The following is a 72,089-nucleotide window of genomic DNA, read 5'->3' on the forward strand; positions in this document are numbered from 1 at the left end:
TTTGTAATGGATTTGTTAAGAGACTCAAATGTCTACATTTCATTCAACAGCTGGGTCATGTTGAATTTTAACTTATTCATAATATAGTTGGTGGTGAACGCAGAAAGGGAAGGAGTAAGCGATTCCAGTATGATGCTTACTTGTCTACACTCATCAATGATGGCCCCATGTATTTCTGCTTCATGCATCACATTAGTCATGTGTAAAACATGTTCACATACAGAAACACCTTTCTTCATCTTAGTAGTCTTGTAGGTTCTAGTAGCCTCGTGTTTATTTTGATCAGATTGCTACCTAAACATGGCCCGCAGAGAATCCATTATCTTAAACGTAGTTTCCATAGTTTAATGCTTTGTTCTCAGAACATCATTCATGCTCACAAGCATGTAACACTTTGCCTAATTATTGGATTGAATCCATGCATTATACTTGTCCCTAACATTCTTCAGGGCAATGGTAGCAAGGTCTTCAGAACATTCCTCAGTTAGGACAAATTTCTGGTTCTCACAGATTAACATAAGATTTAGATTTGACTTCCATCTTATAAAATTATCACCATTAAGTTTTTCAAGTGATAGTAAAACGGTTATTGGATTGCCACCATTTGACATTACTGAAATAAATAAAAAACAATAATATTATCATTTGAAAAAAATATCAATGTTTTGGAAAGCAAACATGATGCATGAATGCAACAATTAAAACACGTAAATTAATATTTACTTTTCCTTGATAAAACTACCCAACAAATAAAGTGTCGCCTTAGGGTTGATCAAGTTAAATTCAGATAGCTTATAATACAATCTTATCATTATAATTTAAAACTTAAAATAACTATTTATTTTTTCTTTTATATATAAAGTATCTCTAGTTTGGTTAAGATGCAATTATCCTCCGCAAAAGCTTAATTACATCTTTGTAAGTATAACCCATTATTTCAGAATTCATGACTTAACTTAGAGAGTGTCGCCTTAGGGTCGGTCAAGCCTAAAATACATCACTTCCTCCTATTTTCGTAAGAAGCCAACCTTGGTATTAATATGGCTAGAAACCTTAGGGGGAAGGAAACAAAGCCGCCTCAAGACCCTATTCATATCTCACAGTGTTGTACTAACAATGGAGACCATAGGTCACATTGAGATGTTCACCTTCTCCCACTTACTATTTTAGATTAAATGTGTTTTATTAAACTAATCAATTAATTCCAAATTAATTACTATTTTATTAATAACCCTATGAATGTAATTAATTATGAAATTCATAATTTTAAAAGAGCCTGTTTCTATAATTAATGTGATCTAAATAATTACCCATTAAATTCATCTAACTTTACCAAAACGCTTTTTACATAAAGTTGGTTATCTTAAAGACCTATAAAATCTATTGCCTTTATTATGGTGTGAGTTACCAAGTTTTAACTAATTTAATACTTAGTATTTTACATATAATTGGTTTCTCCAAAATAATTCATATAAACAAAAAAGGACAATCATAGATAATCATGTTTCTAAAAGATGCATGATTAATGAGAAATTATGTGGGGTTTCATGAATGACATGTAATTGACTAATGCATGATCATGTTATCAATCAAACAACAATGCACATTTATTTAAATAAAAAAATAAAAAATAAATGATGTATTGAGTACTAATGAGTATTTTTAAGATTTACAACCCATTGTAAAAATTATAAATAATATTGCAATCTAAGCCTATGTAGCTTTCAAAACTCTCCAAGAATGCTCATCCTCTCCTTCAGGCTTTCTTGATAATCTTTAGGAACGTTGTTTTTCCCAACTTATTAATTAGAAACAAATTTTCTAATTAATTTATTTAATTAAAAAAAATTAATTTAATAACCATTTTTGTCAACATTTTAATTTAGTTGAATTTAAATAATTAAAGAATCAAATTCAAATAATTATTTAAACTTAAGATATTAAAATATTTTAACCAACTAAAATATATTTTATTTTCTAATAAAATAAAATAAGATAATTAAACTTTTAAATTCAAATAATTTAAAAATTAATTAAATAAAAGATATTTTCAACAACTTAGGAATTAGGATTTTGGGCACTAAGATGGTGCCCTAGGGCCGACGACACAGGGAGTCAAGGGCTCAAGTGGGGTGGCTGGCTGGTGTATAGGGGCTCGGCTAGGGGCCTGGCGCACGGGCGAAGCAGGCACGGAGGCAGGCGTGTGAGCATTGGGAGCCGCGAGACTGGGGCTGCGTCTGGCGTGCAGCTACAGGAGGCTCAGGCCTAGGTGTGCGCGAGGGTGAGCAGGGGCTCAAGCTGTGTGCCTCTTTGGTGCATGACTTGGCTTCCTCCTCATCTCTTGTGTACAAATTTTTAAAATACATAGTTCTCAAATAAATTTACAAAAATTCTATGCCATTTATGGCTTACACAAGATCTAGAAAAACAATAAAATTCCTAACCCAATAGCACCATATAATTAACGATCCATAATTCAAACATACATTCAAAAAGCATATACATCCATTCAATATACATATCAACATACATATAAACAATATAAGAAACCCACACAGGATTTAATATATATAGACTACTCTAGTACCAATTGTTGGTATTAAATGATCAAATCAAAGGTACGCAGCAGAATATATGGACCCATTTTAATAAATATTAATACCAGCCAAAATCATACACATATAAAAATATTAAATCACAGACAAAGAGATCATTGATTACCTCTTGTAGCCTATCAAGTGTCCTTGAGACTTTTTGTATAAATCAACGATCTTCCTATCCAGTGCTCTGATATCTCACACCCTGATCTTCCAGACCAATCCTCAAACACACAAGGACATGTGTGGGCATATAGGATTCAAAAGGTTGATTTATGTGACTCCCTAGATGTACTCAACACATGAGATCAACAGAGTTTTGACAGAGAGAAGGTTTAAAATAATTTTCAGGTTTAGAGAAAACTATCTCTTTAGAGAGAGAGAGACTATATTTTTATTTTTCAAAAATAATAATCAAGCCTTATTTTGACAGTCATGGACTATAAGACTTATAAGGATATTTAATATAATTAAATAATCTTTATTTAATTAAAATGTGATTCAAATTAAAATTGATTATATTTTTTTCATTTAATTATTTATTTAAATCTTATTTAAAAAGAATAATTGAATAACTCATTAAACAAACATATTTGAAATTCAAAAGTCAAATCCCAGAGATAAATATCCCTGAGTTAGGCGCCACACATTGTACTGTATAGTATGTGTCACCCAACCCTATTAGGGTTTCCCTAATTTTCTCATTTGTTTATTTAATCAACTTTTAAGACAATATATTTATCCCAACATAAATATCAATTAATTCAAAATTAATTTCATCTTAAAATATCAGTTTTAAATTAACTAAATAAATATCATATTATAAATGAGATATTTATTATTCTCTCTCTATATATTAATCCAAACAAGATTAATATTAATTTTAACCTATAGTTTTTCAAAAGAAAAACTATATAGTTAAACAATTAATTAATTCACAATTAATCAAATACCCATAATTATCACATAATTATTTCCTTTCCTTAGAAAATTAATTCCTTTGCAATTTAGTCATTTCTCTTTACAAATCTTTCTTTTGATATCCTTACCCTTGACAGTATAGGACAGAGGTGATCTAGGGACCATGGACCTATAATAGGAAGCTCCAATAAACTAGATTATTAATTAAAATTTTATTCTAATAATCTTAAATATTAATTCCATGAATACTCCACTATAAATGTGGAATTACACTATAAGTATTTATATAATTATATTTACAGAGTTTTCTCTATTAGTCCATTAATATAATCAATATATGTAGTTCTGTCATCCATTATTTGTTCGTTAATTAGAGCTGGTAAAAATTACTGTTTTACCCTTCTAATTACCTCTTGATCCTTAAGTACCATTAATTTACTAGTGAATAATTAATCTATAATCTAATTATATATTTGAGCTCAATAACTATTCAATTCCAGAATCAATCCTTAAGGGAACTAATATTCGATCTATTAGAAAAGAATGGATTCTAATATTGTAATTCATGGTCCCGGCCATCCATGATATTGAATCTCCAAAACAAAAGTCATTAGCCTCATTATTCTAAGAGATCATAACGAGTGAATCAAAAGATCCAATAAACATAAACAGTTGTTCATGAATACTCAGGATTTAGACTGATCTACAAATGTTCATCTATTATGACATGAATTAAATCTTTACGTCAAACGACAAGTTTATAAAGATAATTAATCCTCCTTGGTCCTGTCATATATAATCTCTATTATATACAACACATTTACTAATATGTCTATCCACATAAGTAATCCGAATCTAGATTACTTGCATCTCGTATGCTTAGGAAACTGTACTAGTAACCATTCATTAAAGATTCACTACTTTAATACGTCACTGAACGTTTTATTCATTACATATGATCTTAATTCTCTCCTACTAATACAAGATCATATTCTCATGAATGAATAGGGAATTTTCTAGATATTAATATATAATTAATTCAAACAATAATTATAACATTCAAATATGATAAAATTATACTTTTAATTAAAACCAATAAAATGTCTTTACATGCTTTTAGGACATTAATCCTAACACTTGGTAGTATAATTGAGGGGAGTGTTAACCATATATATGAACATCTATAGCTTCTGATGTTGAAGTAAATGATGGTTTCCATTTATTTTGGTTCGATGTTCTAAATGACAGAGATCTCATTTCAGTAATTAATATTAGTTTACCAAAATATCATTTACAGGGAACTAAGTGTTTTAAGGATAAAATACAATTAGGGGTAAAACAGTATTTTAGTCCCATCTCATCGTAGGCCGTCTATAGAGGATTGAGTGATAATTGTGGTTGTAACAATGGACAATTAATAACGTATCTATATTTCTTATAGAGTGTTCTATGAATTCAAGAGTGCAATTATGAGTCTTTAGTGGAGTCACGAGGAACTATTAAGTTAGTAAATTTATTTATTAAATTTATGATAACTTATTGGAGCTTGATTTCATAGGCCCATGGTCTCCACTCTACCTTGCATAAAATCATCTAGATAGTCTCAATTAATTGATTTAAGTATCAATTACAATTATCAAAGTTGACCAAGTCAATTTTGGATAGTTTCACAGAGTTATGCAATTTAGAGAAGAAAAGAGATTTTAATGTAGATTTATTAATTAAGAAAATTTGGTATCTAAATTAATATAAATAAGTTTAAATCAAGGTTCAAATTATAAATAATTAATTTGATAAAGGATTTAAATAATTATTTAATTAATTGATCAATATAAAATAATACGGGCCTTGAATTTAAGTTCAACGGGCTTATAATTAAATGGGAAATTTCACAGACCTAAAGCCCGTGATAATTTCGACCTAATGGCTGATATTAGCTATTATTTGATTGATTTTTTTTAAAAAAATAAGTGACATGATTGAGCCTATAAAAGGAATGCTAAGTGAGAGTTGAAAATAGATGAACAGATGATCATAAGATCAAGTTTTGATGTTTTAAGGTTTTAGACTCTCTCTACAACAAAAGTCATTTTCTAAGCCTCAATATTCTCTTCTCTTATTCTTCTCTTTGTATCAATCTCATGTGTTAATAATTTCTCACTCTAGTTTAGGTGATTCTAAGGATACAGTGGGAGACTATAAAGAAATTTGAAGATCAATTCAGTTTCTTAGTGATACCCAGCGACATAAATGATACAAGGGATAGAGAAACTGAATGAATGATTTATTCATTCAGCTGCATATAATGTAAGTGTTCTTATCATTATCTCTATTTAAGTTCAATTATAGAAACATGTTTTAGGTTTTCTTATATTAATTTGTTTGATATATAATTTACATTAAAATAAAGAAGATCCTGTATAAATTTTTCCAACAACTGGCCTCAGAGCCTTTGGTAATCCTTATTTTCATGCATGAACATGGTAAAAATTAAATTATTTGATGTGTTGAGTAATTGGATGGATTTCATGTTTTTTATGAAGCATATTGATTTTTATGTGATTATTAACAAATTTGGTTTATTATGTTGAGTTTTCTATGCAATTAATTTTTATAAATGCTTTATTTGGTGTAAGACAATGAAAAATATATTTAGTAAATGTCTTTGGTTTGAAAAATTACACAAAAATAAATTTTTTTGATTTTTTTTTTGGGTTGCAAGGCCACCTGCGTGCGCTGCACAACAACGCGCGCGTGTCACCCCTCCCCACGTTGCTCGGGTCCCTCGTGCACAAGGCGCCTCCACGCACATCAGCCCAGGCCACCCACGTGTGTCCCTCGGCAGTCAGACACTTGTCGTGCGTGCGCTTCTTCCGATCACCCAATCGCGGTGAACAGTACTCGTTACGGGTGTTGTTCATCCAGAATTCTTTAATTTTCTTTTAATTATTTTAAAAATTAAATATAATAAGATATGAAATTGTTTTTTTTTATAACAAACCAAAAAAATATGAGATTTATTTTATCATTTGTCTAGCCAAAAAATATTTGCTTGCTGACATGGCACGATCAGAGTACACGTGGATAGCACGTGACTAGTTAATGATGACAGTTTGATCGACCAATGACCAGAACAGCAAGCTGTTCAATTGATGCAAGAAAGATGCTGAACGATACGACAGAGGATGTGTTGACATATGCGACCATGTCTGATTGTAGTATCGAAACCAGATTTCAAATACAGTTATAAGTCAGATATTTCTAAGATATTTGACCCTCTTTATGTATAACTAGTACAATTTCTGTTATTATTCAAATATGCTTGTAACAAAGTTTAAACACGACCCATCGGCCCATATGTACATCGTTAAGTCTATAAATAAGATTCATGGCATTCCTTTAAAAGGGGAAAATAATTTATATTCAGAGAGAACTAGTGTTTTTTATACACGACTTTTTGGAGCTTGTGAAACTCAAGGAACCCTAGTTTACTGATCGCAGGTTTCAGAGTACATCAATAGAAACACTCAGTGGACGTAGGTCATTACCCATCTCTGGGGTCGAACCACTATAAATCTTTGTGTTGTTTAGTTTTTTCATTCAGCTTATAAATATTTATCTTTTTGGTGACTCCGTGTCGTTGGCTAAATCAGCAGTCAACATTTTGGTGCTTTCATTGAGAGCTGAACTTAAGACCTTAAAGATAAACAATGGCGAAAACCTCCAGGAAAGCAGGTCAGACAAGGTAGACATCTGGAAGTATACCAAATCAACCTCCTCCACAAGATGTAGCGAAGGGCGAGCCATAGATGGAACTGGAAGTGGAAGAGATGGTTACTGAAACCTTGCAAACAACTTTGATTGTATTGCAAGAGGAGTTTTCTACTGTGAGAGCTAATCAAGAGAATGTGGCTGAAACGATGGTGCTGCAGCAAAGGGAGATTGACCAACAGTGCTGAGAGCTGAATGAGTGGAAAGCTGACATGGATCGCCAGCATAGAGATGCCACAACAACTTTAGAAGCGGCCATTCAGTTGGCTCGAGGACAACTTGCACCTACCTCCCAACCAGATCAGCCACCAAGCTCCCACCCCCAAAAAAATCCGCAGTCAAATCGTCCCTAGTATCATCACAATCCATCACACCCAAGGAGTCTTCAAGGACCAGACCAACCTCCGGCTGCTCAACAGAAAAGATCATCACAAAATCCTGACATAAACAACGAGCAACAACCACCCTTTTGATTTGGTTTAGATAATGTTTAGCACCATAGGAAGAATAGGGCCGAGCAATATCCCAGAAGCCCTAGACGCTAGACAGCTAAGGAATAGAACCCTCCTGGCAGGGGATAACATCCTTCAGGAAGCAGAAGACAAGTGGACTCAGGCTCTGTGGTCCGGGATCCCCCATGACATAGTAATGTCAGAGGACCTAATGACCAATGCAGACCTGCCCCTGTTTATCAAGACGTACCAGTAGGAAGAGAGAGGAATAGTGCGCACTGCAAGTCGCACACTCATAGGTCGCATTTCAAAGATGGCCATGATTATAATGAGGCAGACTCTGGCAGGAGGAATAATGTTCGGCAGCAGGAGGAGAGAGGCGGACAGCAAAATCCTCCGCCAATGGAGAACTGACCAACAAGCCAAAATGTTGGGGGGCAACCTAAACAACCTAATGTCTTTAATAGACTAGGTGCAAGCGAGCAGAGACGTAGGGATGAAGATCTGAGGGATGTGCTCAATAACCGAAGAGAAAGACATGATGAGTACTTCTCCCCAGCCCCGACCGCTCCAGGAATATCGGATGTTGTACAGACTCAAATAGATGCCTTGAATCAGGCCGTGCAATAGCTAGTTGAGAATAAAATGTCTCACATAGAGTTTGATCAAAGAAAGGGCACCCCATCTATTAATAGAATTGCTGTGGCAGAAGTTCCAAGCAAATTCAAAATGCCAATTTTACCCAACTTCGCAGGAGGGAAAGATCCAATATCTCACGTGAACAAGCTTGAGATACAAATGGACATCCAAAACGTGTCAGAAGATGCTCGATGTAGGATATTTCCTGCCACTTTGTCTGAATCTACTCAGGAATGGTATTTCAAGTTCCCTCAAGCCAGTATAGTTTTCTAGGAGATGTTCATGAAGGAGTTTTACGGATAGTTCTATACTGGTCCAATTCATCCAACAGAGGCTAATCAGCTAGTCGACATTCGATAGAAGGAAGGAGAAACTCTCAAGGAGTATATCCAGCGGTTCATGCGAGCGACTGCTTGTGCCGAAATTATTGGAGACGAAGAAAAGATAATGGCACTCATAGCTGGAGTGCGACGCCATTCTCCCCTCTGGAGTTGTTTGCGAAAGAATGGAGTCAAGAGCACTCAAGAATTTCTGGATCGAGCAAACAAATAAATCAAACTTTAGGAGGCCATTGCCAATGAAGGAAAGTCTCCAAAGGAAGACCACAGTAAGAAAGAAGACTCTACCAAAGCTGCCAATGGGTCTGGTAAGCCCAATGACAACGACAAAGGTAACGATAAAAATGGGGGACAAAGAGTGAACACCGAACGAGCAACATCTGATAGCAATCACTCCAAACAAAATTGATATGAACCAAGGTTTAGCAATTACACTTCCCTGGTCGATAGCTGAGCTGAAGTGTATCAGGCCAATCATACCATCGTTCCCTTTAGGCGACCAGCCCCGATTAGGAAAGACATATCCAAAAGGGATACAACCAAGTTTTTTCGTTTTCACAATGATTATGGCTATGATACCAACGAGTGTAACCAGCTCAAGAATGAGATCGAGCTCCTTATTCGACAAGGACATCTGAGGAGATATGTATGAGCAGGTGGATGTTCTCAGTAGGATGCTTATGGAGGCAACGAGCAGGCACTGGTACACCAACACTCGCCTCCTCTACAGCCAACTCCGGTCGCTGGTACATTGTTGACCATCTGCGGAGGAACACATACAACAGGTGACAGTGGTAAGGCGAGGGAGAGATATGCCAGAACCCTACATCACAATCATGACATCAAAATGCTAAATGTCGAGGAGCGAACTCCCAAAAAAGCTCAAACATAGGAAGAATTAATAACTTTCTCTGAGCTGGACGCACAACATGTCCTATTTCCCCATTCAGATCCTCTGGTCGTGGATGTTCAGATCGCCAACATGATGGTAAAACGAGCGTTAGTAGATACAAGAAGATTATTCAATATTTTGTATAAGTCTGCATTGGAAAGAATGAAATTGTCAGTGCAAGATTTAGAGTCATGCAACCAAACCATCTATGGTTTTTCTGGCGAAGGGCTAATGCCAACAGGGTCGATCAGACTCCTAGTCACAGCAGGAACTGTACCTACGAACAGGACATTACTCGCTACTTTTATAGTAGTTGATTGAACGTTTGCATATAATGATGTGATTGGAAGACCCATACTCGTCGATCTGTGAGCCATAACTTCGGTCTGGCATCTGGCCATGAATTTTCCAACCGATGCAGCAGTTGATGCATGTTGGGAAACCAGCGAGACGCCAGAGAATGCTACAATTCCTCGATCAGAAAGGCAAGAAGAGGCGGATCAAGAAGCAGAGCCAAAAAATGTTGCTAGTAGTAAATGAAACGCAAGCCCAATCAGGTGAACAAGTCACCAAATAGGGCATTGCCCAAAGTGAGGATAGGGACTTAGATCCTCTCTTTGTGGATTTTAAAGAAAACATTGGGCCTATGGAGGACCTCAAGGAGGTCCAACTAGAAGAGAAAGATCCGACCATGGTTGTGAAAGTTAGTAAAAAGTTAGAGAGAACAACAAAAAAATAATTGGTGGAGTTTTTGAAGAAACACCAGGAGGTCTTTGCCTGGTCGCATAACGATATGTTTGGGATAGAGCCAGCAGTGATTGACCATGTCTTAAATATAGACAAAAATCACCCACTTGTACAACAAAAAAGAAGGCTACTGGACAAAGATAGATCTAAAGCCCTAAAAGAAGAAGTCGAGAAGTTGAAGGAAAATGGATTCATCAGGGGTAGCGTTTTATCCATCTTGGGTCTTTAGTACTAGTTCCCAAGCTAAATGGTAAGTGGAGGACGTGCGTGGATTTCACAGACCTTAATAAAGCCTGTCCGAAGGATTGTTTCCCACTTCCAAGAATCGACCAATTTGTCGATGCTACATCAAGACATGAAATTTTATCATTCATGGGCGTGTACTCCGGTTATAATCAAATTAGTATGCATCCACCTGATGAAGATCACACTAGCCTTCGAATAGATACGGGACTTTACTGCTACAAAGTAATACCCTTCTGTTTGAAAAATGATGGTGCGACTTACCAGTAACTAGTCAACCATATGTTCAAAGAACTAATCATCAATAACATTGAAGTCTACGTCGACGATATGTTGGTCAAGTTGAGAAAGGCCAGTGAACACATCAAGGGATGAGGAATATTAGATGAATGCTTCAACATCTTGAACAAATATTAGATGAAGCTGAATCCTCTAAAGTGTTCCTTTGGTGTAGGATGAGGAATTTTTTTGGGATTCATAGTAAACTCACAAGGAATAGAAGCTAATCCCGAAAAAATTCAAGCACTGATCGAGATGCAATCACCTGCCAAAGTGAAAGACGTACAAAGGCTGACAGGAAGAATTGACGCCCTAAGTAGATTCATATCTAAGTCTACGGACAAATATGTGCCATTATTTAATCTACTCAGAGGAAACAAAAAATTTTAATGGACAGAGGATTGTGAACAGACTTTTTAGACGCTCAAAGCCCACATGTCGCAACCGCCTATTTTGTTCAAGTCGGTCGAAGGAGAGACTTTGTACATATACTTAGCAATAACATAGTACACTGCTAGTGCTGTTTTAATTGGAGAGGAAGACAACATTCAAAAAGCAGTGTACTACGTAAGAAAAAGGCTAATGGGAGTAGAACTATGATATCCGCCCATAGAAAAATTAGCATATTACTTGATATTGGCATCTAGAAAACTGCGACCTTACTTTCAGGCTCACCCAATGATAGTGCTTACCGAGCAGCCACTACGGCAAGTCTTACAAAAACCAAAAGATGCTGGTCGAATACTAAAATGGGCAGTTGAGTTGGGGCAGTTTGAAATTTCCTCTGCACCACGAGCAGCTGTTAAGGGGCAAGCCCTAGCGGATTTTGTTGTAGAATTTACCGGACTCCCTGCCAGCGAACCGATGATAGGGACCGATAATCAAAATCAAACCCCTGCCTGGAAGTTGTTCGTAGACAGATCATCCAATGAGCACAACACAGGGGCAGGGCTAATCTTAATCACACCTAAGGGACATCGATTTCATTGCGCGATCAAATTCAACTTTACGACCTCTAACAATGAATTTTGAGTACGAGGCTCTGCTCGCAGGATTAAGACTAGCCAACGATATGAACATAAAGTCACTAGAAATATATAGTGACTCCTAGCTAGTAGTTAATCAAATTATTGGAGAATATCAGGCTTGGGGTCTCAAGATGGTTGCTTATTTGAACAAGGCGAAGGATTTACTAGCACAGATTGAGAAGTATACTCTCCAGGAAGTACCTCGCAATCAGTGCCAAAGATGCTGACGCTTTGAGCATAGTATCGGTTGAAAATTTATTGGCACCAAGCATTCAAGTGGAAGAATCCTTGCTGATAATACAAGTGTTCGACACATGGATGACTCCCATCAAACAATATCTCAAACAAGGATTTTTACCAGCAGATAGGAATAAGGAAAAGACGCTTCAAAGTCAATCGGCTCGATTTATTTTGATCGATGGAGTCTTGTATAGACGAGAATACTCAATGCCTTTATTACAGTGTGTCTCTAAGGAAAAGGCTAAGGAATTGATGCAAGAAGTACATGAAGATTTCTGTGGAGATCACGCTGGGGGCAAAGTTTGTCAAAGAAGATTCTCCGGCAAGGATATTTCTGGCCTACCATGATCGAAGACTCTATGGAATTCATTAAGAAGTGTGATAAGTGCCAATGATTTTCCAAGATACCATGAGCAGCCCCACATGAGCTTAAACAGATGCAAAGCCCATGGCCATTCAGGGTTTGGGGAATTGACCTAATCAGATCCTTGCCTACAGGAAAAGGGAATGTCAAGTATGCAATAGTTGTTGTCGACTACTTTACTAAGTGGGCTGAAGCTGAGCCACTCGCAATAATCACGACCAAGAAAATATTGGATTTTGTCATCAAAAACATTGTACGCCGATATGGGTTGCCGAAAAAAATTGTCTAAGAGAATGGCACGAAATTTGATTGCGACCTTTTCACCGATTTCTGTGAACAACATGGTATTATGAAGAGTTTTTCGTCAGTTTCTCATCCACAAGAAAATGGACAGGTTGAAGCCATTAACAAAACTCTGAAGGACAAACTGAAGAAAATGCTCGAAGAAGCAAAGGGAGCGTGGCCAGAGCAATTGAAAGAAGTACTCTGGTCATATAGAACATCTCACCGAACAGCAAGAGGCCATACAGTATTTTCCTTGGCCTATGGGTATGAAGCCATGTCACCCTTTGAGTTAGATCAACCATCGCAGAACATGAATAACCAGTTATTAATGGAGTCTTTTGACTTGGTCAATGAAAGGTGCGAGCAGGCTCAGCTTAGAGTTGCAGCTTACCAACAAAAGGTAACTCGATATTTTAACTCTAAAGTACGCGAAGGAAAGTTTGACGTGGGAGATTTGGTACTTAGAAGGGTTTTTCTCAACACTCGCAACTAGGCTACTGGAGTACTCGGGCCGACTTGGGAAGGTCCATATCAAATTGAAGAAATTCTTCGATCAGGCACATACAAAATTTCTAACTTAAATGGAGATCTCATTCCTCGCTATTGGAATGGAGAACACCTGCGCATGTATTATCAATGAACAATTATTTTTAAAAGAGTTGGCTTGTATTAATTTTACTTTTTACAAGGTTTTGAACAAGGGCTAGTCAGTTAGATGGCTGGTCACTTATAAGTGAAAGATCAATTTTTTATCACTCGTAAAGACACGATTTTTTTACATTTTATTACAAGAAATAAAAGGATTTGTGCGCAACCAGTTATTCTTGATAGTTATTGTATTTATTACAAGAATTTTCTCATTACGTGTGTTGTTTTTCTATATTATCATTGATTGTTTATAAGTACGCAAGTAGTAATGTTCGAACATGTATTGGTCATGGCAAGTGACTGAGAACCTTAAGCTCCTCGATCACTTGGGGGGCATATAAGATACTAAGCGAGCAAAGCATATCAACACAGACATATGTAAACACGCGAGCAAAATAATGGAAAGCATACTACGACACTCAGAGTATTTTTAAAATTTATTAGTTAATTTTGTGAAATCTTAATAAAGTGTTATGCTAAGTTTAGCCAAAAAATATTTTCTTGCTGATGTGGCACAATCGGAGTACACGTGGATAGCACGTGACTATTTAGTGATGACAGTCTGGTCGACTAACGACCATAATAGTAAGCTGCTCAATGGATTCAAGAAAGATGCTGAACGGTACGACAGAAGATGTGCTGACATATGCGACCAGGTCTGATCGTAGTAACGAAACCAAATTTCAAATACAGTTATAAGTCATATTTCTAAGATATTTGACCCTCTTTATGTGTAACTATTACGATTTCTGTTATTATTCAAATATGCTTGTAACAAAGTTTAAACAAGGCCCACCGACCCATATGTACATCCTTGAGCCTATAAATAGGACTCATGGGATTCATTTAAAAGGATGAAATAATTTGTACTCAGAGAGAACTAGTGTTTTTTATACACGACTTTTTGGAGCTTGTGAAACTCAGTGAACCCTAGTTGCTGATTGCAGGTTTCAGAGTACATCAATAGAAACACGTAGGTCATTACAAATCTCTGGGGTCGAACCACTATAAATCTTTGTGTTGTTTAGTTCTTGCATTCAACTTATAAATCTTTATTGTTTTAGTGACTCTGTATCATTGGCTAAATCGTCAGTCAGCATCATTTAAAAATATTTTTTAAAATAAGATATTTTTGTTGTTTGATATTTAAAAATTAGATATTTTCTACAAAGATTCAAATTCAAATTTAAAAATAGGTTAACTAATTAATTTAAAACCTTTTAATATATTAAAATATTAGAATTAAGTTATCATATATTAAAGATATGTTTTTTAAATACTTGTTTTTTTACATCTTTTATTTAAAAATAGTGATTATTCTATGGATTTTAATATTTAAATTATTTGAAATTTGAAATTTTTTTTACTAGACATTTTTATGGATATTTGAATTTGTTTAACTGTTTTAAAATATTTTAGGATTGTTATAGCTATTGCTATTTTTTATTTCTTAATAAATGGTTAAGATATTTGCCCATAATTGTAACAACACAATATATTTTTTTAAAAACAGTTAAAGATATTTGTATTAAAAATTAAAATTGGTTAAATTTTAAAAAATATCACATTTTTTTATACCAATTAATAAAATATTTTTTTTAATAAATGGGATTTAAATGAACTTTTGTTGATTGTTGATCAATTCTATTTAAATTAAATTAATATTTTTCAAAATGACCTTAACTAAGTTGATTGTTGATAAATGAAATTTAAATTAACATTTGTTAATTGTCGATAAATTTTGATTTAAATTGACTTAAATTTTTCAAAAGTTTAATTAATTCGAATTTTGGATGAATTCTAGAAAATTAATTGTTGTATTTTTGCAAATAAAATAAATTGTGGTATTTTTGCATAAATTCATAGATTTACTCATATAGTAACATGATTAGGCCCATCCAATTATAACATGTTTGTTTACATTATATGTGATATTTTTACAATTGGGCTTAGATACGTATATTGGCTCATATGTTTTCTTAATATGTGGTATTATGCTATATAAAACATTCATAAAATGATAGATTTTATTTGGGCCCATTACAAAATGTAAAGTTTAAATTCTTCTCTTGTGGGTGATTCCACTTGTGAAGGCCCATTTGCTTTGCATGACTATAGTGGACCTAATCAATTAAAAATAATTAATAAAACAAATGTTTAAATTCCTGTCTTTTGGATCTTGTATGGAAGTTTAGGGGTCTTAGTTGTGGGAACGACATACTGGACCCAACCCTCCTCCATACAAGCACAATGGTTAAGTCCCATTTGCCTGAACTGGACTTAATTGTATAGGTTAATTATAATAATTAATCCTAAATATTTATTAGCAACAAATTAATTCTAATTTAATTGAATTTTTTTCAATGTGACAATTTAGAATTAATAGAAAATTATATGACTTTGGTTTAAAAATTTAATTTTTTAATTTTTTGGAGAACCATAGTCATTAATTTTCGATAATTAATAATAAAAGAAATACTATTTTTAATTAAATAATGAGCTTATTTTAAGAATTGTATTCGATCTCCATCGTTCATTTAACAAGGTCAATAGCTTAATGGGGCCTCGATAAGCTTCGATTCGTCCCCCTACAGAAGGTGTTCATTAGTTATTATGACAAGGTTGGATTTCGAAAGATAAATAATTATAGGTCAAATTCTACTAGACTCACCCCTACGGTGACTACTAGGACTAAATCTATGATTATCGAAACTGTGGATCTAGCTCATAAAATAAAAATTTTTGTTTTCTTATTTTGATCGAATAGAAGGCTGTTAATAATGGTATCCATTATTAAATAAATTTACAACTCTATTTAACTATTGCTATTTTTTTTATTCTCGCCAACCAAAACAGCAATATCATAGATTACTTAAAAACCTAAAGAAATAGAGATATGATTATTTTGGTATTTTTTCTATATCTTACATATTTATGGTATATGTTGTGTTATTTCTTTAAATTAGAGTGAATAGAAGCTTTATTGACAAATGTGATTGAGTTCTTTTTTATTGATAATACATAGTATTATTATAGTTGTGTCTACTCCCATCCTTTCTAAACTTTCTATGGAAAATCTCACTGGAGAAAACTTCCTTAAGTGAAGCAGAACATGAACGTAGTGTTGATTGGTGATAACTCCAAGTTCTTCATGACAGAAGAATCCCTAGAAGTTCTAGATGAGGAGACTCAAGTCGACTTAATCCTCAACAGTCTCTCTCCAGCTTTCCTGACGTTCACCACCAGCTATGTGATGAATAAACTCAACTATGGTCTGACGCAGCTCATGAACGAGCTTCAAACTTTCGAGTCAATCATGGATGGACCAAGTAAGGGAGAAGAAAAGAAGAATATTGTTGCTGCTACTGGTCCAGCTAAGGTTGAAGCTAACCTAGCTTCATCTTTGAAAGCTGGAAACAAGAGGAAAGATGGAAAAAACACCAACCCCAGGCCTGCAAAGGCTGCAAAGACGAGTGCACAACCAAGTGCACAGACGCCTAAGGGGGAGAAAAAGAAAAATAAGAAAGGTAAAGATAAGTGCTTTCACTGCAATGAGAATGGGCGTTGGAAACAAGATTGCCCCAAGTTTCTAGCAACGAAAAACAAAGGTAATGATTATAGTTCATTTATCATAGAAACACGTGTTTTAGAGAATGATAAATTTGTTTAGATTATTGATTCTGGATCTGCTAACCATGTTTGTAACTCTTTAAAGCTTCTTGAATCATGGGAGGAAGTGGACGAAGGCGGCTTAAAGCTTAGAGTTGGGAACGAAGTGTTCGTTGTGGTCCAAGCTAGAGGAAGAACTCACCTGAAGTTCGGAAATAATTATTTTATTTTGAAAGATGTATTTCTTATTCTGGATTTTAGAAATTTAATTAGTGTTTCTATGTTGCAATTAGAGCAATTTGTTATGACTTTCACAAGTTCTAATATATCTATTTCTTTCAATGGATCAGAATTGTGTATTGCATGTTTGGAAAACGGGCTTTATATTCTGGGACCTAACGAACCCTCGCGCTTAATAATGATTTATTTAAAGTAGCTAAACCTAGTACCAATAAACATTAAAAGACTGATAACGATGACATGACGTATTTATGGCACTTGAGACTAGGTCACATTGGCTATGATAGAATTCAAAGACTTACAAAGGATTGGCCTTTGGGGGAACTCACCTTAGGTGATTTACTTGTCTGTGAATCTTGTCTAGAAGGAAAACTTTTCAAACGTCCATTCTCCACAAAAGGTGATTGGGCCAAAGAACCACTTGGACTTGTTCATTAACATGTTTATGAACCTTTGAATGTACAAGCCAGAGGTGGTTTTGAGTATTTCGTCACTTTTATTGACGATTACTCTAGATACTCATGTCTTTACCTAATGCATAGGAAATCACAAACATTTTCAAAGATTAAGGAATTCCTAGCTATGGCTCAGAACCAATTAGGTAAAATGTTAAAGATCTTGCAATCTGATAGGGGTGGAGAATATTTGGATATGCAGTTCCATGATCATTTAACTGAACTTGGGATTTTATCACAACTTACTGCCCCAGGTACCCCGCACCAAAATGGTGTAGCGGAACGCTGGAACAGAACTTTATTTGAAATGGTTAGAATCATACTTAGTTACTCAACCCTACCAACATCATTCTGGGGACATGCAATTGAAACTACAAACGACATTCTAAATGTTGTACCGTCCAAATCAATCCCTAAGACACCTCTAGAACGATGGAATGGTCGTGAACCTAGTTTATGTCATTATAAAATCTGGGGGTGTCCCGCCCACGTCCTGAGGAAAAAGGAAGGAAGGCTAGAACCTTGAACCAAAGTTTGCATGTTTGTTATCCTAAAGGCACTCGAGGTGGACTTTTCTAGTCATTCAGAAAAGAAAGTGTTTACTTCTACAAATGCTACTTTTATGGAAAATGACTATGTCCAAAACTTCAAACCGCGCTGCAAAGTAGTTTTAGAGTAGATGGTTGAAGAAATAACTCCAACAAATGTTCCATCATCATCAACACGAGTTGATAATGAAATTTCCACTCTTCATGTCCAACCGACACAAGTCGCTTTAAATGAAGAAAGTACCATTATTCATGAGCAAACAGTCACATAATCTCGTCGTAGTGGGAGGGTTTCTAGGAACCTAGTTCACTATGGTTTGGGTGGTGAAACAAATATGGTTTTTGGTGACACTAGTGACGATGATCTGTTGTTTTTGAAATAGGCAATGACTAGCCTTGAAAAGGAACTATGGCTTGAAGCCATGAAACATGAAATGGAGTCCATGTACTCAAATTATGTCTGGGATCTTGTGGAAGCACCTAGTGTCTTTAGGGCCATTGGGTGCAAGTGGATCTACAAGAAGAAATGAGGTGTTGATGGAAAGATCGAAACTTATAAAGTTCAATTAGTGGCAAAGGGTTATACCCAAAGAGAAGATGTAAACTATAAGAAAACTTTTAGTGTAGTATCCATGCTCAAGTCCATTTGCATCCTCCTATCCATAGTAGCTGCTCTTGACTTTGAGATCTAGAAAATGGACGTCAAGACAAATTTTCTTAACTGGAAGCTTGACAAAGTAATTTATATGGATCAGCTAGAAGGATTTAAAGTAGTTGGATAAGAAGGAAAAGTTTGCAAGTTGAATAGGCCCAATTATTGACTTAAGCACACTTCTCATTTCTAGAACCTTAGGTTTGATGAAATAATCAAGATCTATGACTTTGAACAAAATATTGATGAACCTTGTGTTTACCAACTGAAGGCAAATCAAATGGTGGTATTCCAAGTTCTTTATGTAGATGATATCTTACTCATTGGAAACAATGTTAAGAAATTATCAGATGTGAAGAATAGGCTGAGCACTCAATTCCAGATGAAGGATTTGGGTGAAGCAAGTTATGTTCTAGGTATCCAGATCATCATGGATTGAAAGAATAGACTCTTAGCTCTATCTCAAGCAGCTTACATAGATAAAGTGCTTGAACATTTCTCAATGACAAATTCCAAGAGAGGGTGTCTACCGTCCTGCCATGGAATTCATCTTTCAAAGAAGCAGTCTGCCCAGACTCTTGAAAGGGAAGATGCAATGAGAAAAGTTCCTTACGCATCTGCACTTGGAAGTCTGATGTATGCTATATTGTGTGCTAGACCAGAAATCTGCTATGCAGTGGGAGTAGTAAGCAGGTTTCAGTCCACCCCAGGACCGGAACATTGGATAGTATTTAAGCATATCCTGAAGTATTTAAGGCAGACTAGGAATTATATTTTAGTCTACAAGGGTTGTGTTCTGAACCCTGTAGGCTACACCATTTCAGATTTTTAGACTGATGTCGATGAAAGGAATGTCGATGGCAAGAAGTCGACTTCTGGAATGATGTTTACTCTTGGGGTGGAGTTGTGATATAGAGAAGCATAAAGAAGTCTCCATCTGAAGCAGCTAAGGAAATAGTCTAGCTAAAGAAGTTTTATTCAGATATTGGTGTTATTCCAGATATGCAAATATAGATAAATTGCTTGTGTTGTTTAGTGACAAGAGTGAAAGCCAATTCGAAAGAACCTCGAAGTCACAAGAGGAGTAAGCATATAGAAAAGAAGTATCATATAATTCAATAATATGTGGTCAGGGGAGATGTAACGACCCAAATTTCCTAATAAGGTTTAGGACCTTGATTAGGAGGCCGGGAGGGCAATAATTGATTTATTGTGCTATTATATGATTATATGCATGATTATGTGGGTCATATTATTATATGATGATAAAGGCATGCATGGGGTTATATACTCTGTTGTGAGGGTATTTTGGTAATTTGGCTCATTGAGAGCATAATTGCATACTTGTGTGTATATTGGTAGGCTAATGTTGAGACCACATTATTACGTGGATATGCTTGTAGCTTGTGACTCGAGGCGATCCTAACAAGCGGTTTAGCGGGAAAGTCACAGCGGGGATTTATACCCGGCTCAGGGTGAGCCTAGGGATGTATCTGGGAATTTGCAGAATATATTGGAGATGATTTGATATTGAGAAATATAATTGGTGATTAGTTGGGTATCAGAAGGTAAGCAGTAAATATTAAAGACACTAAAGGAATTAGCGGGAATTGGGAATAATGACCAAAATGCCCCTAGAGTGATTTAAAGGTTTAGTTATTATTGGGAGGGCAAGGTGGTCATTTGGCTTACTAAAGGATAGGTTGTAACGTCCTACGTTTTTGGGTACCTTTAAACGACTCGGGTCGGGATTTTTCCCCCGGGTTAAGAATATTATTTTAAATAATATTATATTTTGTTTGTAAGTATTCCATGAGTTATTGCTAGCCAAAATATGAATTTTGTGATTTTAAAAGTCAAGATAAGACTTTCGGTCCTGGACCGACACAAAAACCCTGATCGGGTAAAAATCTCGGAAAATAAAACGAAAAATCATGGAAATTATATTTTGGGCATAAAATACATTCATAAAAGTTAAAGTTTGGTCAAAAATAATAAACCTAAAAGAAAATGGAAATTTTAAGGCATTTTGTGCTAAATGCCTAATTTTGCCGAAATGGGGAATTTTATTCCACGAATGGACCTTAGGTTAAATTTTATTATGTGATTAATTAAATTAAATGTGAGAGACATTTAATTTAATTAATTAATGTTAAGTTTGGTAATTAAAACTTAATAAGAGTGAAAAAGGTGTCAAAAGTCAATTTGGACTTTTCTTCTTATGAAACATTTATTAACCCTTAAAAAAAAAAAAAAAAATGAAATGATCATATATGGCAAAGGGTGGCCGGCCATGTGGTCTTTTAGAGTTGTGTGAACCCACTTTTATAAGATTTAAATCCCATTTAATTAAAGGTTAGGGATAAAAGCAAGTGGGTAAAACACTTGAGTGTTTTTAGGGTAAATTAGATAGTATATAACTCTTCCATCCCTCCCCAACCGACCACACCACTCTCTCACATTCAATCATCTGATTTTTGAAGACCTCTCAAAGTGTTCTCTCCATTTTTCAAGCCCAAGAACACCAAGGAAACTTTGAGGCTAAGTCTTGGTCTAGGAAGTATTTTCCCTAAGGTAAACTTTCACTAATCTAGGTTTTTGTAAAGTTTTAAGCATAGAGTTTCAAATAGCTAATTGACTATGTTGTTGGGGGAAGTTTGTTAGGGTTTTTGAAAGGTTTTGAAGGAGTCAAAGCTTATAGGAAGGTCCAAACCTTAAGCAAGAACACCAAAGAGGTAAAAAGTTTACTTTTGATGAGTTTGTTGTAGGGTTTTTAGTTTTAAGCATTTTTTTGTATATCTAATGCTTAGAGTTTCTTGTTGATGATGTAATAAGGTTATGGTAGTTGTTTAATAATTTTTATGATGCATGTGTATTGATTTTTGAAAATGGGAACCAAAACCCCCAAGGGTTTTGTAGGATACCCTAAAACAAAACATGTTTTAAGCTGTGACTTCCAAGGGGTCAAGCAGCCACTGTATATTGTTTTTGTAAAATTAAATTGTACTGTTATGTTGTTGAGATTGAGTACATAAAATTGAGCTTTTGAAACACTAAAAAATGTTTAGAAATGAGTAGGTTATGCTATTTCAAAGTTTAGGTAAAAAACTGTTTTTTCGTATTCTAATTTTCGGAACCAAGTTTGGACAGCCACTGTATAGGGCAAATGAACCCAGTTTTTTCTAAACTTTTGTGAACACATTTCCGGCATAACCTATTAGTCCACTGTAAAATTTGGTAAGAAAATATTAAACGGTTTGAAAGTTATTAGCTGTCAAAGTTTGGAAAAAATAAGGACTTGAAAATAAGGTAATTTTTACCTCATTGTTGGAAAATGATTTCACCAATCAAAAATGCTCATTTTGACCTAAGATTTTACAAAGACCTAAATGGCATAACAAAAATGGAATTGGGAAATTTTGGTAACAATTGGGTAAGTAAATTTCAAGATATGAACTAACGAAGTATGTAGTTAAAAATGTGAAAAATAGGTTTTTCACACTTAGTGTAAAAATGATATTTTGGAACATAAGGTAAAAAGTAAAATTTTGTTTATTTCAAGATATAAAATGGTAAGTCTTGAAATCATATTTTCACTAAAATTTACCCTTTGAGTTTAAATGAATTATTTTTATTAAAGAGTTTTTATTCTTTCTAAAAATAAGAGATTTAATTTATTAATAGTTAATAAATTAAAAGAGGGTTTAAAACCCTATATTTTGAGAAAATAATTAAATGAATGATTTTTCTAGTAAGTAAAATTGATTAATTTCTTTTAGAAAATTAATTAGTCAAGATGAGAAATTTATAACGGTTTTCCTAATTAAGACAAATTAGGCAATTTTCTTAAAACGGTTTTTAGATATTAAAACCTTAAGAAAAATAAAAGGAAAATTTAAAGAGTTTATTTTCTTTAAAAATAATTAAGGAATTTATTTGTATTTTCTGGATATAATACCGGCTAAAATCTTACATATTTTAACCGACTAGTCGAAAGTGCGGGTTAATAGCGATACCTTGAAAGAGTAAGATTTTTAGCGGGTTGTGGGGAAATACCATTGTGATACCCGAGCCTAGGTATCGAGACCTTAGGATAGGTCTCCCCGAGACTTAGGGTTTAGTCTCGAATATTTTGTATAACTTTCCTTAATAGGTTTAAAACCCAAATAAGGATTATAAATCCTTACAAATGACTTTTATTAAAATGACCAAACTGCCCAAAATAATAATAACGAATTATTAGTGCCATAATTAATCCGAGTATACTGTATGGATAACTACAGTATTGGCTAAGCGTAACTGGACTGAACGTTGCAGGGTGAAAACTTGCTGAGCGCTAAGGACTCCAAGTAAGTCAACTTATATTGTATGGCTGCAACATGAAATGATTATTGTCTTGTATGTTAGTATAGGGATACATGCACATATATAGGCTGTCATAGAAAGTTGCTTAGAGACGTTAGTCTAGTGAGTGCTGATTTAGAAAATATGAACGGTAGAAGTCCGTCATATCCTAGACGGTTGATCCCCGTCACACTGCTTGATTTTATTTATGTCCGGTTCATTACCACGACGAGTGGCCATGAGATGAGGATAAGCTGGTTAAACCTAGGGGTGCCAAGATAAATGGGACCTAGGGGCCCTCATGCTTACTTAATCATTGGACGGTTAGAATCCGAGAAAGTGCTCTGATAAGTTATTCCCGGATAGCAGCCGTGAATATTGGCCATTCCGTGAGAGTGCCTAGAGATACTAGGGGTTGCCAAGATAGAGTGAGGTTGAACACCCTAGGGGCAGCTGCTCACCAGCACCACTGATTAACATAGAAGTCTCCGTAAAACCGTGTAAATTGGATTACGCTCTTGGATAAGTAGCGATGCCCTAGGTAACACGATAGTTACCCTTGATGAGAATGTTTATTGGCTAGATCTTAGTGTGGAGACTCGGTTCTCTTTTACAGATTAGCAATTATGTTGGAGGGCGCGTTACGCATGAATTGTTAGAAATTGTCGAGCGTTGGTCTCGAATTATGTTGTGATATAATATATCTGCTTGCTCTGGGATTTTCTGAGTGCAGGGATATAATTGTTGATAAGATATAGTTGTGATATAATATATCTGCTTGTTCTGGGATTTTTCTGAGTGCAGGATTTTTATCTAGATATGAATTAATTTATCCTTGGTTATCAGGCATGACCATAAGTTTGCCAGGACGCTTTAGCGTTCTTGAAATTGATTGTGTAGGGTCCGGATGGGTCCGGATCCCTATTTCTCTATCTGCTTTGTTTGAAAGTTGATCTTACTAAGCGTTTTCGCTTACCTAGTTGTTTCATGTTGTAGGTAAGGGCAAGGGCAGGGCAGAGCAGTGAGCGCTGGAGTCTTCCTTGCAAATGTACATGTGGACCGACCTTTTGGGAAGCCTTTTTATTTTTGGAAATATTGTGTAATTTTCCTAAACTAGGCTCACTCTAATCTTTATAAAACATGTTTGTAACTAAATGTTAAGTATGGCCATACGACTTTTTAAAAAGTTTTTTTTTTTCTATGGGTTTTTGAGACATTTTGTTAAATGAAAACATTTATATTTCCGCATTATCGAGTCTTGAAAATCCGGGTCGTTACAGTTGGTATCAGAGCTCGAGTTGAGCCGGTTCTGTAGACAACCCACATGTACATTTCGCAAAGATAGACCGACACTCACTGTAAGTACTGTTTCTTCCTGTAGTGTATTGTTTTCTTTTTATTTACCTAAATTTTTATAAATTGTAGGTTAGTAAGAAAATGGCTGGCGAACCAGAAGTGATGAATCCCATCGTAATCAACCCTCCTATGGTGTATGACAATTGGCAGAGAGTCCAAATTTTCCGTGCCTTCACCAGCATAGTGCCTGCCGTGTTCAACGGAGAGGTCCATTCCAATGAAGTCTGGGCATGGACTTACTCGTTGGACACCATTTTTGAGAACATAGGTACCCCCTATAGGTTCAGGGTGGAGTTGGCAAGTTTATACCTCAGAGGCTCAGCTTTTCTATGGTACCAGGAGAGGCACATGAGGCCAGCCATCCCTTACTGGAATACCTTTAGGGCATCCATAGAGACGACCTTTGGACCTCGAGGTAGGATGTCAAGGTGGCATATAGACCTCCACGAGCTCCGGGCTGCGCAGAATGCCCGTGCACATGCGATAGAGGTAGCACAACGACAAGCGGTAGCAAACCCCATGGTAGTTGAGAACCTGCCAGCGGAGGAAGTGGTGAATGACGAACTCGGCGACGGGGAAATTTCTTATGAGGAGCCGATGGACCAAGATCAGGAAGATCCCGAGGAGGACCTTGAGGAAGATCCCGAGGAGGACCCTGAGGTAGATCCCGAGGAGGACCCTGAGGAAGATCCCGTAGAAGATTCTGAGGAAGATCCCGAGGAAGATCCCGAGGAGGATTCTGAGGATGGTTCTGATATGGCCGCAGACAGCGACTCCGACTAGGTGTTAGGAGTTGCATGGGTGTTAGAAGCCCACTTACTTTTTGAATATGTACCTACCTTGTATATGATTAAGGAAATTAGTAACTGGTCTAGAAGGGTTATAAGTCCATTTTTTTTAGGGCTAATTTTGTAAATCCCTTAGACTGGTCGACCCAAACTTGAAACGTTGTTGTATATGGTATAGGTTATGAAATGAAGTTGCTAACTTTCGTTTAAAAGTGTTGATTTCTTGTTGTGCTTCATATGCTTGGCGTGTTTAATTAGGTTGATTGACTATCTGTGTCAATAACTAACTTCTCGTCCTTATGCACTTAGGAGCTTTTGTTTTGAAAGCAAACAAATGGCAAGGACAAGAGCTCAAAGAGGAAAGGGTGCTGCTAGCCGAGGCCAGGCCACACCTGCTGATAGAGCTCAGAACGCGCCTGCCGCTAGAGCTCCAAACCAAGCTGATAGAGTTCGTGAGATAGCCGAGCAGATGAACAATCTGCAATGGCTAGTGGAGACGCAGGGAGCTCAAATAGAAAGAGGGCAAAAGAGACAGGAGGACGCTGATGCCCTCCAAGCTGAAAGATTTAACACCCTTCTGGGACGACTCCCCATGCCACCCAACAATTCTCAGAACTACGAAGTACCACCTGCAACCAATGAAGAACAAAACCTTGGCCCGCAGGTTATCATTGAGCAACCTGTACAGCCAGTAGAAGCGCCAAGAGCTGCCCAAGCAAAACCTATATCAGAAAGGTTCGGCAACCAAAATCCACCTATATTCGAGGGGAGCAGTGACCCTTCAATGGCAGAGGAATGGATTAGTATTTTGGAAAGAATCTTCGACTTCATTGGAACTACTGAGAGAGAGAAGGTAGTCTGCGCGACCTATATGCTGAGAAAAGATGCCCGCATCTGGTGGGACGCAGCCAAGAAAGGGCATAACGTTGCCGAGATGGAATGGCTAGAGTTCTTGACCTTGTTCAATGGCAAGTACTTTAGTAAGGCGGTGATTGAGCACAAAGTGAATGAGTTCACTAATCTGAAGCAGGGAACATCGAGCGTGCAGGACTACGTTCGAAAATTTGACCAACTGTCTAGGTTTGCGAAGAACCAGGTGAGCACTGAAGAAAATAAGACCTGGAGTTTTATGAAGGGCCTACGCAGAGACATCGCTAGGTGTGTAGACACTGGTAGAACTGGCCCAGAGACGTATGCTGAAGCTGTGGAACGGGCTCTTCTCCAAGAGTCTTGGGCTGTGTCTGACAAGCCAGATCCACAGAAGAATGAAGACCGGAGGTTCACTCCCAACAACCCCGGACAGTTTCAGGCCAATCAGAATGGCTCAAGGGGAAGGTTCAACCCGAGGTTCGGCCAGAACTCGGGGCGAACAAACAATCCAAGAGGCACAAGACCGATTTTTGGGGGAAATAACAAAAGAAAAGGGGGACCTCCCAATCAGGCAATGGCTAGTCACAACAAATAGCCGAGACGTGAGTTTGAACAATGGCCACTGTGCAACAAGTGTAACCGCCGCCATCGGGGCGAGTGCGGGGTCTGTTTTAACTGTGGAAAGCCAGGGCACTTTGCTAAGGATTGTCGAATGCCAGCCAAGGGCAATGGAAATGACCAACATAAACAAATTGGAGCTCCGCCTCGAGTTTATGCGCTTACACAAAGTGACAAAGGAGCTGGCCCATCTGATATGGTGTCAGGTCAGATTTCTATTGCCCAAACCTCAGCATATGCATTAATGGATACTGGTGAATCACATTCTTTTGTATCTGCATCCTTTGTGGAAAAATTAAATAGAAGTCCTGAGCCTATGCCTGTTATTTGTGGGGTATCCTTGCCTTCGGGTGAGGATATGCTGGTGCGGACATGGGTTAGAGCCGTACCAGTTTGGGTTGAAAATCGTGAGCTAATGGTGGATCTATTAGTCTTGGACCTACATGAATATGATGTCATATTTGGGATGGATTGGTTAACCAAATATGGAGCAGTTATCAATTGCAAGCGTAGAAAAGTGGTCTTCACCCCAGCAGGAGAAGAACCATTCGAGTTCAAGGGTACGTCAAGAGAAAAGAAGTGTCCCATGATTTCTGCGATAAAGGCGAGAAAAATGTTGAGTGACGGGTGCATCGGTTTTCTGGCAAACATAGTGGATAAGGATAAAGAAACGAGTCAACAACCATCGGATGTACCGGTTGTGTGCAAGTTTTCTGATGTATTTCCTGAAGATCTCCCAGGGATTCCACCAGACCGAGAGATTGTGTTTGAGATAGAGTTGATTCCGGGAACTGCGCCGATCTCAAAGACTCCTTACAGAATGGCACCAGCTGAACTCAAGGAGTTGCAGTCACAACTGCAAGAGTTACTGGACAAGAAGTTCATAAGGCCAAGCCATTCTCCATGGGGAGCCCCGATCTTATTCGTTAAGAAGAAAGACGGTACGATGAGAATGTGCATTGACTATCGGGAGTTGAACAAAGTGACGATCAAGAACCGATATCCATTACCGAGGATCGACGATCTTTTCGATCAACTACAAGGAGCGTCAGTATTTTCCAAAATAGACCTGCGATCAGGCTATCATCAGCTCAAGGTTAAGGAGATGGATATACCAAAGACGGCCTTCAGAACGCGCTACGGTCACTACGAGTTCTTAGTGATGTCCTTTGGACTAACCAATGCGCCTGCTGCATTCATGGATCTCATGAACCGAGTATTTCGTGAGTATTTGGATAAGTTTGTCGTCGTGTTCATTGACGATATTCTGATATACTCGAAAAGCCAGGAAGAGCATGCAACACATCTGGAACTGGTCCTCCAGTGTCTGCGAGACGAAAAGCTTTATGCTAAGTTTTCGAAGTGCGAATTCTGGCTAGAGAAAGTAAGTTTTCTGGGGCACATAGTGTCGGGAAATGGAATTTCAGTAGATCCCGCCAAGATAGAAGCTGTTAAGCAATGGAAACCTCCGAAAAATGCGCATGAGGTTAGAAGTTTTCTTGGGTTAGCGGGATACTACCGGCGATTTGTGGAAGGATTTTCCAAAATAGCCGCACCAATGACTGCCCTTACCCGCAAAAATATCAAATATGAATGGACTGACAAGTGTGAGGAGAGTTTTCGGGAGCTGAAAACAAGATTGACGACTGTCCCAGTGCTGACAATCCCCAATGGCACAGAGGGATATACTATTTATAGCGACGCCTCAGGCCGAGGGTTGGGAGCAGTGCTGATGCAGCACGGAAAAGTAATTTCTTATGCTTCTCGACAGCTAAAGAATTACGAGAAGAACTATCCCACTCATGACCTGGAGCTTGCAGCAGTGGTTTTCGCTCTAAAAATATGGAGGCACTACCTATACGGGATACACTGCGACATCTACACTGATCACAAAAGCCTGAAATATTTCTTCACTCAGAAGGAATTGAATATGAGACAGCGTCGATGGTTGGAACTATTTAACGACTATGACTGCGACATTCTGTACCACCCGGGAAAAGCAAACAAGGTGGCAGATGCATTGAGTCGACAACCAGGTGCTTATGTGATGACAGTGAAGGAAATTTCGCCGCAGTTACAAGCCGACCTTGCTACCTTGGATTTAGAGATAGTAGTTGGTCAACTGGCTAATCTTTCAATCGAGCCTACCATTATGGAAGCTATAAGAGGCGGGCAGTTAGTCGATCCTTGGGTTCAAGGATTGATGCACGAAGTGAGGAACGAGGGGCGACCAGGATTCCATATCTCCGAGGATGGAATATTGGGGTTCAAGGGAAGAATATGTGTTCCTGATGATGACGAGATCAAGAAGCAAATCTTTTTCGAAGGACATAATGCTCCTTATGCCATGCATCCGGGTACCACAAAAATGTACCAAGACTTGAAGAAGTACTTTTGGTAGCCTGGAATGAAAAAGGAGACGGCAGTATATGTGGCACACTGCTTGACTTGTCAGCAGACAAAGGCCGAGCATCAACGACCAGCCGGATTGTTACAACCCTTAGAAATTCCGGAATGGAAGTGGGAGATGGTCACTATGGACTTTGTCACAGGTCTACCAACCACTCCCAAGGGGCACGATGCCATTTGGGTTATCGTGGATAGGCTGACTAAGTCCGCTCATTTCTTGCCGATCAAGGTAACTTATGGCGCACATAAGTTAGCAGATATTTACATTGCAGAAATAATGAGACTGCATGGTGTACCCAACTCCATCGTTTCAGATCGCGACGGACGTTTTACCTCGACATTCTGGAATAGAATCCAAACGAGGTTGGGTACTAAACTGAAGTTTAGCACTTCTTTCCACCCGCAAACAGACGGTCAAAGTGAACGAACAATTCAGACACTGGAAGATATGCTAAGAGCCTGCGTGCTCGACTTTCAAGGGTCATGGAATGAGAAGCTTCCACTAATAGAGTTCGCTTACAATAATAGCTATCATGATTCCATCAAGATGGCTCCGTATGAGGCATTGTATGGAAGGAAATGTCGATCACCGATTCATTGGCACGAGACCGGTGAAAGAAAGTTTCTCGGATCGGATGAGGTTGATCAGATTACAGAGGACATCCGACGGATAAGGCAACGCTTGCAAACTTCGGTTGATCGACAACGCAAATATGCTGATAGACGCAGGAGACCCCTGGTGTTTGAGGTTGGCGATAATGTGTTGCTGAAGGTAGCTCCACTACGAGGGGCTATGCGATTCGGAAAGAAAGGAAAGCTTAGCCCAAGGTTCGTTGGACCTTTCGAAATCATAGAAAGGATCGGGGAAGTAGCTTATCGTTTAGCTCTTCCGCCCACCCTGTCTAAGGTGCATGACGTGTTTCATGTATCCTTATTGAGAAAATACATGCGTGATCCCTCGTATGTAATCAGCTATGAGCAGCTGAGCGTGGATCCTCAACTCGTCTATGAGGAAAAACCGGTTATGATACTAGACCGAAAGGAAAAAGTGTTGAGGAACAAGACGGTGCCATTGGTAAAGGTGCAGTTGTGTAACCATGGCATTGAAGAGGCAACCTGGGAAACAGAAGACAAGATGAGGGAGCCGTATCCTCATTTGTTTTAAGTTTCGAGGACGAAACCTTTATAAATTGTAGGTATTGTAACGTCCTACGTTTTTGGGTACCTTTAAACGACTCGGGTCGGGATTTTTCCCCCGGGTTAAGAATATTATTTTAAATAATATTATATTTTGTTTGTAAGTATTCCATGAGTTATTGCTAGCCAAAATATGAATTTTGTGATTTTAAAAGTCAAGATAAGACTTTCGGTCCTGGACCGACACAAAAACCCTGATCGGGTAAAAATCTCGGAAAATAAAACGAAAAATCATGGCAATTATATTTTGGGCATAAAATACATTCATAAAAGTTAAAGTTTGGTCAAAAATAATAAACCTAAAAGAAAATGGAAATTTTAAGGCATTTTGTGCTAAATGCCTAATTTTGCCGAAATGGGGAATTTTATTCCACGAATGGACCTTAGGTTAAATTTTATTATGTGATTAATTAAATTAAATGTGAGATACATTTAATTTAATTAATTAATGTTAAGTTTGGTAATTAAAACTTAATAAGAGTGAAAAAGGTGTCAAAAGTCAATTTGGACTTTTCTTCTTATGAAACATTTATTAACCCTTAAAAAAAAAAAAAAATGAAATGATCATATATGGCAAAGGGTGGCCGGCCATGTGGTCTTTTAGAGTTGTGTGAACCCACTTTTATAAGATTTAAATCCCATTTAATTAAAGGTTAGGGATAAAAGCAAGTGGGTAAAACACTTGAGTGTTTTTAGGGTAAATTAGATAGTATATAACTCTTCCATCCCTCCCCAACCGACCACACCACTCTCTCACATTCAATCATCTGATTTTTGAAGACCTCTCAAAGTGTTCTCTCCATTTTTCAAGCCCAAGAACACCAAGGAAACTTTGAGGCTAAGTCTTGGTCTAGGAAGTATTTTCCCTAAGGTAAACTTTCACTAATCTAGGTTTTTGTAAAGTTTTAAGCATAGAGTTTCAAATAGCTAATTGACTATGTTGTTGGGGGAAGTTTGTTAGGGTTTTTGAAAGGTTTTGAAGGAGTCAAAGCTTATAGGAAGGTCCAAACCTTAAGCAAGAACACCAAAGAGGTAAAAAGTTTACTTTTGATGAGTTTGTTGTAGGGTTTTTAGTTTTAAGCATTTTTTTGTATATCTAATGCTTAGAGTTTCTTGTTGATGATGTAATAAGGTTATGGTAGTTGTTTAATAATTTTTATGATGCATGTGTATTGATTTTTGAAAATGGGAACCAAAACCCCCAAGGGTTTTGTAGGATACCCTAAAACAAAACATGTTTTAAGCTGTGACTTCCAAGGGGTCAAGCAGCCACTGTATATTGTTTTTGTAAAATTAAATTGTACTGTTATGTTGTTGAGATTGAGTACATAAAATTGAGCTTTTGAAACACTAAAAAATGTTTAGAAATGAGTAGGTTATGCTATTTCAAAGTTTAGGTAAAAAACTGTTTTTTCGTATTCTAATTTTCGGAACCAAGTTTGGACAGCCACTGTATAGGGCAAATGAACCCAGTTTTTTCTAAACTTTTGTGAACACATTTCCGGCATAACCTATTAGTCCACTGTAAAATTTGGTAAGAAAATATTAAACGGTTTGAAAGTTATTAGCTGTCAAAGTTTGGAAAAAATAAGGACTTGAAAATAAGGTAATTTTTACCTCATTGTTGGAAAATGATTTCACCAATCAAAAATGCTCATTTTGACCTAAGATTTTACAAAGACCTAAATGGCATAACAAAAATGGAATTGGGAAATTTTGGTAACAATTGGGTAAGTAAATTTCAAGATATGAACTAACGAAGTATGTAGTTAAAAATGTGAAAAATAGGTTTTTCACACTTAGTGTAAAAATGATATTTTGGAACATAAGGTAAAAAGTAAAATTTTGTTTATTTCAAGATATAAAATGGTAAGTCTTGAAATCATATTTTCACTAAAATTTACCCTTTGAGTTTAAATGAATTATTTTTATTAAAGAGTTTTTATTCTTTCTAAAAATAAGAGATTTAATTTATTAATAGTTAATAAATTAAAAGAGGGTTTAAAACCCTATATTTTGAGAAAATAATTAAATGAATGATTTTTCTAGTAAGTAAAATTGATTAATTTCTTTTAGAAAATTAATTAGTCAAGATGAGAAATTTATAACGGTTTTCCTAATTAAGACAAATTAGGCAATTTTCTTAAAACGGTTTTTAGATATTAAAACCTTAAGAAAAATAAAAGGAAAATTTAAAGAGTTTATTTTCTTTAAAAATAATTAAGGAATTTATTTGTATTTTCTGGATATAATACCGGCTAAAATCTTACATATTTTAACCGACTAGTCGAAAGTGCGGGTTAATAGCGATACCTTGAAAGAGTAAGATTTTTAGCGGGTTGTGGGGAAATACCATTGTGATACCCGAGCCTAGGTATCGAGACCTTAGGATAGGTCTCCCCGAGACTTAGGGTTTAGTCTCGAATATTTTGTATAACTTTCCTTAATAGGTTTAAAACCCAAATAAGGATTATAAATCCTTACAAATGACTTTTATTAAAATGACCAAACTGCCCAAAATAATAATAACGAATTATTAGTGCCATAATTAATCCGAGTATACTGTATGGATAACTACAGTATTGGCTAAGCGTAACTGGACTGAACGTTGCAGGGTGAAAACTTGCTGAGCGCTAAGGACTCCAAGTAAGTCAACTTATATTGTATGGCTGCAACATGAAATGATTATTGTCTTGTATGTTAGTATAGGGATACATGCACATATATAGGCTGTCATAGAAAGTTGCTTAGAGACGTTAGTCTAGTGAGTGCTGATTTAGAAAATATGAACGGTAGAAGTCCGTCATATCCTAGACGGTTGATCCCCGTCACACTGCTTGATTTTATTTATGTCCGGTTCATTACCACGACGAGTGGCCATGAGATGAGGATAAGCTGGTTAAACCTAGGGGTGCCAAGATAAATGGGACCTAGGGGCCCTCATGCTTACTTAATCATTGGACGGTTAGAATCCGAGAAAGTGCTCTGATAAGTTATTCCCGGATAGCAGCCGTGAATATTGGCCATTCCGTGAGAGTGCCTAGAGATACTAGGGGTTGCCAAGATAGAGTGAGGTTGAACACCCTAGGGGCAGCTGCTCACCAGCACCACTGATTAACATAGAAGTCTCCGTAAAACCGTGTAAATTGGATTACGCTCTTGGATAAGTAGCGATGCCCTAGGTAACACGATAGTTACCCTTGATGAGAATGTTTATTGGCTAGATCTTAGTGTGGAGACTCGGTTCTCTTTTACAGATTAGCAATTATGTTGGAGGGCGCGTTACGCATGAATTGTTAGAAATTGTCGAGCGTTGGTCTCGAATTATGTTGTGATATAATATATCTGCTTGCTCTGGGATTTTCTGAGTGCAGGGATATAATTGTTGATAAGATATAGTTGTGATATAATATATCTGCTTGTTCTGGGATTTTTCTGAGTGCAGGATTTTTATCTAGATATGAATTAATTTATCCTTGGTTATCAGGCATGACCATAAGTTTGCCAGGACGCTTTAGCGTTCTTGAAATTGATTGTGTAGGGTCCGGATGGGTCCGGATCCCTATTTCTCTATCTGCTTTGTTTGAAAGTTGATCTTACTAAGCGTTTTCGCTTACCTAGTTGTTTCATGTTGTTGGTAAGGGCAAGGGCAGGGCAGAGCAGTGAGCGCTGGAGTCTTCCTTGCAAATGTACATGTGGACCGACCTTTTGGGAAGCCTTTTTATTTTTGGAAATATTGTGTAATTTTCCTAAACTAGGCTCACTCTAATCTTTATAAAACATGTTTGTAACTAAATGTTAAGTATGGCCATACGACTTTTTAAAAAGTTTTTTTTTCTATGGGTTTTTGAGACATTTTGTTAAATGAAAACATTTATATTTCCGCATTATCGAGTCTTGAAAATCCGGGTCGTTACATAGGTTATATTCTTCTTTATAATCTTAGTGGAAGTTGTAGATAGACTCAGAAGCTTAAGGAAAAGAAAAGAAGAAGGAGGGAGAGAAAAACAGAACTCTTAGAGCTATTACTCTCTCTCTTTCGGCTGGGTCATCTCTTCACCATTCTTTGTGAGCTTTGGATATGGAATTCCAAAGTAAGCTCAGGATGGAGCTTAGGGCTAAAGACCTTGGTGAATCTTGAAGAACTAGCAGGGTTTAGCCAGTCAATTGAGGTAAGTTTCATGGTTTCCTGATGTGTTTTTCTGAGTTTTAATGAGATGGTTTCTAAGCTTGAGTTTTGGATGGAATAAAGGGATATGAACTTGAGGAGTTGAAGGGCTTGAGGCTGGTTGGATGCTAGGGATAACTTAAGGTCAAAATCCTCCATATAAGGTAACAAGTTCTGGCTTTGATGTTCTAAGATTTTGAATTTCTGGTTGAATCTTTCAGTTCTTGGGTTCAATGTTTGTTTTTCTAGTTTGATGATGCATGTGGTTAAGTGTTGTGTTATTGAGTTGTATGGGGTGAGATATAGGTGATGGTAGACTCAATTTGGTGTGTGGTTGAGGGTTGGAAAGGTTCCAAGGGATTTTGGTTCGAGGAAAGTCGAAGAAGGGAAAACAGAGTGTTGCTGGTCTGTGACTAGCGCTGTAGCACTAGCCTTTGGGCGCTACAGTGCTAGGCTTGGGCTTTCTGGGCATTTTGGTTCTGCTTGCAGCGCTATAGCGCCCTCCTTGGAGCGCTGTAGCGCTACCCGTTTTCCAGAGAGGGGTTTTTGAGTTTTTCCTTAGGGTTTTTGCCCAGGGGCTCGGGATTTGATCCCACCACCTCGTTTGGTTGAATTAGGGCTTTCCGAGGGCTCGGGATTGGTCCTGAGGCTAGGTTTTGGATTTAAAGTTTGGTGGTGATTCTGATTTATGGCTGTGACTAGGTGCGCGCTAAGGTTCAGACGGGATCATGCTTGAGGATCAATTGAACGAGCTAGTGAAATCTAAAGGTAAGAAAGCTGCACCTGATTATGTGGTTAGGTTGGGACTAAGTGTTCCCTATGTTTGTATGCATTGTTATGTGAATGTGATTAACCATGAGAACATGATGGGACTAAGAGCTCCCTATATTTGTATATCATGTCATGAGATGGTATTATGCCATGGGACATGTGATAACCGGCCTAAGGGTGTCGGAATCAATATTTGCGCACAGGGCGCGGCTCAGCCACTAGTAGCTGAGGCAGCTTATTTATCACTGAGCTCGGTTAAGCTGGCCGGAGTTAGTTGGTATAACACTGGGGGCGACCTAAGTGAGCTGAAGACAGTGGGTTCAATAGAGGGTGCGACCTAAGGACGCCGACCCTGAATATTATTTGATGGATGTGATAAACTGCTGATTATGAATGTGAATATTTTGTTATGGATATGATTTGTTGATTGTCTGGATGACAAATTGTTAATTTATTGAGTGTTATCACTGATTGGATAAATGTTATAAATTGCTGAATTCCTGGTTGTGCGTTGTGGAATATTTGGTTATTGATGTTGATCTTGCTATGATATCATGCTTTCTTGCTGGGCCTCGGCTCACGGGTGCTACGTGGTGCAGGTAAAGGAAAGGGTATACTGAGTCAACCATGAGTTGGAGAGCTCTGGGGGCGAGGTGTACATTGTCAGCTGCTCGGCTGCCACGGTCGAGGAATTGTACAGGGGCGGAAACCTAAAATGTGCATTTTTCCATTAGAGTGGCTTGAATTTTTTATAACTTTTGTAATTTGCTGTAACTAAATCATCTAAACCCTGTTTTTGAGTTTCCATGTATTAAACTGTCACTTTTAATGAAAATAGCCTGTTTGTGACCAAAATATTTTATTCCTAATCCGTTGATGACGTTGGACTCACGTTTTGTTTAAATGACTTGATTAGCAAGTCTTGCACTATTTTAAACACACAGTGTAACAATCTTGGTTATCCAGGGCGTTACAGGAGATGTGAAGGTTATAAAGATTGCATCTAAAGACAATCTTGCGGATCTGTTAACAAAGACACTACCAAAAGCTACATTTGATAAGCATATCAAGGAAATGAGATTACTAGAATGAAGGCATTAGTTTCAATTAGTGCAAGTGGGAATATTTTGAGGTTTTATGCCCTAATTAAATCTCAATATCTTTGTAATCTCATTTTATTATCAATAAAAGAATAGAAATCATTTTTGACTTGATCAATCACTTTGCTGACATGTTTTATTTTCATGATTATTTGTTTAATATAAACTTCTATTAAATTCCAAGCATATAGCTAATCATATCCATAGTGACATAATCACAGTGGAATATAAATATGATATGTTCAAAAATAAGTTAGTCCTAAGATGATTCAGTGCACAATATTTACACTGACTTGCTAATCTACGATACAATCTACTTACACATTGTAGTGTTATGTTATTTCCAAAACATTAGCAATGTAGATAAGATCGAATGTATTTGTTACATCGGACTGGACCGATATTGACAATAGATAGGATAAGTAAACATACCGTTATTATCTAGTCTAGTCATATCATATAGTTGACTGTATGTCAATTCAATCTCAATTTTGAGTGGTCAGTATTCTAACTAATTGTATTTCATGAGTTCTTTGACTTGTTCGTTACCAGCTTACCCTACGGACTAGCCCATACTTACATCTTGGGAACTCAATAGTATAATTGAGTGGGAGTGTTAATCATAGATATGAACATCAATAGCTTCTAATATAGAAGTAAAATGATGGTTTCCTTTTAGTTTGGTTCGAAGTGCTAAATGATAGAGATCTCATTTCAGTAAGTAATATTAGTTTACTAAAATATCATTTACAAGGAACTAAGTGTTTTAAGGATAAAATACAATGAGGGGTAAAACAATATTTTAGTCCCATCTCATTATAGACCGTCTACAGAGGATTGAGTGATAACTATGGCTGTAACAATGGATAAATAATAAAGTATCTACATTGCTTATAGAGTGTTCTATGAATTCAAGAGTGCAATTATGAGTCTTTAGTGGAGTCACGAGGAATTAATTAGTAAACTTATTTGTTAAATTTATGATAACTTATTGGAGCTTGATTTCATAGGCCCATGGTCCCCACTGTACCTTGGATAAAGTCCTCTAGAGAGTCTCAATTAATTGATTTAATTATCAATTAGAATTATCAAAGTTAACTGGGTCAATTTTGGATAGTTTCACGGAGTTATGCAATTTAGAGAAGAAAAGAGATTTTAAGGCAGATTTATTACTTAAGAAAAATTGGTGTCTTAATTAATAAATAAGTTTAAATCAAGGTTAAAATTATAAACAATTAATTTAAATAATTATTTAATTAATTAATCTATAGAAAATAATATGGGCCTTGAATTTAAGTCCAATGGGCTTATAATTAAATGAGAAATTTCACGGGCTTAAAGCCCATGATAATTTCAAAATAATGCCTGATATTACCTATTATTTTATTGATTTTTTAAAAATAAGTGACCTAATTGAGCCTATAAAAGGAATGATAAGTGAGAATTGAAAACAGATGAACAAATGATGTAATGTCCCAAATTACCTAATAAGACTTAGGGCCTTGATAAATGGGCCAGTATGTCAATTTATGGAAATTATATGTTTATGTGATATATATGCGTGTAAGTATGTGAATATGTGAGTTTTATGATAATATTACTAGATATGCATGTTTAGGTGTATTAAATATGCATGTGAGCTTGTTTCTTATTAGAATGGAAATTTTTGTAATTTGGCTCGGTATGGGTATATTTGGAATATATCTGCATATATTTGATGTATGTGAGAGACCACATTATTATGTGGATATATTTGGGTTACTCGGCATAAGACGATCCTAGGGAGCAAGGTAGCGGGAAAGTCACAACAGGACCTAATACCCGACTCGGGGCGATTCAAGGGGTATTTTGGGTGTCTAGTACATTACCGAGTTATCGAGTAACGTGAATGCATATTCAAGGATATATTTGGTAATAGTGAGATTAGGAGGGAATTACTGTTATTTTGACCATTTTGGCCTCGGGGACGTTTTCAGGACTCCGAGCCTCGGGATTTGCTTAAGGTTACTTAAAGTCTAAGTAAGCCACAAAAAAAAAAAAAAAAGAACTGAGGAAAATGTTCAGCATTCTCACTCTCTCTCGTTCAAAGACTTTCTTAAAATTTCTTGGGAATTCTTGTGGTTTAAGGAGAATCGAGGGTAGCTTAGGCTCATGATTGCTTTGGGAGAGACTTACCATCGATTGGGGCAATAGAGGTAACGATATCTAGCCCTAAATCTCTGTGTTTTCTTGTTTTTAGTTAAGTTCTTGGAGTTTTAGAAACTCAGTTCTGAGTTGAGAATTTGAAGAGATTTTGGCAAAGATTTTACTTGGGTTTTGATTGGGGACATTACTTTTGAGTTTTAGCTATGTTGGGGTAGGTGTTTCGAGGTTTTTGGCTTGAGGAAAACAGAGAAAAAATAGGGTTTTCATGTCGAGCCACGACCATGTTCATGGGGCACCGTGACTCACTTGAATGCTGGGAGAAGCAGGTGCCTTCGGGCCATTTAAGTCGCGGCACCTGGTAGGGCACACCGCGATGCTTGTCGAAGCAGAGGAGAGCTTGGGCTCTCTAACTTGGGGTGGGCTGTAGCACCTTTGTTTTGAGTCATGATGCTTGAAGGATTTTGAGCCCCGCGAGGGTTTTTGAGTGTGGGAACTCAAACCTAGAGCTCAGGACCAATCCTACTACTCGGTTGAGTAGAAATCAACGTCCCAGAGGATAGGACTCGGTTTGGAAGCCTTTATTTGCATGTTTTGACGAGATTCTCTATTGGTTGTTACTAGGTTATCACTAGGGGCTTGGGACCAAGATCGTGCTCGAGGGTTGTTCTTAATATACTTTGCACTTTGACCTAAGGTAAGAAAACTCAACCCAATACGTGATATATGCGATTAGGGTTTGGCCCGATTATTGATTATAACTATTAATAGGGATCGTCCCCCGAGAATGAACGCGAATTAGGTTTTGCTCAAATGCTCTATATCTGGATAATTGTTTAATGAATTCTTGCCTTGTTTTCATAGGTAGGGCTCGGCCCCGTTAAGGAACATAGTTATTATTGTGTTTGTGTTTGAGTGGTTAAGATACCATGATTTATATGTATGCATACTTGTATTGTCTAAAGTATGCTTATCTGTATATGTGTCTGATTGTCTGGTTATTTGAATGTCTGATTGAATCCTTGACTTATTAGTTAAGGGAAGCAATAGCGTGCTGCGCGCTGGTCGAGAGGCTTACTCTCAATCAGGGACGTACTATTACGTTGACTGACCCTATGGTCGTTGGAAAACAAAGCGCTTGCCTAGCTCTATGGCTAGTTACTCAGAGCTAAGGGAAAGGGCCCCAGGTGACTCTATGGTCACATAGGTAGGGCATAGGGCCCCGGGTTGACTCTATGGTCATCTATTTAGGACAGGGCCCCAGAATGATCCAATGATCATTTATTTGTAATTGTATGCATGCATAAGTAGATAGATTATTACTGTTGGGCATGCTAGATATGTATTTGGAATCTGTATTTTACTGTTCATGCACATGTTTAAGTTTTCTTGCTATGCTTTGGCTCACGGGTGCTATGAGGTGTAGGTAAGGGAAAAGGAAAGCTAGACCAGTCATGAGTTAGAGAGCTTCGGTGGCAGCGTGTACATATACGACCGAGGATATCTCAGAGGAACTAGGTTTGTATCCCTTATTTTGCCGCTTAGGCCGACTGGTTGTAACTTTGGATTTGTATATACCCTTTTAAACATTTTTTTGTAACATTTTGGGATCCCATGTATGTATGAAACTTTTAAATGAAAATTCAATGTTCCTTGACTAAAATTTTTAACCCTAACCCTTGACATTAACCTTAGTTACACATTTATAACCAAATGACTTGATTCCCAAGTCTGACACTATTTAAAGTACACAGTGTAATGGTGCTGGATTAGGAGGGCATCAGAACTTGGTATTAGAGCTGCCATGGTTTTAGGGTTCCTGAAGATTGGTCGGGCATGTACTCTTGCCACTAAAGACAAGCTCGACTCAGGGTTTGGTAACTACTTATGTGATCAAGTGTTTAACTGTTTAAATAAATGTATATGCCTTATCTGCATGCCTGATTAGGGAGCATGCGATATTCTGATAGGGCCTAGCCCTTGACTGTTGCATGAATGATAAAGAACATGCTTATTAGCATCGTTATTGCTTATGAATGTAAAGGGACCGCTTATTAGCATTGTTATATGGACATGTAGGTTAGCACACGCTCATTAGCATTGTTATTTGTATATAGGCTGGGAAATGCTTATTAGCACTGTTAATACTGACAGGGATTAAAGAACATGCTTATTAGCATTGCTATACATGTATAAATGCTTGAACATGCTTATTTGCATCGTTAATTGCTTATGTATGCCAGAAATTCTTAATAGCATTGTTATTTGCTGATGAATATCAGGAAGTTCTTATTAGCACCATGATTGGGTATATTATGTGTTGGCATGCTTATTAGCATTGCATCTATTTATTTGTTCGGTCTTAGACCGTCAGGTGGAAATAAGTATAGTTATTACTTACCTAATGACTGATTTGATCACTGCAAAGTGGAATAGTTATCAGTACACTTCCTCGAAGGTCAGAGAGGTTGGCTGGCCAAGAGATACATACCATGGAAGAGAATGACCAGGGACAGGCCTCACTACCAGCTTCAGAAAACTGGCAACAAGTGCTTGCTGATATGAAAGCCAGGTTACAGAGGTAGGAAGATGAGATTCGCCTCTTGAGACAGCAACAGGTTCCAGCAGGGAACCTATAGGTTGTAGTACTGACAATGTTACAGCTAGAGGTACCGGTGGTAGTATAGCCCCAGGTAGGGGGAGATAGATGGGAACCTTTGTATGAGAGGTCCAGAAAACAGCACCCTCCAGGTTTTTAATGGTAGCTTAGACCCACTGAAGGCTGAGCAATAGATGAATATGATAACCATTATCCTGGATTTCATGAGGGTAGGTGGTAATGAGTGAGTGGCCTGCGACACTTACATGTTTCAGGAGGAAGCTCGAATATGGTGGGAGGTGGTATCCCAAACTAGGGCAGTGAATACTACAGAATAGGAAGAATTCATAACTCTGTTCAATGAGAAATACTACAATGATGCAGTTAAAGCTGCGAAGGCTGACGAGTTTAGTAAGTTACTTCAAGGCAACATGACAGTGGATGATTATGCCCTAAAGTTTGACAGATTGACAAGGTTTGTCGAGGATCTGGTGCCCACTGATGGGGCCATAAGAGAGGTTTCTCCAGGGGATACAACCTATGATAGCGTGGGATGTTCGTATTACTATTGTGCCAGGAATGACTACCTATGCTTTAATGCCCCGACTAATTCTAGACTTTGGACCATTAAAAACTACTAAACATAACTACTAATTTGAATACATATATAAGAAATAACATAACTTTATTTAAAACCCAAAATATTGTGCCAAATACAAAGTAAAGTAGGAAATATAAAATACGGGATTTGTACCCATTGTTTAATACATAAAAACATAAATAAAATATCATAACCATAATCAAATGTTTAAAAAAACTTGGTGCGGAAATACATAAAGACATAAAACAAAAGATTTCATCCTCAATCGTTCATCAGTCCATTCATCCTTAACACACATGTCAAGCTGCCATGAATCCTTCCTGCCTTCTATATATCATTTTCCTGCATCATACTAAAAAGAAAGGGATGAGCCTAATGCCCAGTAAGGAAAATCTACTAAGAACACACATCATAAATCATAAACATAAGACTATATCACTATAAAACATATGACTATAAAAATGTATATCATATAGGACTACAATATTAATGGCCATTAACTCATTTACATGGCATGTGATAAAACCATCTAGGTCCTCTATCTACTAATCGAGGTAGGTTAGATCACAAGGTAGTATATGATAACCCATCTAGGTTCTCTATCTACTAATCGAGGTAGGGTAAATCATAACTCTAAACCATGAAAATGATAAAAATTCTTGGGGCTTGCTATCTAAGCAAGTCATATGCCCAAGCGACTACAACATAAATTCTTGGGGCTTGTTATCTAAGCAAGTTATATGCCCAAGGACTACAAACATATTTATACATATACATAGCACGGATCATAGCATAAACATATATACACATATAATCTATCCTATTTTCCTTACCAAAAACTGGGATATGGAGACAAGAACGGGATTTGGAACACTCCTAAAACCAACAGTAAAACCATGGGTTTCTAAAGAAATAGGATGAAAAAGAGAACTAAACCATCAAAGAAGAAACTTACCGAAATGAACCTTAAGTTTCAAGAAACTTAAACACCTAACCAAGAAACATAAACAAGAGTTAGGATCTGAAAGAAAATAAAAGAAAACTAAAGAACCATGAAGAACTGAACTTAAGGATAAGAATACCTTGAATGATCTTATGACTTGATCTACACCTCGATACCGAAATAACACTATATCTCACTTCCAAAGTGTTTAGAAAAGCTTAGATTGGAAAAGCTTTTAACCCAAAACCCAAGTGTTTCTCTTTATAGTAAACTTAGTAGCTTGGAGGCCCTGAACAATGCTTGAAGAATGAAGGAAATTGCTGAGTACTAGGTCCTATTTATAGAGTTCAAGGAATGAAACTAACCCCTTTTAATTTGAATATAAAATGAAAAAGATTTGAATTTTCATTCAACAGACGCCCAGAACTTAGTCAAAATCGTTCAAAGGCAGGTCCAAGTGGTTAAGGTTGTTTTTAAATTTAAAAACCACAAACTTTAAAAAAAAATGCACCAGGGGCGATATATCGCCTACCCTGGGCGATAGCCTAGACCATTTTCCTGAGCCCTATGCGTTCGTTCGTTCGAAGTCGACATGTTTTCCGTATCTCCCGTAGGTGATATATCGGCCCCTATAGCTACGATATATCAACATACGTTGATATATCAAACACGTATTTGCACTTTTTCTGCATATTTTGAATTGATTAAACAACTTTGACTGAGTAAAAATACGATCCTAACAGCTACTGGAAGGTTCTAGAGCTTCTAGATCTTTCTTTTAATTAATCTAATCATCAAAAATACTTAAATCCTTATTAAACATGATTATGACATGTGTCATGCTCTTATAAATTCTATCTAAACCTTAGGTTATAATAAATAATATTTCTAGGACCAGCAATATTAATCAAACCTTATGTTATAATTAATATTTCTAAACTATAGGCTAAACTTATAAAATCCATAACTGTTGCTATGAGTTTCCAACTTAGTCCCGGCTTGAACCAAAATCCATGGAAACTAACAAACTACAAACTATACTAACTACTACTACTATCCAACTAAGTAAAAATTCTAGGACACTATATATGCACAGGCCGTGGAGAAGGCGCTTACAGCTGAGAGCACAGAGAACAAGATCTGGTGTGAGAATGCAGCCAGAAGGGATTCTATTTGCAGGCTTTGGTAGGGGCGGAGGCCCTAGACACAAAAAGAGAGACTCAAGATGCAATTTCAGCTCAAGGGCCAGATAGGAGGCCACGAGGCATATAGATAGGCCTCCAGGGTGGCGGTGAGACCTGGAAAGCATTCCTAGAGTGTACTCGGTGTTGGAGGTGCAATAATGGGGAATGTTGGGCGAAGGCCTGCTTCATCTGCGGGAGTGTGGGACACTTGAAGAAGGATTGCCCAAAAGCCAGAAAGGAAGAGCCGAAGATGATGAACAGCTTAATGCTAGCTCTGGTGTTCACCTTGACCCAGGAAAAGGCTGAGGCTTGTCCCTTGGTGGTTACAGGTCAGCTTTCTAGCGCTAAGACCTTCTATACTGTTTTGATTGATTCAGGTGCTACGCACTTTTTTGTTGCTAGTAGAATTATAGATGGACTGTGTAGGCCATGTGACTTTTATCCTGTGGGATTCGGTACTATGCTACCTATTGGGGAGTTTGTGGTTTCTAAGATATGAGTTGGATCACTACCAATGGGTTGGATTGCTAATAATATTAAGTAAATATCAGAAAATTCTCAAGTTCATCTATGTAGTCTCAATCTCATATTGGTATCAGTGGATCGAGATTGAGATAATGAACTTAAATAGTTCGCAGTAAAATAAAGTTATGGAATCTTTAGATTAATTATGGCTAGTACGGTTCATTAGTATTATGAATACAAGTGACCTAGATCGGGTCACCAGTGTAGTAGGACACTTTAGTGAAGGTACTTTATATATAGTGATATATAGAACTGGACTAGACGTGATTTGTTAATACTTGTTTAAACAATGTTTCATAGTAATAATCAAACACATCACACGATGATCGTAATCCTGAGGTTGCTATGAACTCCTATATATGTCATCTGATCCTTTGATTCAAGCGTTAAGGTTTGTCAGAATAATCAGGCTAAGAACAATTGTTTGGGGACTCAATGATATATATGGTTGGGGACATAGTTTAATAGATAGGGAATATATACATTCTTACAGATTGAATAGTGGTTCCCTATTGGGTTGACTTTTGGAATTGAAAATGTTATGAGCGCTCACGTCACAAACTTGTTGTGACACAACCTTCACTAGTAAAGTCAATGGTACTCTAGTAACAAGGTATAGCTAAAAGGGTAAACAGTAATTTTATTCCCTTTTAATTATGAACCATTAATAGAGGATTAACGTTGTATGTAATGATTATATAAATGGACACTTTATTCTTTAATAAAGTACTATGTAAATATATGTCTATAATTATCAAGTGTTCAATCTCATATTTATAGTGGAGTAATCATGAGATTAATAAATATGATTATTTAATCAAAGAGCTTTGATTAATAATCTAATATTTATTGGAGCTTCATATTATAGGTCCATAGGTCCCCCAGGGTGGCCCTATCAACATCATATCAAGGTAAGAGTATATACAAGGGTAAAACTATAATTTGGAAATTTGAGAAGAATTTTATTCTTCGGGTCAAGTATTCATTTATATGATAGTTGAGATTAAATAATTAGTTTGGAATTAATTATTAAATTTTTGAAAATATTTTTATTAATTTAAATATATAATTTTCAAAATTCATATATATATATATATAAATGAATAAATAAAATTTTGAAATTAATTATCTTATTTGAGTGGGAGAAAATAAAATTGGTATGTCAAAAATAGTTTTTGATTTATTGAATTTTAAAAGATGATGATAATGATGATAATCAATTTGAATTTTGAATTTAAAATTTAAATTTTGAAATATGGTTGTCATCTTTTTCCTTAAAAGAGACAATACCATATTTTGTGGAATGATTGATTTTAGTTGAATAAATAAATAAAAAAAAGAAATATCCCTGAAAATGGAATACACTGTCGTTCACGCATGACACAATCCAGGGACTATGCCATGGGACTGTGCCATGCGTGTAACAATGTACAGATATTTTATCTGTGTAGTTTTTATTTTATTTATTTAATTAATTAATAATTTGAAAATAGATATTTTCAAATTTGGTAAGTTAGATATTTACCTAAATCAATTTCTATCATCATTATGATATTGTTATTATGTTACTATTATTATTAGGAATAATATGGTAATACATATTCTTTATATATATGATATAGAATGAAAAGAAGATATAACAACAACAAAATCAAGAAAGAAAAATACAAGAGAGAATTCAGAAAAAAGTTTCAGAATTTGTCAGACAAGAAATTGTCTTCTTCTTATTTTATTCTAACCCTTCTCAAGCCATAATCCAAGTTCTCATGTGTTGAGATATACTTGTTATTCCTAAATTACAACCCATGTTCTCTATGTGCCCACACACATCTTCAGGTGTAGAGAACACTCAGGAAGATCGTGGTTTGAGTGCTCAAAGCATTGGATAGGAAGATCGATATATATACGGAAAGACTCAAGGACTCTTCATAGGGTTCAAGAGGTAAATACTCACGTTCTTGAATATTTATCTATATGTTTATATGATATATAAAAATATATTGTATATTTATATATAAAAATATATTGTATATTTATATATATGTTGCATGATTAATAATATTGTATGTTAATGTTTCTGTCTCGAGATTTTTCTTGATCATATAAATTGTATATATGAGAGATGGAAATTTTTTGGTGTTATGAAAACTGGGCTCACCACGCCAATTCCCTTGGGCACTCTGATTGTTTTTCCAACACGCACCAGTTCTCTTCGTGAAGAAGAAAGATGGTTCTCTGAGGATGTGTATCGATTATAGAGAATTGAACAAGTTGACTATCAAGAACAGATATCCTCTGCCAATGATTGATGATCTGTTTGATCAGTTAGAGGGTAGGACGGTATTCTCCAAGATAGATCTTCGATATGGTTATCACCAGCTGAGGATCAGGGAGAATGATATATTGAAGACAACTTTTTGCACCATGTATGTGCATTATGAGATTTTGGTGATGCCATTTGGACTGACTAATGCCCCAGTAGCATTTATGGATCTGATGAATAGGGTGTTCAAAGATTACCTAGATTGGTTTGTGATCATCTTTGTGGACACTCAATATTCCACGCCCATAAAAGAACCAAGTCGTGTGTTAAGGTCCCTAAAAGGCCTACATGCATGTTTGAGCCACGAGATGCTTGGGGCGCGACCTTCTCACAATGGCCTCGCATGTCTAAGGTTATGCCCCGCGAGGTGACCTCCCGTGCCTAGATGCGTGACGCATAAGGGAGCCTCGTGTACCCAGGGGCATGTCTCATTGGCAGGCCTCGCATGCTCAGAACCATGCCCCGCGAGATGGCCTCGCGTGCCCAGGCTCACACCCCAGCAGCCTCGGCCTCGCGTGGCCTCGCGTCCGAGCGCACGCAGCCTCATCCCAGCAGCCTCGGCCTCGCGTCCGAGCGCGCGCAGCCTCACCCCAGCATCCTCGGTCTCGCGTGGCCTCACGTCCAAAGCAGCCTCGGCCTCGCGTGGCCTCCTGTCCGAGTGCGCGCAGCCTCGGCCTCGCATGGCCTCGCGTCCGAGTGCACGCAGCCTCGTCCGTAGCAGCCTCGGCCTAGCGTCCCAGCGCGCGCAGCCTCGCCCCAGCAGCCTCGGCCTCGTGTGGCCTCGCGTCCGAAGCAGCCTTGCCCCAGCAGCCTCGCGTGGCCTCGCATCTGAAGCAGCCTCGGCCTCGCGTCCCAGCGCCCGTGGCCTCGCGTCCCAGCGCCCGTGGCCTCGTGTCCCAGCGTGCATTCGGCCTCACACCCCCAGCGCTCCATGCCGTGTGAGGCGTGTACCCTTGGGAGCCACACCATCGGGTGCCCATGCGAGGGAGGCCTCGCGAAGGAGGCTCGCGAGCCGCATAGGAGCCACGCCATCAGATGGACCCCAATGGTTAAAGGCTCCGGTACAAGTCAAATGGAACGTACTTGTACGATCTCGTACTGGGTACGGCTGCTAAGACCCCGTATGTCGAGTACGGACACCCGTACCAGTGGGGTAGTGGGAGTGCTGGAATAAGAGTTGTGGCCCGTACGTCTACGACCAGGAGTCAGAGTCGACACCACTACCACCTGCGCCACTATGTCTGTCCCCACTCCACTGACATGAGTACGGACAAGTAGTGGAGACATCCTCCTGACGCCTGCCCCTGTACTGGATGCACGACCACAACCTCTGAAACCACCCTCCTGACAGAGTAATTATGTACCACTTGGTCTCCTGGACCACCATGTACCCAGGGCCATTAGAGCCTACTATAAAATGAACTCTAACTCCACCAGAGAGGGGGTTGGAAAATTTACTGTAGCAAGTGCTTGAGAGTGAATGAAAGATTGATTTCTCCATTGTTGTTCTATCATTGTTCTTGAGTTATTACATAAATTTCTACAGCTTATTTTATTGACTGTCTTAACTTGATAATTTTTTCCAACTCAACTTAGTAGACGAGTTCTCACCGTCAACAGTTTGGCGCCATCTGTGGGAACGTTAGTTCCAAGCTACTGTTCTACCATTTTTTCCGGCGAGAAGAGATGCCAAGACGTTCGAAGCGGCTCAGGGAGCCACGAGAGGTAGAGGTTCACCTGAACGGAGTCCAGCTGAAGGCTTCCATGAAGGACGCTCCTCCACCTAGAGACGTGGAGCCCCCGAAGGACCCTGAGGTTCATGGAGGTGATAGAGTGGCCTCGTCACCGACCGCTTCACCTGGAGAAAGTCCTCCAAGAGCACCATCGGGAAATGCTAATGAGTTCCCTCTCCCAAAACCACCACAGGTACCGAACTCCGGCCGGCAGGACCCGGGCCCCTCTACCCGCAGGCATGATAAGCATCCCCGGGTCCATTCTGTGAGCTCGAGTTCAAAATCTCGATTCTACGAAGAGGAAATACGTGAGCTCCACCGTAAGAACCAAAGGTTGGAGACCACCTTGGAGAACATGCAAGAGGTCCTGAATGGCCTGTTGCAAGGTAAATCGAGCGTGACCTTGCCTAAGAGGAAGGAGAAAGGTCGGGAGGGGGTGGAAACCACCGTACCAGTAGATGATGGGAGAACTCGACACTCTACCAGTAACACCCCCCGAGCGAAGCAACGCGAGCACCCTGAACCACCTAAGCAGGCCCAGAAACCAGCGCCAAGGACCAATGCTGCCCCTCGCAACGTGGACGAGGTCACCTCTAAAAGAGAACCCACAGATTTAAGGGAGGAGCTCAATAAAAAGAGGGCGGGCAAAGGTACCACGCCCCCATGGTGCCTAGAGAGGGCAAGGGAAAGGTGGATCTTAGCCCGTCCGCTTTGAGGGACTCTCTAAGTAAGAGGAGGCAGGACCTGGACACGGAGATGAGGAGCTTGCGAAGCAAGATCGTCACCGCATCAGGCGGCCAGGTCTGTGAGGAAGAATTCGACCATGAGTCACCCTTTGTGTGGGAGATTCAGGCTATCCGGCTCCCTATCAACTTTAAGGAACCCAATATGACCCCCTACGAAGGGAACACGGATCCAAAGTACCACCTGGATGCATTTAACGATCTAATGAAACTGAGAGGGATTGGAAGCGGTGCCAGATGCCACTGCTTCGCTGTCACTTTGAAAGGACCCGCCTACAAATGGTTCAAAAGATTAAGGCCGGGGTCCATCAGGTCCTGGCAGCAGTTTTCTGACGAATTCCTCCAACAGCACCATGCCGTGCGGGATTACACGATGCCAGGTACCAGCCTGGCCAACATGAAGCAAGGGGAGAATGAGAGCCTGAAGAGCTACATTCACCGGTTCAATATGGAGGCTGCGAAAGTGGGGAGCCTAACTCCTCGAGAGTTAAAAATGGCCATTACAGCCGGAGTGCTCCCAGGAAGCAAGTTGTGGGACAACATGTTGAAGAGGGAAGTCACCGACTTAGATGACTTCTACGGGAGAGCGCAGAAGTACATCCGTGTGGAGGATGGCCACGCAAACTTAAAAGCAGGAAAGGAGGAGCCCCACGCGAAGCCCCCAGCTAACGACGGGTTGAATGTAACAAAGAAGAAAATGGCGTACGATGGGTCAAGAGATGACTAGCAGAGGGAAACCAAACGAGGGAATGATCATACGCAAGCGGCTTATACTTACTACACGAACCTCACAGATACCAGGGAGCATATTTACCTCACCAACGAAGATCGAGTTCCCTTCAAAAAGCCCCCACCAATGAGAAAGGATCGGTCCAAAAGGGATCCCACTAGATACTGCCAGTACCACAAGGATATCGGTCACACCACGGCTGAGTGTATCCATTTGAAGGAAGAAATTGAGGAGCTCATCCGCCGGGGACACCTGGGCCGTTATGTCAGGAGAGAAAGGCCAAAGCCAGAGGACGAGCCTACGGCACCCCAGGCACAAGGGCGAGCCCCAGAAATACAGGGGGAGGTCCGAACCATTTTCGGAGGTCCAGGATTTGGGGGGTACCCTCGGAAGGGGCGAGATAGATATGCAAGAGAGGCTCGGCGAAGTCCGCCCCCCTGCGTCATGAGTTTGGAACAGCGACCCCCTAAAATTTTCAAGGGGGAAAATGACTCGATAACATTCACCGAGGAGGATGCGTGGGGGGTACACTTTCCCCACAATGATCCGCTGGTGTTGACAGTTCAGTTGGCAAATATGCGCGTGCATCGAGTCCTAGTGGACAACGGGAGCTCGGTGGACATCCTATATCGCCCTGCCTTGGAAAAGATGGGACTAGGCATTCGTCATCTGAAGCCCTGCCAATCATCCCTATACGGATTCACGGGGGACTCAGTGCAACCCCTAGGGATGATCGAATTGGCACTCACCATGGGGGAGCAACCCTGGCAGACTAAAGTCATGGCTAACTTTGTCGTAGTAGATTGTGCATCAGCTTTCAATGCGGTATTGGGGAGACCATCCCTAAGAGAATTGAAAGCCATAACTTCAATATATCACCTGGTTGTCAAGTTCCCAACCCAAGATAGGTCGCTAGTATGAAGGGAGAACAGAAAGAGGCAAGGGAGTGCTACAATACCTCACTCCGTGCGCCTGTGAAACCACAGGAACCAATGGCTATGGTGATACATGAGGAGCTACGTGTGCCCGCGGGGGGTCCGCAGGAGCTGGACCCTCGAGTCGTGGAGGAGTCAAGAGCAGAACCAGTGGAGGAAGTAGAGGAGGTTACAGTGACGGAGGAACCGTTAAGAAAATTGAAGATAGGGAGAAGCCTGCAAGATGACGTGAAGGAGGAGTTGATAAGGTTTTTGAAGGATAATCTAGACGTATTCGCATGGAGTCATGAGGATATGGTGGGTATAGACCCCGGTGTGATGTGCCACCATTTGAATATCTCCCCAGAAGCGAGGCCTGTTAGGCAGAAGAGGCGAGCGTTAGACCCAGAAAGGTACGCAGCATTAAAGGAGGAGGTTGACAAGCTGAAGGCCAACGGGTTCATCCGTGAGTCTTTTTACCCTGTGTGGGTGTCGAACCCAGTACTCGTTCTGAAGCCAAATGGGAAATGGAGGGCCTGCGTCGATTTCTCGAACCTGAATAAATCTTCTCCTAAGGACAGCTTCCCACTCCCAAGGATAGATCAGCTAGTAGACGCGACGGCAGGACATGAATTACTGAGTTTCATGGACGCCTACTCAGGGTACAACAAGATCCCAATGAACCCAGCAGATGAAGAGCACACGTCATTCATTACAGATAAAGGGTTCTACTGTTACAAGGTGATGCCCTTCGGGTTGAAGAACGCGGGTGCCACTTATCAGACGTTGGTGAATAAGATGTTCGCTAACCATATAGGGAGGAACATGGAGGTGTATGTGGATGATATGTTAGTGAAGACCAAGAATGCAACAAAGCTCAACAAGGACCTTGGTGAGATGTTCGACACACTTAGGAAATACCGAATGAAGTTGAATCCCGTCAAGTGCACCTTCGGTGTATCCTCAGGAAAATTCTTGGGCTTCATGGTCAATTCCAGAGGCATCGAGGCCAATCCTGATAAGATAAAGGCCCTAATAGATATGATCCCGCCAAAGAACAAGAAGGAAGTGCAATGCTTAACGGGAAGGGTGGCGGCCCTTAATAGATTTATTTCGAGGTCCACCGATAAGTGCCTCCCCTTCTTTAACATCCTCAAAGGGAGCAAAACGTTCGCTTGGGATGAAAAATGCGAAGAGGCATTTGTCAAGCTGAAGGAGCACTTGGGGAAGCCACCCCTGTTGGCCAAACCTGAGAAGGGTGAGAGGCTATACCTGTACTTGGCAGTGTCTGAGCATGCCATAAGCGCGGCCTTGGTTAAAGGGGAGAAGAAGCAACAACAACCCGTGTACTATATCAGCAAGCGTCTGGTGGACACGAAGAATCGTTACCCAGAGATTGAAAAGTTGGCCTATGCATTAGTTGTGGCCTCGAGGAAGTTGAGGCCCTACTTCCATGCGCACGCGATTGAAGTCCTGACAGATAGTCCCTTGAGGCAGGTCTTGCATAAACCTGAGACCTCAGGGAGGTTGATGAAATGGTCGATCGAATTGAGTAAATTTGATATTGTGTATACCCCAAGAGCCTCCATCAATGGACAGGTGTTGGCAGACTTTATAGTAGAGTTCACCCATCAGCCGAATGAAGGAAGAAGTGAAGAAGGGGAGCAGCCTGTTATAGAGGAAGAGCGAGGGGGTCTAGAGGAATGGAATTTGCATGTTGATGGGGCGTCCAATGAGGGAGGATCCGGAGCGGCCATCATGATGACAGGGCCCGAGGGACACAAAATGTATTGCGCGATTCGGTTCGGGTTTGAAGCCTCCAATAACGAGGCGGATTACAAGGCGCTCCTGGCTGGCTTGCGTTTGGCCCAGGAGCTGAGAGTGACGCGCCTTCGTATCTTTAGCGACTCTCAGTTGGTGGTGTACCAAGTAAAGGGGGAATACCAGGCGAGGGGACCCAAGATGGTAGCCTACTTGGAAAGGGTGAAGGGCTATCTGGGACGGTTAGTGGCATATAGCATAGAGCAAATCCCCAGAGAAAGGAATTCCCATGCTGATGCACTCGCGAAGCTGGCTTCCACCAGGGATGGTGATGTCTTGGAGTCGGTACCCGTGGAGTACTTGCCCAAACCCAGCATCGGGAATGCGGACGTGCATATGATTAGTGCTCTGAAGGAGTCGTGGATCGAACCGATTAAGAGATACCTGGAGGAAGGAACCCTGCCTGCTGAAAAAAACGAGTCCCAGATGTTGGTGTACAAGGCCGTTAGATACACCTTGGTAGAAAGGGTTCTATACAAGAGGGGGTTCTCAATGCCACTCCTGCGATGTGTGGAAGGGGAGGAGACGTTGAAAGTGTTGCATGAGATACACGAGGGAGAGTGTGGCAACCACGAGAGCGGACCCTCCACAGCTAGGAAGGCCATGAGACAAGGATACTACTGGCCCACCATGGAGAAAGATGCACATGACTTTGCCACGAAATGCGACAAATGCCAGAGGCACGCCAACTACCCTCGGAAACCCCCAAGTGAACTGACCAGCCCCTGGCCCTTCGCTATCTGGGGGATAGACTTGATCGGCGCTCTTCCTGCAGGCAGGGGTGGAGCGAAATACGCAGTGGTATCAGTGGACTACTTCACTAAGTGGGTAGAAGCAGAACCCCTCGTGAAGATAACAGCCAAGCACATCACCTCTTTCGTCAACAAATTCATTGTTTGTAGATATGGAGTACCCTACAAAATTATTTCTGACAACGGTACCCAGTTCGAGGGGGGAGCTTTCGATGAGTATTGTAGGGGAAGGGGCATAAGGAGAAGTTTCTCCGCGGTCGTACACCCGCAGGCAAATGGACAGGTGGAGGCCATAAACAGGGTCCTTAAGAAGATCTTGAAGGCAAAGCTAGAAAAGATGAAGGGAGCCTGGGTAGAGGAGGTACCAAACGTGATGTGGGCTTACAGAACCACCCCACGCACGACTACTGGGGAGTCCCCATTCTCCTTGGCCTACGGATTCGAGGTCGTACTCCCGGTTGAGATGCAGGTTGAGTCCCTCAAGGTACAGGCGTATGGAGACGAGGCCAATCGCATAGCTCTGGCCGAGAGCCTGGACATGCTTGAAGAGAAGAGAGAAAAAGCACAAATGAGGGTGGCAGTATACCAACAGCGCATCACAAGGTACTACAATTCGAGGGTGCGAGAGAGAACTTTCAGAGTTGGCGACTTGGTGCTGAGGAAGGTACTCCCTAACACGTGAGACCCAGGAGCAGGAGTGCTGGGGGCGAGCTGGGAGGGGCCCTACCAGGTTGCTCAGTGCATACCCCCGAACACATATAAGCTGGCGCGCATGGACGACACCATCATACCTCAAGCATGGAACGCGGAGCACCTTAGGAAGTACTACAAGTAAGCCGCCCACGACCGGTGCTAAAAGGACAAGTGTTGCACGCTATCTTGGTATGATAGAGAAGAATCAAAGAGGATACTTAGATAACCTCCTGAGTAGGTGTGAGTCTTTTTTATTTTATTTTCTATGAAAATCTCATATGTATCGTTGTAGCCAGAATTTTATGAATGAAACTGTTTGCAACTTCGTATGTACTTTTCTTCGCTACGCGGGCATCAGCCAAAGTGCCTGCTGAAATAAATTTCACCAAGCACTTGGGGGGCAGGACAGGAGGCGAAAACATGAAACTGACAGGGGGAACCTAAAAAGGACCCATTGCCCTCCTAAAAAGGAGGCCCCTAAAAGGGACCCTCTACCAAGAGGACCCTAAAAATGACCCCCTGTCAGGAGGACCCTATGCACTAGGAGGATCCTAAAAAGGGCCCTCCATCAGGAGGAAATGACCCTAAAAAAAACAAAAAAAAAAAGGACCCATTAATGGGGGATCCCAGAGGGACCCTCTATACTAGGGCCTTAAACGAAGTCCTTACAAGGCATCCCCTGGGATCACAAGGATTAGCTACCCTTGTGAACACCAAGGAGGCCATAGGGACTTACAAAAAAAAAAAAGATGGTAACGACAATAATAAGTCTAGTGCGACCACCAAGCCATCTAGCCAAAAAGGGTCCTCAAAGAGACCCTTGCAAAAATAGTACTATGAATAACGACGAGAAGGACGCTTCTCGCAAAGAAATAATAAGCGCGCGCAAGAATATATAAAAGGATAGTTAGGACCCAAGGGGTCAAAATATCCTTATAAAAGTAATCAAGAGGCACCAAAAGGGGTCCCAGGGAATCCTCTCACATGGGTTCCAAAGGACCTCCAACCTGGTGAATAAAAGAGGGGAACCAACCAAACCCCATCATACAGGCTCAAAAAGACCTCGAATACAGTAGAATAAAAGATAAATAGCAACACATGTATATATACATTGAAAAAGAGAGTTTTGGAGACAGTACAAGAGTTACCAAAGAAAAATAGTAATAACAGTCATATTACAAAGGCCCAAAGTAAAAAAAAAAAAGGAAGAAAGCGTACAGCCATGTAGAGCTAGCTGGCAAATGTTATGAAATAACTACTTCAGGGCCTCCTACCGCGGGCACCCCACATGGCCACTCGAGCGACGGCATGCTCACCGAAAGAAGAGAAATTGAAATTAGGATCCTGTCTCCACACGTTGTAAAGAGCACGGTCTATGGACCTGTGCTCGGTGGTAGCCTTCTCCGCCTCCAAGGAAGCATTTCTCTCCTGCGACGACTGAAGTTCGGCCCTGAGGGCCTCGACTTCGGCCTCCAGCTGGGTAACTCTCTACTACGATGCGGCCACGATGGCCTTGGCCTCCTGGAGTTCACGCTCCAAGCTGGTAACCTTGTCCTGTAGCCCCTTGGTCTTGGCCTTTACTTCCTTCCTCTTTAGTAACAAGTTGGAAAATTTGGTCCGGAACCTTGACAACTTAGCCTGGGTTACATTAAGCTCCTTCTCGAGCTCTTGAACCTGTGCTACAAGACGGTCCCTCTCGGCGCACGCACGGAGAGATGGCCAGCCGAGTCGGCAAACCGCAAAGCCACAGTATAAGCCTGCACAAGAAAGTTAACAACAACAACAATAAGTTACAAAAACAAAAAAAATATATGCATAAACACCTATACATGATAGGGTCGACGCGAGGTGCGAGGACTCACCCAAGTCATGGAGTGCCTTAGGTTCTCCCCAAGGTCCGACTGAGTCACGTTCCCAAGGCCATTCCAGTCGGATACAGGGAGGCTCGAGGAAAGTTGGGTGTATCGCTGTCCGTAAGACGTTGCCATCCGAGTCACCCAGGGCTCCCCATCCGTACCAGGGGCACCTGGCTGGATGGGTGCAGACGACCCGCTTACCGAAGCGGGAGGGGGCGCGGTGAAAGTGGAAAAATGAGGCACTGGTAGATCAGAGGGGGGCTCCATAAGGTCGGCGTAATAAGCCCCCGATGATCCAGGGTCGAGAGGAGCCTGAGGGAAGGCGTCGTAGTCCTCAGGACCAGGGGAAACATAACACCCCGGTGCGGCATGTTGGTCTTGAGGTTGGAAGGCCATGTCGTGGTCATGGGAGTCATAAGGGGGGCATCCCCTGAGGGACAAGGATCGCTGGTGAGGTCCCTCGCGTTCAAGGGGGGCTTCCCCCGGCTCCTCCTCAGCCTCACCTTCGTCTGGGAAAGGCTCGGCCGGCGCAACCATTGTCTTCTTAGACCCAGGAATCGACCACAGGAGCTTGGGGTCTGAGACCGTGGATAACTGGTGGCGGTTGAGATTTGCCACGGTGAATAAGAATGTCGCCTTCTTCATGGCGGAGTCAGCATTAATGATGTCATTCACGGCCTCCGCCTCCGACCCAATGACCGAAGGAACCGAAAACTGCTCTGCATGATCCACGCCAGTGTCAGTGCAAGCGTGAGTACAAAACAGTAAGTTCTAATAAGAAGAAAGGAAGGACCAGGGTACTTACTTGGGGTGGCGTGGAAGTGTTCATGGACAGAGAGAGGGCCCTCTACGAAGAAAAATTCTTGCTTCCAAGACCCCGTATTGGACACCGAGCCATCTGAGCTCATTATTGGCATTTTGCAGGTTGTAGAAGCCCTTGGACTTGGGGAATGCCATTAGGTTGTACAGGAAGTGCACCTCTTGCGCCGTAGGAGCATGTTTAGCCAGTTCCTAGAACGCCACAAAAAGGAAACTTAGGGTCAACCAACTGTTGGGTGACAGCTGAATGGGGGCCAGGTCGAAGTAGTTAAGGACCGCTACGAAAAACGGGTGCAAGGGAATGGTGCCACCCGCCTTCAAAATGTGTTCGCTCAAAGCCACAAGACCCTTCCTAGGGCGGTCGGCCCGGCATGCCTCCTGAGGAGCATATAAGGCGTATTCTATGGGAACACGATAGTGCTTTACAATTTCTTTCAGTTTATTCGCGGACACATGTGACACCAGCTCGGACGCCAGTAAAGGAGCGTCATCCTGTTCCTGGATAGATACCTATCGACGTGCCTTCGGCATATCTGCAAAATCAAAAGAAAAATGTGAGGAAGAGACAGAACACTTGACCCTCCATTTTTTCTTCCTAGCAAGAGTTTTCCATCGAGGGAGCGACAACGGAAGCGCTGAGCTAGGAAAAACCGAGACTAGGGGTTGAGGAGAAGCGGTAGCAGCCCCATGACCGTCATCAGGGGAGGATGGGTTGGGAGGTTAGGGCAGAAGGTGTCCCTCCATAAACTCTAACTCCCACTACAATTCAAAAAGGGTCATCCTAAGGCTCGCTACATGGTCACTAAGGTCTTGGGGGGGGGGGGGGGGGGAGGTGCTCCGTCTCCTCTCGACACCGAGTCAATTTCTCTCTCCACCACCCAAATTTTACACCTAAGTTCAGCCATGTACTCAAGGTGACGGATGCGGGCCTACCTTAAGGAGTCATAGTCCTGGTGGGGGTTGCCTTCAGGGGACTCTGAGTCTGAGGACAGGTCAATAAACTCAGCCCCTGGGGGTATGTCGGACGGGCCGTCACTGGCCATGAAACCTCGTCCCGAAAGCGAAAAGGGGTTCACGTATAAATGAGGGGATGGCTACAAAATACAAAGGAATAGGCTTAATATCTCCAAATTCAAATGTCCTAAATGGGCCACTACAGGGTATAAAAAAAGGGGCATGCACATGGTCAAACTCACTACAAGCTCATGCTAAGGTATCCCATCCCGAGTAATGCTAATTTGGACCCGATGAATGTAAAAAAAAAAATTAATAAATATATATACCTCAAGCAGATAAGATAGAGTGTTGTCGAGGTCGAAAGGAGGTCGAGGGCCAAAAAGCACCAAAGGGTCGAAGGTACGCGTCTGCAAGAATAGACTAGAAAGATGTGTTACCCACCAAATAGATACCCCAAAAAATTAGCCCATATGTAAAAGAAAGAAAAAATGAATGATGAAAATGAAATGAAAAAATAAGATAAAGGAAGCTATGGCAAAAGTGAGGTTGTGAGGGATTGAACCCCTTACCTCTTGAAAAAGGAAGGGTTCTCCAAACCACTAAGCCAAGGAAGTAAGGTGAAAATATTAGGCCATGCATGAAGACCTATTTATAAGAATCAAGGTGAATAGTCTACAAGAGCACCTAAAGGTCCTCTCCTAGACTGGGGGGCAAGTGTGGACCATAAAAGAACCAAGTCGTGTGTTAAGGTCCCTCAAAGGCCTACATGCATGTTTGAGCCACGAGACGCTTGGGGCGCGACCCTCTCACAACGGCCTCGCATGTCTAATACTGTGCCCCGCGAGGTGACCTCCCGTGCCTAGATGCATGACGCATAAGGGAGCCTCATGTACCCAGGGGGATGTCTCGTTCGCAGGCCTCGCATGCTCAGAACCATGCCCCACGAGATGGCCTCGCGTGCCCAGGCTCACGCCTAGCAGCCTCGGCCTCGCGTGGCCTCGCGTCCGAGCGCACGCAGCCTCGTCCCAGCAGCCTCGCGTCCGAGCGCGCCCATCCTCGCACCAGCAGCCTCGGCCTCGTGTGGCCTCGCGTCCGAGCGCGCGCAGCCTCGTCCGAAGCAGCCTCGGCCTCACGTCCCAGCACGCGTAGCCTCACCCAGCAGCCTCGGGCTTGTGTCTGAAGCAGCCTCGGCCTCGCGTCCCAGCGCGCGTAGCCTCGCCCCAACAGCCTCGGACTCGCGTGGCCTCACGTCCGAAGCAGCCTCGGCTTTGCGTGGCCTCGCGTCCGAGCACGCGCAGCCTCGGCCTCGCGTCCCAGCGCCCGTGGTCTCACGTCCGAGCGTGCATTCGGCCTCGCACCCCCAGCGCTCCATGCCATGTGAGGCGTGTACCCTTGGGAGCCACACCATCGGGTGCCCGTGCGAGGGAGGCCTCGCGAGCCGCATAGGAGCCACGCCATCAGATGGACCCCAATGCTTAAAGGCTCCGGTACGAGTCGAATGGAACGTACTTGTACGATCTCGTACTGGGTACGGCCGCTAAGACCCCGTATGTCGAGTACGGACACCCGTACCAGTGGGGTAATGGGAGTGCTGGAATAAGAGTTGTGGCCCGTACGTCTACGGCCAGGAGTCAGAGTCGACACCACTACCACCTGCGCCACTATGTCTGTCCCCACTCCACTGACATGAGTACGGACAAGTAGTGGAGACATCCTCCTGACGCCTGCCCCTGTACTGGATGCACGGCTACAACCTCTGAAGCCACCCTCCTGACAGAGTACTTATGTACCACTTGGTCTCCTGGACCACCATGTACCCAGGGCCATTAGAGCCTACTATAAAATGAACTCTAACTCCACCAGAGAGGTGGTTGGAAAATTTACTGTAGCAAGTGCTTGAGAGTGAATGAAAGATTGATTTCTCCATTGTTGTTCTATCATTGTTCTTGAGTTATTACATAAATTTCTACAGCTTTTTTATTGACTATCTTAACTTGATAATTTTTTCCAACTCAACTTAGTTGACGAGTTCTCACCGTCAACAATCTTTATCGACAACATATTATTGTACTCTCAGTCAGAGACAGAGCCTGAGGAGCATCTCAGATTGGTACTACAGTGGCAGAGGGAGCACATGTTGTATGCGAAATTCAAGAAGTGCGAGTTTTGGTTGCCGCATTGACTTTCTTAGGTCACATAGTCAGTTAGGATGGAGTTATGGTGGATCTAGCAAAGTTTGAGGTAGTCAGAGATTGGCAAAGACCGAAGAATGCTTTAGAGATCAAAAGTTTCTTGGGATTGGAAGGTTATTACAGACGCTTTGTGGAGGGGTTTTCCAAGATTGTGTCACCATTGACAGAGTTGACACACAAGAATCAGAGGTTCATATGGTCCAACAGGTGTGAGGACAGTTTCTAGAAACTGAAGAAGAATTTGATCTCCAGTCCAGTTCTGAGTCTTCCTACAGATTAGGACAAGTTTGTGGCTTATTGTGATGCCTCGAGGCAGGGCCTAGGTTGTGTCCTTAGTCGGACAGGGAAGGTGATAGCCTATGCATCACATCAGCTAAAGGAGTATTAGAAGAGGTACCCCACACATGACTTGGAACTTGTAGCAGTGGTTTTTGCATTGAAGGTGTGGCAGCACTACTTATATGGTGAGAAGTGTGAGATATACACAGATCACAAGAGCTTAATGTACTTCTTCACACAGAAGGATTTGAACATGAGGTGGAGACATTGGTTAGAGCTTGTGAAGGATTATGATTGTGAGATCCTTTATCACCCAGGGAAGGCCAACGTGGTAGTAGATGCCTTAAGCTTGAAGGGTCTGGGACAATTGTATAGTGTTAGGCAGATATCGAGGGAGTTGGCTAAAAATATGACTAGAGCAAGTATTGAGCTAGTGTTGGGCCAGTTAGCAAACATTACCTTGCAATCTATTCTTTTGGAGAGCATTAAGGAGAAGCAATTGAGTGACCCACAGTTGGGAAAGATCATAGGGGATGTCATAGCTGGAGTAGCTAAGGACTATACAGTGTCAAACATGGGCTTTTTGAGACACAAGGATCAGATCTGCGTTCCGATGGACACTGATATCAAACAGGAGATTCTGAATGAATCTCATACTACCTGAGATGAAGAGAGGTGTGACAAAATATGTGGCTATGTGCTTGACATGTCAACAGGTCAAGGCTGAGCATCAGAGACCAGCAGGGTTGTTGCAGCCTCTGGACATCCCAAAATAGAAGTGGGAGGATATCACGATGGAATCTTGGTAGGATTTCCCAGGATAGTGGGCCAACATGATTCAATCTGGGTCATCGTGGATCAGTATACAAAATCAACTCACTTTCTACCAGTGAGGACAAACTATATGGTTGACCAGTGTGTAAATCTCTATGTGAGATAGATAGTTCACCTTCATGGGACTTCGAGGTCTATCGTGTCTGATAAGGACCGTATCTTTACTTCCAAGTTTTTAGGAAGTTTACAGAAGGCGATGGGCACACAGCTGAAGTTTAGTACAACTTATCATTCTCAGATTGATGGTTAGTCTTAGATGACTATCCAGATACTGGAGGACATGCTAAGAGCATGTGTATTGGATTTTGAAGGGTCTTAGAGTAAATATTTGCCTCTGATAGAGTTTTCTTACAATAACAGCTACCAGTCGACTATTGGAGTGGCACCTTATGAGATGTTGTATAGTAGGAAGTGCAAATCACCCATTCACTGGGATGAGATGGGTGAGAGGTAGTACAGAGGACCGCTGAGGCTATTGAAAAGATTAGAGCTCAGATGCTCGTGTCTCAGAGTAGACAGCAGAGTTATTCAGACCCAAAGCGGAGGAACGTGGAGTTCTAAGTGGGAGACTATGTCTTCCTTAGGGTTTCACCACTGAGAGGGGTGAAGAGATTTGGGAAAAAGGGAAAGTTGAGCCCTAGGTTTTTTGGACCATTTGAGATCCTAGAAGGGATCGGTCAAGTGGCCTATAGGTTGGCCTTACCCTCTGCACTGTTTAGTGTGCACAATTTTATTTCATATTTCTATGCTGAGGAAGTATGTATCAGATAGACCTCATGTATTGAGTTACGAGGATCTAGAATTAGAGACAGATTTATCCTATGAGGAGCGGTCAGTTAAGATTTTAGACAGGAAGGATAAGGTTCTGAGGAACAAGACTATACCTTTAGTTAAGTTACTATGGAGAAATAGCAAGGTCGAGGAAGCGACCTGGGAGCTGGAGGCAGATATGTAGAATTAGTATCTTGAGCTATTCAGGTAAAATTTCGAGGATGAAATTTCTGTAAGGAGGGGATAGTTGTAACGTCCCAAATTACCTAATAAGGCTTAGGGCCTTGATTAGGGGGCCAAGATGGTAATTTATGGAAATTATATGTTTATGTGATATATATGTGTGTAAGTATGGATTATGTGAGTTATATGATAATTTGACTAGATATGCATGTTTAGGTGTATTAAGTATGAATGTAAGCCTTAGAAGGGAAATTTTAGTAATTTGGTCGATTATGGGTATATTTGGAATATATGTGCATATATGTGATATATGTGTGAGACCATATTATTATGTGGATATATTTGGGTTACTCGGCATGAGACGAACCTAGGGAGTGTGTTAGCAGGAAAATCACAACGGAACCTAATACCAGACTTAGGCGAGTCAATGGGTATTTTGGGTATCTAGTACATTACTGAGTCATCGGGTAACGAGGATATATTTGGTATTAGTGAGATAAGGAGGGAACTCCAGGATTTTTGACCATTTTGGCCTCGGGGATGTTTTTGGGACCCCGAGCCTCAGGATTTGCTTAAGGTTACTAAGAGTATAAGTAAACCATACAAAACAACAAAAACAGAGGAAAATGTTCAACATTCTCTCTCTCTCTGTCTCTCTCTCTCTCGTTCAAATACTTTCTTAAAATTTCTTGGGAATTCTTGCAGTTTAAGGAGAATCGAGGCTAGCTTAGGCTCAAGATTGCTTGGGGAAAGACTTACCATCGATTGGGGAAACAGAGGTAACGATTTCTAGCCCTAAATCTCTGTGTTCTGGTTTTCAGTTAAGTTCTTGGGGTTTTAGAAACTCAGTACAGGGTTGGAAATTTGAAGGGGTTTTGGCCAAGCTTTTACTTGGGTTTTGGTGGTGTTGAGCTACTGAATTGATTAGAGACTTTACTTTTGAGTTTTAGCTATGTTGGGGTAGGTTTTTGGAGGGTTTTGGCTTGAGCAAAACGGAGAAAAAATAGGGTATTCATGTCGAATCGCAGCCCTGTTCTTAGGGCTTTGGGATTAGTTGAATACATGGAGAAGCAAGTGCCTTCGAGCCATTTGAGTCGCGGTGCGTGTCGAAGCAGAGGAGAGCTTGGGCTCTCTGACTTGGGGCAGGCCATTGCTGTTAGTTTTTATAGATCAAATCATAGATTATACGCAGCGGAACAACAATCAAAATTGTTAATTTAACTCCACAAGATTTCTAGATCTACTTCTTCGCATACATATATATATATATTGAATCAAAGATATGAATAGAAAATTACCTCAAGTCCTTCCTTGCTGCTATATTTTTGTACGGCAAAATTCCTTGCGATCTCACACCAAGATCTTCCAAAATGTTCTTAACACACAAAGAACGAATGTGGGCTCGCTATACAAAACAATAGGCAAAATCTATTTATCAGATGTTCTCAACACATGAGATCTGATTAAGTTTGGACCTAAGTTTTGAAGAACAATGACCTATGCTTGTATCACTGTTCTGTTTCTCTCAGGGAGATTTCACGATATATTTTCTATCACTGAAAAAGTATCGTTCTGAAAAACTGATCTCCTGTATTTAATATATTCAACATATTAAAAATAAAATAATAGTTATTTTAAATAATTTGAAAATAACTAATCAGTTATTAGATTTTGTTTAAATAATAATATTTTAATCATATTACAATATCTCATTATTTCTTTAATACTTAAATAACTGAAAATGTGGAACAAAGAAACTTCTAAAAGCTTCTTGTGTGTGTAGCACAGTGACTGTGCACTGTGCTACACATGTACCACATGCCAAGGAAGGCATGTGATTTTTCCCAATTTTTTTTCTTATTATTTAAATACCAAAAATCCCAAAATAAATTAATTCAAAATTAATTATATTTTTTGTTTAATCAAATAATTAATTAATTCTCAATTAATTAATTACACATAATTATACAATAATTATGTTTAGTGCATAGAAAAATATTTTACTTGCCAAATAAGTCATTTTGCCCATTTTTGTATTTATCTTTGTCAGTGTTTGTTTGAGCCATTTCGGTGACCATTGACCTATAACATTATGCTTCAATAAATTGAAACTAAATAATTAAACTCTTTAATTATAATAGTTAATTTATTAATTCTGATATTTCTCCACTATAAATTCAGAATTGCACTCTTTATGTTATAGATATACTTTTATAGAAATGTTATTTTAAGTCGTCCATTGATATAACCATCTTACAATAGTTCAACCCTCTAATTAATTAGTTCATAAATTAGAATGGAAGAATTACCATTTTACCTTTCTAATTTAATTCTTATTCCTTAAGTACCATTAATTCACTAGTGAATAATTAATCTATAATCTAATTATAGATTTGAGCTCAAAATCATTTAGTTCCAGAATTAACCCTTAAGGGAACTAATATACGATCTGTTAGGAAAGATTAGATTCCGTATTGTTGATACATGTTCCCAGCCATCCATGATATTAAATCTCCAAAACAAAAGTCATTAGCCTCATTCTTTAAAGAGACCTTAACGAATGAATCAAAAGATTTAACAAACATGAACAGGAGTTCATGAACGCTCAGGATTTAGGTTGATCTATAAATGATCATCAGTTATGATATGAATTACAAGTCTTTATTATTTAATGGGTTTTGGATAAAGACTTATATTCATATCAGTCCATGTCATATATAATCATATTATATAAAGCACCTTTACTGAGATGTCTTACCACATTAATAATTCGAATCTAGATTATTTGTATCAACATGATACTCAGCAACCGTACTTACAACCCCAATTAAAGAATCCCATAACTTCAATTTGTTGTTGTTGACTATTTTTATTCATTCATGTGATCTTAATTCTCTTGTACTAATTCAAGATCACATCCTCAATAATGAATATGGAATTTTTTTTTATATTTACAAAATTATTCAAACAATAATTTAATAATCTAAATATAACAATAATAGACCATTGTATTTATTTATTCATTGAAATAATAAATGTCTTTTACATGCTTTTAGGACATACACCTAACAATCCCCCACTTATACTTAAAGCAAGTAGGGCATTTCTCTCAATCCCATATTACGTACATGACCCTCGAATTGCTTTGCAGGAAGCGTCTTCATAAATGGGTCTGCCAGGTTGTGTTCTGATGCAATTTTCATAATGGACACATCTCCTCTATGTACGATTTCTCTGACTAAGTGGTATTTGCGCTCTATATGATTTCCCCTCTTGGGACTTCTTGATTCTTTAGAATTAGCCACTGCTCCACTATTGTCACAGTAAAGAACAAGTAGTTTCTCCACTTCTGGAACAACTTTCAAATCGGAGTAGAACTTTTTGAGCCACAGAGTCTCCTTAGCTGCTTCAGAAGATGCTATATGCTCGGCTTCCATGGTGGAGTCTGCAATGCTGGTTTATTTAATACTTTGCCAGAATAATGCTCCTCCTCCAAGAATAAACACTGATTCAGAAGTCGATTTCTAACTATCTCTCTCTGATTGAAAATCAGAATCAGTTTAACCAGTGGGATTCAGGTCTCCACCAGAATATAAAAGCATATAATCTCTAGTATTTCTAAGATACTTGAGAATATTCTTCACTGCAATCCAATGACTCAATCCAATCAATGACTCAATCCAAGATTGGATTGATAACAGCTGACTATCCCTACTGCATAACAAATGTCAGATCTTGTACATAACATGGCATACATCAGAATACCTTACTACTGAGGCATAGGGATACTGTCTCATGTTTTCCTCTTCCTGAGGTGTTTTGGGACACTGCTCCTTGGAAAGGAATACTCCAGAACGGGTTAGCATATCACCCTTTTTGAAGTTTTGCATATTAAAGCGTTCTAGCACCTTATCAATATAAGTTGCTTGAGACAGTCCCAAAGTATTTGTTATGTCTATCTCTAAGAATCTTAATGCCCAGATTTTACTTGGATTCTCCCAAATCTTACATTTGGAATTGTTCAGCTAACTAGTTCCTTACCTTTGATAATGATGTTACGTCATTTCGAATCAGTAATATATCATCTACATAAATAATGAGGAATACTACTATACTATCTTTTATTTGTTTATAGACACAAGGTTCGTCAACATTTTGTTCAAAAACCAAATGTTTTACTTGTGTCATCAAATATAAGATTCCAAGATCTAGAAGCTTGTTTGAGTCCATGAATGGACCTAAGAAGCTCGCAAACCTTTTGCTCTTGACCTATTAATTTGAACCTTTTCTGGTTGAGACATGTAAATGGCTTTGTCAAAGTAGCCATTCAGAAAAGTTGTTTTGACATCCATTTGCCAGATCTCGTAATCCATGCACGCAGCTATGGACAAGAGTATACGATTGGATTTTTGCATGGCTACAGGAGAAAAGGTTTCTTCATAGTCAACCCCTTCTTTCTGTGTGTAACCTTTTGCTAGAGGTCTTGCTTTGAAAGTCTCTACTTTCCCATCCGCTCCTCTTTTCTTCTTGAATATCCACTTGCAACCAATGGGTTTGCTATTCTCAAGTGGATCTTCAAGAACCCAGAGAGAATTGGAATACATCGATTCCATTTCTTGGTTCATGGCTTCTTGCCATTTTTCCTTGTCAAAATCATTCATTGCATCTTTAAATGTTAATGGATCGTCTTTGTTTGTGTTAGACACAAGCATTTGAACTTCGTGTTCATAGCGTGTGGGTTGCTTACTAACCCTCACACTACGATGAGGTTCTCTACTATTCTGACTAGAACTAGCAATTTCCTTTTGTCGTTTTTCATTGGTTGTTGCTGGTGACTTTGCAACTTCATTCGAGATCATCTCCTCCAGAACAACCTTTTTGCGAGGTTTATGGTTATTAACATAGTCATATTCAAGAAAAGTTGCATTTGTTGATACAAATGTTTTTCTTTTTCTTTTGGAATATAGAAAATTCCATCTCTAGTCTCTTTGGAATATCCCACAAACATGCACACTTCATAGCGTGTTTCCAACTTCCCGGTCTTTCCTTTAAGCACGCGTGCAGGACACCCCCAAATTCGAAAATTGTGTAAACTAGGTTTACAGCCATTCCATAATTCTATGGATGTCTTTTGGATAGACATAGATGGAACATCATTCAATATGTTTAGAACACATTGAATCGCATAGCCCAGAATGACAATGGTAATGATGAGGAACTCATCGTTGATCTAACCATATCTAATAACGTTCTATTCCGTCTTTCTGAAACACCATTTTGTTGTGGCGTTCCAAGTGCTGTGAGTTGGGATTGAATGCCATGCTCACGTAGATGGTCCTCGAATTCAAAGTCCAAGTACTCTCATCTTCGATCAGATTGATGTGCTTTTAATGATTTACCTAATTGCTTTTCAGCTTTTGCTTGAAATTCTTTGAACTTTCCAAAAGTTTCAGATTTTCTTTGCATCAAGTATAGGTAACCATACCTTGAATAATCATCAATGAAAGTGACGAAATATTCATAACCTCCTATTGCTTGTACATTAAGTGGACCGCAACATCCGTATGTACTAGATGAAGTGGTTCTGTGGCTCTTGAACCTTTAGCAGAGAAAGGTCTCTTGGTCATTTTGCCTTCTAGACAGGATTCACAAATAGGGAGAGATCCAATAGATAGTTCTCTTAAAGGACCATCCTTTACAAGTCTATTTATTATGTCTAAACCAATATGGTCCAAACTCAAGTGCCACAGATATGTTTCACTATCAGAATCAGTTTAATAGATCAAGGATTAGCTAATTTAAATAATTCAGAATTATAAGAAAATTTGTCATTCATTATAAGTATGTAACCTTTGTTTATCCCAAAGCATTTGCATAACAAGTAAATAGATCATTTATTTAAATAATAACTACTTTATTAATAAAGATATAAATGTTATGCAAAAATAGAAATAAGTTTCCAAACATTAATAATCAAAACTACTAATAATAAACTAAATTTCTAGACTGTAGTTTTCTTTTGTTTAAAGAAATCTAAAATTTCTAAAACAAAATAAAGAAATTTAAATTGTTCAACGAACAATAAAATTACTAAATAAAACTACTCTCCAACTTCTCCATCTCTTTACTTGCTATTTTAATCCTCATCAGTCTCTTCCTCCTTTTCAGGGTTCTGATTCTGTAAAAGGAAAAACAAAAGAAAAATAGATTAGTGGCATATATTTTTGAATCTACTATCCAAAAATTTGAATCTGATATTCATAGTATTTGAATCTATTATTCAAAGTTGAAAAATATATGTAAATCTTATTTACCTTTTTCGTTTGATATAAACGATGACACTCAGCAAAGACTTCCTCTGTCATTGCTCGCCACATCTCCTGTGCTGAGTCATAGTGTATATATTTTTCCTTTGTTTCATCAGGCATGGTGTAAAGCATGCAATAACGTGCCAAGCGATCAGATTTCATCCAATTTGCATATTTTTCTTCTGCTTCATAGCTAGTAGCCAAAGGTGGTTCTGTTGGAGGTTTTTCACAGACTGTTGACATCATCTTTTTATAAGAAAAAATGGTCATCATGCCTCGAAACCAGTGTTGCATATTTTCAGGTTCAAAAACAAAGTATTTGAGAAAAGCATCGGTGTGTAATTCACGAATAGACATTTTTCACTGGGAATAAATAAATAAATAAATAAAATATTATTATATTTAGAAAAATAAATATCAAAGTTTCGGAAATTAAACGTAATGCATGAGCACAATTAAAACACATAAAATATAGTTTAATTTCTGTGATAAAACTTTCTAACAGTTAAAGTGCTGCCTTAGGGTTGGTCAAATTAATCTTAGAGAATTTATAAGAAGTTTTTATCTTTATTGTTTAAAACTTAAAATAACTCATTATTTTATCTTTTAAACATTAAAGTACCGCTTAGTTTGGTCTAGTTATGATTATCCACTGCAAAAGCTTAATCATAACTTTGTGAGTGTAACCCATTATTTCGGAGTTCATGACTTAACTTAGGACATGCCACCTTAGGGTCGGTCAAACCTAAAATACATTATTAGTTCCTATTTTTGTAAGAAATATAACCTTGCTATTGACATATGTAGACACATTCCTTAGGGGGACGAAAAAAAAGTCATCGCGAGGTGCTATTCATATCTTACGGTGTTATATTAATAATGGAGACCACATGTTATGCTGAGTTATCAACCCTCTCCCACTCACTATTTTGAAATAAGTGTTTTTAACCTAATTAATTCCAAATTAATTATAGATTCTTTAAACTTTATGAACATAATTAAAATTGGTAATAAAGCAAGTTTCTAGGTCCATATCCAATTTTAAATTACCAATTATGTTTATCTAAACTTTACTAAAAAATAATTTTAAAATAAAGTTGGTTTAAAGAAATTAAGTCATAAAGACTTAAAACCGGTGTGATATTTTACAAAGTTTTCAACGAATAAAACTAAGTAATTTATATGCGGTTGGTTTTGCAAAACAATTCATATAAACATATAGGGCAATCCTAAGAATCATGTTTCTACCAATGAGATGTGTTGACGGTGAAATCTCATCAACGAAATTAGGTTGGAAAACTCAAAGATAAATGCGGCGATGTTTAGATAAGAACTTAGAATTAACTTATGGAGGGATAAACACAGATGAACAATGGAGTGAAAGATGTATATTGTTTAATAGCTTCTGCATACAATGAATTTTCCAACCCCCTTTCTGGAGGGGTCATCATCTATTTATATTGGAGCTCTAATGGCACCTTTGTACATAGTGGTCCCTCAGGACAAAATAGTACATGAGTACACTGTCAGGATAGCATTACAGGTGGTAGTGGTGCTGGAAGAGTGGTGGTGTACTCTAGTGCGTGTCAGGGGCCTGCAAAAGTGCTCTTGTCTTGGTACCATATTATGCCTCCACTACTTGTTGGGTACTGACCTCATAAGCGTGCTGGGAGAATCCTGACCATGTACCATTCTTGTACTGCCACTACCCATCTGGCGCGGACACTGTATCCGTACTCCAACTCTTCTTGGTCTGTTGGCTCATTTCGTATCTCTCCTGACTTCATGTCAAATCATTGTGAGGCCTCTGCTGACCTTCCTCGACTACATGTCCGAGGGACCCTTGACTCCCTATCTCATGTGACTCATAGGGGGAGTAGTGCCCCATGGTGGCCCTTACCTCAGGAAGAGAGGTAAGGCCTAATGCGTGTGTGATGAGACATGACACCTATGAATGAGATTAGGATCTCATCTTGTGAGACCATCATTTTGCAGCCCCCACATCGCGAGGCCCTTGGTATGTGGCCCAGGAGTGCTTAGTGGAGGCAGTGCCTTGCGAGGCCCTTAAGGACGCGGCTAGCGCGCGAGGCGAGGCCACTAGGCCCTTAGCATGGCTGATGCGCGAGGCAGAACCTGGGCGAGGCTTGAGCCATGGCCATGCGAGACGTCCCCCAGGCAAGGCAGGGGTCGCGGCTGCGTAGGGCACGAGGCCTGCTGGAGCACCTCCACGAGGTGTCACCCACGCGAGGCCCCTAGGCGCGTGAGAAGGGACCTGGACGAGGCTGGGACCGTGGCTGTGCGAGACGTCCCCCAGGCGAGGTAGGGGTCGCAGCTGCGTGGGGTGCGAGGCTCGTTGGAGCACCTCCGTGAGGCATCGCCCACGCGAGGCCCCTAGGCGCAGCTGTGTGGAGCGCGACTGTATAGAGGTCGCAGCTATGGGGCGCGGCTGTATAGAGGCCGCGGCTGCGTAGGGCGCGAGGCCGTGGGCGCGCCTGCGTGAGATGGCACCCACGCGAGGCCAGTAGGTCCGTGGGCGGCTTCGAGAGACGGCTCCACGAGGTGGAGGTTATAGCTGCATGGGGCACGAGGCTATGGGGCTACCTATGCAAGACGCACCTAGGGGAGGCCCTTGGGCGCGCGAGACGCCCCCACGAGGCATGGTGCAACATGTGCATATGTGCGAGATGGGCATGTTTGGGATGTAGCCAATATCGTGAGGATTGAAGGTTCCATCATTTGACCCGTGGCCTCTTAGGACTACATTAGGGGTCATTTTGCACAATGCGACTTATCCTCATTCTTGGCCTTAGGCTCTAGGCTAGCCCGATCTCTAAAACTCAGCTTGCACTGCTCGTTGGGTCACTTCTTTCATCTTCGCAGACCCTTACTCATCTCAACGCGGGATCGCATGTTTACTTGTTATTATGTTTTTTTCTTGGTGGATTTTTTGCATCCACAAGATGCATGATAATGAATGTGTGGGATTTTAATGTATGGCACAAAATGCATGAACAGTTATCAATCACATGAAAACAATTATTTAAATAAATAAACAATAAATGTTGAATCGGGTGCTTTTGGGTATTTCTAATTTTACAACCTCTTTATAAAATTAAAATAAAATAAAATAAAACCACCTTGATCTCCATCGGGCTTCTTTACTTTACTTTCGGTAGGATATGCGTCGTTGTTGGTCCAGAATAATAATAAGAAAATAATTTTCTAATAATCTTGATTAATTAAAACAAAGCTTTTAAATAATCATTATTTTATTTTCTTTTTTAATTAAAACAACTTTTAATTAAAAACTAAAATAAATTCTATTAAAATCTGTTATTTAGAAAAATTAATTTTTAAATAATATATTCTAAAAGGTTTGTTAGGATAACAAAATGTTCTCATTATTTAAATATAAAATTTCTAATAAATAGGATATTTAACATTTTAAAATTTTAAAAAATAACAGAATAATTTCAGAAAAATAAAAAAATTATGGACCAGCAATACGGGGACACATGGCACCAAACGGTGTTGCCAGGGCCCATTTGTACGGAGCTGTACGGATCCGTACGGACCCATCTGTACGGTCCGTACAACGTCCCCGACAGTGGCTCGGAG

The sequence above is a fragment of the Humulus lupulus genome, chromosome 2 (genome assembly GCF_963169125.1).
Source record: "Humulus lupulus chromosome 2, drHumLupu1.1, whole genome shotgun sequence".
In the NCBI taxonomy this organism is placed as follows: Eukaryota; Viridiplantae; Streptophyta; class Magnoliopsida; order Rosales; family Cannabaceae; genus Humulus; species Humulus lupulus.